Raw genomic sequence first — 72,089 nt, 5'->3', positions numbered from 1 at the left:
CTAATTACTGACATACAGCTGCACCTTTCAGTACATTCTCATGGAGGGGCTTCAGAGGGCACTGAAATTTGTGGTGCCAAAATCTGATCCAGACTTGTGTACTAAACCTAAACTCCCAGCTCTCATCAAGAACAGTTATGTTTAAGCCTTCCCTACAATCCCTAGGCAGGGTTAATATTAAACAGAGTGGCTTAAAACACTGATATTTACTCTGGCAAGTGCTTTTCTTTACTGTAGATGGTGCTGATGGAGAAGAATTGCTTCTAATACTAGACTGGTCTACTCAGATGTGAATGGCATTTTCAAAGTGAGAAACGGAACTCTGATAGCTTCAAGACAAGTGTCTTTCAGGAGATAGAGATCAGAATAGGCTTTGACACAAGGAAGCACATTGAGTTCTTGGAGTCTGCCCATAGGGAACTGGGTTTTACTGAAAATTCTTTGGTTAAAGGGTTCGAAGCAACATGGAACATTCCTAAACTTATCATAAAAGAACATTTCCCCCCGAATTCTCACAGGTTATAGGTGAGATTAAGAACATTTGATTCATGCCAATTGGTCTTATGAACTTTAACCCCCTCCCCAAAAGATCAATGAACCATAAGATAAGCAATGTGCAGTGATGACTTACAACTTCAGTGTTGCTTTCAGAGAATAGAAGGGGACCACCTGTTCATGAACTCATCCTAAATGAAGTGATACAATTATGATTGCCTATTACCATGACTCATTGTTTCTGTGCAAGAGGAAGTAATAAAAGTAGACAAATTCCTCTCTACTTTGCAACAGTCACTTGGTTGTAAGCAAAACCAGAACTTTGCTCAATGGGAAGCCCAGAACTCCTCAGTTTTAGGAAAGCGGGGGTGAGGGGGGAATTTTACAGAGCTAGGGCCTTCCCGGAAACTGAGGCAATATGAAGATTACTGCTTCAAAACCCAATTATTGCAATCAAGTCAAAATGATTTCAGACATGTCACTCAGTAACAAGAATGAATTTATTGAAGGGATGTGAAAGGGGAAAGGAGAGGGGAGACAATTTGCCTCTCCTGCACTCCAGTTTTATTGGGGATCCCAGGGAATTTTCCAGAGAGTCCAGCCCAGGTCCAATTCTAGACTTTGACTGACAGCAAAGTGACATCAGCCTTTCAAGTTGCCACTGCCATGACAACTCTATGTCCTGTTGGCCCATCCTATTTGGTTCTAATTGGATTCTTACAGATTTTATTGTTAGGAGGAATTATACTTTTCTTCCAGAATTTGGTCTGTGTAAAGAGTCACAAATACCCCCAGCGCCCCCCCCCACACACACACAAAGTTACTTGGGTTCCTCATATCAATGTTATTTCCTGGTTGCATTTCCTTTCAGATAATAGACAGTTGGCTGAGGAGTATGACCTATCCTGTCCATTTAGGGCAGGCAGAGCTGACGGCAAATATTTTTTGGCAAAGAAAGCATGTGAGGGTCAGCAGAGTGAGCCCATTTTATAGAATTATTCTCTTAACTTCATGTTCCCACCACACTCATCTGTCTTTCCCCTAATAGAAGAAGCTATTTTAATTAGAACTAAAGACTGAAACCTGTAGACATAGAAGCTGAATATATTTAAGACAGGTTAGGTGTAAATAATAAATAGACATAGGAATTTGGTCTCTGCCTCTGTGTAACCTTTATTTCTTTAGGGAAAAAAAACAAGTTAAAATTATATGAAGTCTAAAATACCTTAAATATACAAGAAACAAAGAAGTTTTGGAATAGATTAAGCAAGATTAGCAAATCCTTTATCGTTATTCAAGATGTATAAATGGAAGTACATGAAGGTTTATTATTACCCCCATCTTCCCTGTGTGTATTTGAAAATTATATAATAAAAACTTGAAATAGGTTTTATTCCAGAACATATTATCACTTTTTGTTTTTCATAAACTCTAACATAGTGACCTTTTGAAGTGTTTTTCCCCTACAGTAATGTTTGGCCTTTTATATGTTGACATTTCTGTTGAAAATATTGTAACATCATACTGGAGAGGGTAATGGTCCAGAATCTTTAGACCATAACCAATAAAGCAGCTGTAGTGAGTTCTAGTCCATGTTGGAAGTGGGAGAATTGAAAAGGAATTCAAAAAATATTAACTTCCAACCGATCCATTTAGCTGAAGAAGATACAATTACCTTCTTTCTCAAAACATAGCATTGGAGAATGAGCTTTGAGGAATGTCTGGGGTGAGTCTGCATGTCTCTGTGCTCAATAAGTTGCCAACTGACTCTTCTTGGGAAAGGCTTTTAATCTGATGGAATGTTCTTCTTCCATTTTGACTCTGATGATATGTTCTTTCTCCATGTTGTATTAAAATATTTCTTCTTTAAGAAGTAATAGAGCTAACATATGGTAGCAGGGCATCAAATTTGTTCCCCCCAAATCCAGGAATACTGTCTATTTCTTACCTACAATTTTATGTTTCATCTTATATCCTTCCTTTAATCATCTTCTTCTTTATTTTCTGTTTCTATAATAATTTTTCTTTTCTATTTTATCAAGTTCCGTTATGTTAAGCTGTTTATGCTATAACATTATTTTCTCATCATTTCTTAATCATAATGGATTCTGGTTACTATTTAAGACATTTGTTATTGCTCCTTACAGTCAAAGATAATTAAATATATATAAAAATAAATAGCCTTTCTCATTTATACTTATATAAAATTGTCTTCCATTATTTTCTTGAATGCAAACATAATTTATCACAGTATGTATATTCCCATTGCAATGCTCATTTCTAATTAAATTCATCACTTTTGGAGATTCTCTTTGTTTTTAGCTTTGACATTATAGTATGATGATAAATAGCTAGTCAAGAAAATAAAAACCACACTGGTTTCTTAAATAGAGAAAATTTAACATAGATATTTAGTTTAAAATGTTCTGGCATCTCCAAATATATACTAAAAACAGGTAACACAAAGAGAGTGAAGGGAGGAAACAATCACCATCCTTAATGTTGGTGTAAATCCTTAAGGTTGCAAATTTTTTGACTAAGAAGCTTGGAAACACACTCCTGTGGAACTGTCTAGGTCTTCTTAGACAGCAATCCATTTTAGCTGAAGTTCCAGAAGTGTGGAGGAGAGATCAGTCAGCTGGTATATAGCCCATGGGGTAAAAAGCGGATTGTCAGGTAGGTGTGAGTACCCAAGGAGCTTAGATCCAGTGCTTTGCAAAGATTGAGGTCCAAATCTCTAAAGACAGTGTTCTCCCCAGATGGAACTGGTTCCTTTAAAGAGACATATTAAAGCTATTTGGGGAAGGATCTGAAAAATTGAATAGAGGGACTAGGTACTGCCCCTGAATAAGGAGCTTTTGCTGGGCAGCACTGTCAGGAATTAACCCTATCATCATGGAGTTCAGAACAGAAATGTGGGTTTGAGATGAGAATACATACATAAATTATCACCCTGATGAATGCTTTCTGCTACTGTACATACTTTTCTCCCTATATTAGAAGATCCACATAATAGAAATAACAATGTTATGCTCTCACCTAAAAAACATTTAATTACCCTTTATGCTTATGAAGATATGCTCATCTACTCCTAAAAAGGGCAGACACAGAATTCAGTCATAAAATAAATACCTAGATATTGAATTACTTTCCAAATTCAAATACAATCCCAACCAAATATTCTGTAATCTATAGTATAAAGTTATACACCCATGATGATTCTTAATAAACAATAAGGATAACAATAGAATGGGTAACAAGGTAATTGATACACAGACCATATCACTGCATAGTAGGGAGAAGATGTGCTTACCTGCTATATGACTTGCTTATATAACCAATATATTGAAGCCAGTCAATATTAGGCCCTGGTTTCCAGCATTTGCTGGTTTCTGTAGTGATCTGCACTCACAAAAATGAGAATGTCAAGTTGCTGAGCTGACATTACCAAAGGCAGAGTTGGGACATGAGACGTGTCACATGAGCTTGCTCTAGCAGTCATTGCTTTCATAGTACTGGAAGCTGGAATTACACCTGCCCATTTGCACTCTTCATGGCATTGAAACAAGAGTCAAAGAGGACAGTATATTTGCTGGGGTAGAAAACCATAATTAACAAAGATGAATTGGAGTTGTTGTACAGTGGGTCAAGAAGTTTGCCTGTAATCTATGAGACTCTGTAGGGACTGCTCACATTCCTTCTATTTAAATTGGTAAAACTGATTAAATATTAGAGCAAAGCACAACATGAATGAAAAAAAAATTAGCAAACATACAAATGCCATGAATCAGATCATTTACCAATAGAGGCTGAGATCACTGCCAGGTAAATAACAAAAACCAGCTTAGACTCTGACAGAAAGCAAAGTACATATGGACAGTGCAATGGATAAATATCATTGACTAGTAAGTGTGTGTGTGTGTGTGTGTGTGTGTGTGTGTGTGTGTTTGTGTGTGGTACTGGGTATCAAACCCAAAGCCTGTTGCATATACCAACCAAGTGCTTTAACACTAGACTACATCCTCAACTCTAACTTTTAAAATTTGTGTTCCCCAAATCTAACAGTATTTATGATATTTTCCTCAAGATAAATTTAGCAACTGAACAAAATTTTTCTACCAGGATAATTACATAAACTGTCATTAAACCAGCTGATGTCTTCTGAACTAAATTATCTAATCCATTAATGACTATGTGTTCCAAATAAACCTACATAAATGATATAGCCCCCAAACAGTGATGACATTAACTTTGCTAGCCTAACAAAAATAAATAAAAACTTCTGAGTATTCCTATTACTGATTATAGATTCCTGAACTCCTCCCTTTGATTTTCATTATATTGATAGCAGGCATTCTACAAAACTCAAGATAAAACAGTCATCTTCAATTGATTTTATAGCAGGTGCAAAATAATAACAAACCATTTAATTTCAATAGTGAGCTTGAAAAAAGAAAACACCAAACCGACCAGTATGTATTGTTTGCAGATTCTCGATAACATCCACACCCTTCAAAGTTTTCTCAAAGACTGAAGTGGAAGGAAGTTAAAAGCCACATTTCCCTGAATCCCAGGATAGTAGAGCAAGGCAAAAATCTCAGGCAAGTGATGAGGTGATGTTATATATGAATTGACCCCAAAACCTCATGTATTAGATAATGCAAGAAGGTTTAGAGGTGAAATGATTGGGTTAAGAGAGCAATAACCTAATCAGTGCATTAATCCCCTGATAGGAACTCACTGAATGGAAATGGTAGGCTGATAGGATGTAGCTAAAGAAGATGAGTGATTATGGGAGTGCCCTTGAAGTATATATGTGGTGATCTGAGCTTAGACTCTCTCTCTGTTTCCTGGCATTGATGTCTTGAGCTGCTTCCCTCGGCCACACTCTTCCACCATGATGTTCTGCCTTACTTCAGGCCCTGAGGAATGAAGCTTGCTTCTATGGATTGAGACCTCTGAGCCCCCAAATAACTTTTCCTTCTTAAAATTGTTCTTGTCAGATCTTTTGGTCACAGCAGTGAAAGAGCTGACTAAAACAGGTGGGAAAGGAGGGTCATTCTGAAGTATCTGTGGGCAGGTGTGTGGGTATTAGCAGGCAAGCAGCAGGTGAAAGGTACTTCGGCAGCCACTGAGAATCCTGTGTCAGTCAGCTTTCCATTACTATAACAAATACCTGAGATAGCTTACAAAGAGAAAAAGTTTATTTTGGCTCGCAGTTTTGAAAGTTTCAGTCCATGATTGATTGGTCCTGTTGCTTTTGTGCCTACGGTGAGATAGCAAATCATGGCAATAGCTTGTGGCAAAATGATTAACTTTATAGTCAGGATGCAAAAGAAAGGGAAGAGGAAGAGGCTGAGGTCCTTTATGACCTTCAAGAGACCAGAAGACCTTCCAACAGACTTCCACCTTTTAGAGTTCTAGTACCTCTCAATAGTGCCACAAGCTCAGGACCAAGCCTTTATGATAAGGACTTGTCCACAAGTGGGGGATTTATCCAAACTATAGCACATCTGAGAACTACCCACTTTAGTGTTCTATCCCTTGGGATTATTCATGGAATCTTACCGAAGCTTTCTGGGCTCCTGAAAATGACTGGCATTGGTACAGCTGGAAGCCTGAATCACTGTTGACAATTGCCTTACTTACTGTCATTTCCCAACTTCCAGTAAGTTCCTTTCTCAGCCCTAGCAAGTGTTTGGAGAGTCTCCAGTTATCCCTTTCAATCTCTTTTCTGCAACACACTCACAGACAATCACCTATAAATGACAGAGGATTCTATCACATTTACCAGATTCTTTTTCCTCATAAATAATGTGAGGAAGTTTGATGAAGCAGAAGGAATAACAAACAAACCAACCGGCAGAAAAGATCAATATTTGTTGATGTTTCTCTGAAATTACTGCAAGAATTTCCTAGTCACAGATATCCTTAGAGATGGATCAGATGAACGTTTATCAGAAAATACTGAAAAAATAATGTTGTTTTAAGATTCTGGTAATCACATCTAAAATGACTTTTAATGCTAAAATACTTTATTTCTATGATCCATCACATACCAATTGAGAAGTTGGTATTCTGCAATATGATGAAATTTTTATTAAATTATCTAAAATGTGAAAGAACAATAGTGGTAAACCTATTAGTAGCTCACATTAGCACTTTAAAGTGCTTTGAGGTACAAGCTTCTGTAATTCCCTCATAGAACATTCACTATGAAAGTATTATTCTGTAATTCTTCCCAGGTTCCAGTTATTTTCTAACTATATAAAATACTATTGTATACACAACATACATAGAAGGTTTCCTATAGGCAAGACCCTATGGTATGCATGTATTTGGGCATGTACCAAGAGTATAACTTACATGCTCTTTGATTTTATAGAAAACCTCAGAGTCATCCAAAATTCTCCATTCATACACCAGTCTGTAACTGCAGATTCTAACTCCACATTATATCTCAAATCCACCTACTCCTTTTCCTCTACCTTATAGTCACACTTGCTAAGCGATTATCTTAATCACCCATTTAAAAACAGTCAGAGTTGCTGCTTCTTTTATGATAAAAGCCAAATGCCTTTAGGCAGCAAAGTCCTGCAAGGTAGGACTCAGGCCATGTCTCAAACTTTATCCCTACACTTACCCCTGCCTTCTCCCGCTTCACCACTTTACTCTTATGCCTCTCTCCTTTCTTTAGCATTTGCTGTTTTATTAAATTCTTCCATGTGCCTTTTTAGGAAATCTTTATTTTGAAATATTTTCAATATAAATGTTGCCAGATAATATTAAGCACTCTCATTTTTCCCAGATTAGAACACTTGTCCTAACCGCAGTAAAATAATCACAATCAGGAAACCACTACCAATCAAATATTGACTAAATATTATCATCTAATCCACAAACCCTATTCAAATCTTACTGATCTTCCCAATAGTATGCATTAAAGGATTAGGATACAATCCAGTGTTGTATGATACATTTAATTGCATGTCTCCTTAGACTTAAGATATCTGAAACAATTTTTTCAGGCTCTTCTTGTATTTCATGTCTTTGACAGGTGTGAAGAGTATAAGCCAGTTGCATTTTAGAAGCTTTATATTGATTTTATACATGTTTTCTCCTCAGAAAACATCACAATGAGTAATTCTCATTTCACCTGTGATGCCAAATTTTATAATTTGGTTAAGGTAGTGCTATATTTCTCCACTGTAGAATTAATTAATTTGTGTATGTATTAGGTAATAAGGAATTTCAAAGTATTTTGTAGAAATACAATTTGAAAGTCTATAAATGTCCTTTTATTCATTAATCTTTCATCCACAAATTTTTGCATCCATTTATGATTCATGCATTTATTATCGCCATGCTGGTTGTCAAATACTTACTTCACAATTCCAGCATCCCCTTTACATTTTTATTAGCTGGCATGATACTTGCCTTAGAGTTTACCATTTCTTCTATTATATATACTGTTGCTTCTTTATGTATATATGCCTTGTAGAATTCTATTGCTCAGTGTTACATATGTTACTATCATTACAATGATGTTCACATTCTCCCATTTTTGGTCCATGAAAACCCTTTCAAAGTTGTTGTAATATCCTATTGGCATATCTGTATTGTTCTTTGAGCACTTTCTAATTCCCAACCCAACAAATTGTCCCAGGATCATCCTTGTATTTTCTCTGGCCAAGTCCTAGAATCAGACCCTTCCTCAAGGAACCCTGGTGAAGAATGGTAACTATAAATCAAGATTTGATTGCTAGTGTGCACATTTCAAATGGAGTATCATTATTTATTCATTAGGCTATAGAGAAAGTTGGGGAAAACAAATTTGTGTGTGTGTGTTTATACACATATTTCTTTATATAGTTATCTATAATTTACTTTATAAAATTATGATTTCACACTGCAAATTCCAATTTTAGTCTTCCTCCTTCCTTGTTTATAACTGCATTTTTTTAATGATAAGAAATTCGGCTTCTTTCAACCTTCATTTATTTACTTATTTTCTCCCTTCCCCTGTATTGTATGTATCAGTCTTTTAGCAGTCATGGCAAAAGCTCAAAGTTTATGGAGAGGAAAAAAATGATAAAGGAAAAGGAAAAAAAAAGTAAGAAATCTCACCATGTCTTTTAACTAATTCACTTTCATCCTAGAATGCTAGCTCAAATGCAACCACCATATAAAATGGGCCCTTTTTACACACGAACACACAGATTCTAAGTAAAATATTAGAAAATCAATTACCTTGTTTTAAAATGGACTTTTTGTTCCATGCCTGCATCAAAGTTTTGATGCTTTATTCCAGGAAACTTGTTAAGATCTCAGATTCTGTAAGACCTGATCTTGCCACCTACTAGCATTGTGAAGTTAGGCAATGGATTTTCATTCTCAAGTATAAAATAGAACTCATAGTACTGAACAGCAAACTCATACGTAAGTCTTGGGGGAAAAAGATAAGATTGCAATTGTAAAGCTATAACCAAGAGCTTTACCTGACATGAGGTAAGCACTTAATCCAAAAATGTTAGTTGTTGCTGAAATATATTTTGAGTAACATTATTACTACTGCTATCAATCTCAATTTTTGTAAATAATAGTATTGATACTCTACATATTTATTTTCTCCAAGAATTTATGTATTCTAAAAATCATAATCATATATTATACTGGTGCCATTAAACTTGCTGAAGGAGAAGATTTATAACAAAGAAATGCTGCCACACTTTTGAGCATATTAGTCAAAATAGCATGAATAAATTTATTTTGCTAGCTTATCTATTACAAGGAAGTTCTATTTATTTTCAAAGATGATTCATGACGTTTCACACATGCTAATACCCGCCTTCCACACACACACACACACACACACACACACACACACACACCTACCTGCATACACAGGTATACAAATACCTAAGCAATAATAGAAACGTAGGTTGACTCATCTTTTAACTATTTTTATTTTAATAAGAGTATTTTCAAAGTTTTTTTACTAATGCCCAGAATTGCTTATTTTGGTTTTCTTATGCATGTTTCATTTAGAAAAACAACATTTTTAATGGTTGTTTATCTGTTTTTCTTTTAGAAATCAGCAGTGTTCATCTTTATTTATAAGTTTTATTTCTACATAAAAATAATTTTTTTAAATTACAGACTAGTAAAAGTGTAGAATACAAAGCTTTAAGTAAAAAAAGAAAGAAAGAAAGCATTTTACACACTCATACACCTTCCAAAGCTCTAATTATTATTGTCAATTTACTTGGACATAACAAATGAAGATACTGAAAATCTTCTTTTGATTTGAGAATGTGCTACTGCCATCTTGTGGAATATTCTTGAATGACAGTGATTTTATACTGGTTTTAAAATGGTGAGGTAAAGATTTAAATGCTATGATTCAATATTCTTTATCTATTTGTGCCGTAACCCCTCGCCGGCAAGGAGGACACAACACAGGATTCTTCTCTCAGCAGTTTATTCAGGCCTTTAATTATGTGTCTCTGGAAGCTTCTTTTACTACTACTACTACTACTACTTCTACTGCTACTTCTACTTCTACCTCTTCACCTGAGCGCCCCAGCCTTGATAAAGCACATCAAGCCCCAATGCAAAACTGCCACGTGGATCTTTCTCATAGGGTGTTTTACAGCTACGTGCCAACTCTCCCAAAACAAGGAGTTATTTATCACAGGCCACGGCGCTGTCAGCGCCATCTTGTAATGGCGACCACGGTCCGCTGACACGGCTCACCACATATTTGTTTATTGTTTGCCTTTTAAATCATTTTTGTGAATATAAAATATTTTAACTTATTTGTAAATTTCTGTTTTCTGACTAATCTAAGTAGGTGGAATTTTAATAAATTTCCTTCTCACATAATGTCCTTTAAATATGTATCAAAAGTATAATTGTATATTTAATGGAAAACTGAAATATAATGGTTAAGTATTTAATCATGTATAAAAAATATTCATTTTAATGTTTAAATTGTGGCTGATTAACACAGGTGGAAAAATTGGATAAAGAGTAAAATAAAATGTCAGAAGTCTATAAAATTAGTTTTATTTGGCATGTATTATTTTAGGTACAAAGCATTCCACATTATTAACCCATTATCTTGTCACACCAACTTTATGAGTTAAGTACTGTCTTGATCCCTGATTTGAGATTAGAATATGAGGGTATGGAGAAGCTATGTATATTACATGGTACCAGAGGTACTAAGGTACTATTTGGACCCCTAGACAACCTAGTTTCAAAACTACTGGTTCTCAATGATCAAGATGTTTATACAACAATCTTACATATTTATCCATGCTCCCTAGAAGAACCTAGAAATTGTCATATTATGCCCAGTAAGATTATTTTAGGGAGTTTTAACAAATTAAATAGGCAGACTAATTATATCCTATAATGAGTATATTTGTCAGTTTTCTTTTGTTATAACAAAATACCTAAGGCTATGTACTTTATAAATTTTAAAAAAGATTTAATTTAACACACAGTTTTGGCGTCTGAATATCCAAGATCTCTTCAACCTCTGGTGAAAACCCTCTTATTACCTCTGATGGCCTCATGGTAGGAGCACAAATGAGGAACAATGATCATATAGTGAGACGGGAAGCCAGAGACACAGGAAGGGTCCATATTTGCTTTGTAATAACAACTACGCTCACAGGAACTAATGGCTATTTCAAAAGAACAACATTGATCTCTTCTGAGAATAGCAGTCCCAATTATCTCCCCTCTAGATTGTACTTCCTAAAGCTTCCACCATCTCTCACATCACCACATCCCATACATGAATCTTTAAGCAGCTAACCACATCTGTGTTAGTCAGCTTTCCATTGGTATGACTGGATACCTGGTACAGACTACTTAAAGAGGAAAGGTTTATTTTGGATCAGTTTCAGAGGTTCCAATCCAGGGTCAGTTGGCTTCATTGTTTCTGGGCCCGTGGTGAGGTAATACAGCATGGCAGAATAGTCTGGGAGAGTAGGTTTGCTCACCTTATGGCAGCCAGGAAGAAGAGAGAGCTAAGAAGGGGCTGGGGAGGACATATACTTTTCCAGGACACATCCTCAGTGACCTACTTCCTCCAAGGAGGCCCCATCTTTTACAGTTTTCACTATCTGCTAATCATCCATTCAAATATTAGCCCATTGATGGATTCATCCTTTGGTGAGATCAGAGCCCTCACGATCCAATCACTTCTCCAAAACTTCACCTCTGAATATTTTTGCCTTGGGGACCAAATTTGCAGCACATGAGCCTTTACAAGACACTTCATATCCAAACCATAACCACATCCAAAACATAGCAAAGAGTGTGGGCATTCAGATAAAGCCATGTTTGTTCTCCTCTGATGTTTTCTTCCGATTTAATCACGTCTATTTTTTCTACTGCTTCCTCCTCCCTCTCTTTCTCTTACTCTCTCTCTCTCTCTATATATATATGTGTGTGTGTGTGTGTGTGTGTGTGTGTGTGTGTGTGTGTGTGTATACACAAACATATGTTTCTTCCATGACAAGTGCTGATTAAGTTCTGGAAATCCACTTCTGAACAAAACACACTTCTGTATTTTGGGAGCTTATAGGCTAATATACAAAAGAGAATATGAATATAACGTAATGAGTGCTGTTGCAAAGGTAGGCAGAGCACTAACCAGGACAACCAGCCCTACAGAAGGAAATACCACTTAAACTGAGAGTGGAAGGATGGTGTTTTGGTTTGGATGTGAGAAGTCCCCCAATAGTTCAGTCCCCAAATCATCTTTTTCTCCTTTACAATTGTTCTTGTTAGGTCTTTTGTCACATCAGTGAAAAAGTTGACTAAACAGATGGGTTGATTCCAGCCAAAAAACAGGAAGAATGAGGAGTGGAGAAGAATGTGGAAACAGAAAATAGCATAGGAAAGAAATTGATTAGAAGGATTTGAGAATAGTTAAAGGACTGTAACTACAGCAATTGCTATAGAATGTGCTAGAAGAGAGATTTGCTGAAGAGTAACATATCATGAAGAACAAAGGCTTTCATCTTTAGGAGTTTGAACTAAGGAAAAGCAGAACCTAGAAAATATGGTGGTGCTTCAGAAGGTGTAAGCTTATGTAAAATCTGGAGTTTTACTTTGCATGGCTTAAGGCTTTATTTAATACACTGCTACACCAAGTTATTTTAAAATAAAATGTATTTTTTCTTGTATGGAGGAAAAATATGAAAAATGTAAAAAAAGGTCAACATAACTGAATCTTAAAAGGAAAATATAAATAAGTAATGATTTGAATGTTGTTTTCCTAAGTGAAAGTAAGCATCAAGAAAACTGATATAATGTACTGATATTACACTAACAATCTGGATATTAGAAAAATGTTTTGAAAAATTTCTTATTAAAATAAAAGTATTTAAAAGATGAGCGAGTTAATTTTTCCATTTTAGCTTAGACATTTATTGTGTGTATATTACCATTGTGTAGAATGTCATGAATCAACTTTGAAAATAAGTAGAACCTCTCTGTAATAGAAATGCTCACAAAATAAATTTATTCATGTCATTTTGAATAATATGCTCAAAATTATGTAAAATATAAATTTATGACTGTGAAGAGCAATAACATAGTATAGATTTCATAATTTTGCTTCACATTCCTAGAGGCAAATGCTGATAACAGGACTACTGAAAAGGATTTGGTCTCAGCTCTTCAAAATCCAAGTCAACCTTGAGAATTCATGAAAAAAAGGCACACAATGTGGCCATGTTTGACTAATCATTGAAGGACCTCACAGCAAGGTAAAAGAAAGCAAGAGCTCACAAGTCCATTTCTTTATCTGGTCTTATCTGTGAATGTTATTATACAGGCAACACTTCGTTTTCTCTATTAAAAACCAAAAACTCATCCACATATGAATTATTTCTTCTTCTCTGATGACTATGATGGTCAGACAGAAATGTAAACTTTTCTTTAGTCTATTGTCAAACCATTATCATTTTCATTATTTTGTTCAGAAATATCATCATTTAATGCCAAAATTATTTTCCCCTCTAACCACAGATCTTTTATGGCCTTAACATTATCTGAAATTATATGATCATAATTATGCCTTATTTGTAGACAACTATTGAATTTCTATGAAACTATCTTCTTGTGAAATTTCAGGTGCTTTCAATTGAAAGAATCAAGGCAAATTTTCAAATTAGTGCTTATTGTCACTGAAGGCATTACAAAGTGTACTTTTCTGGTGAGAATACCAACAATGCTAAATGCTTCTATCTACAACCCCCATCCTAGAGGTATTATCTCACTTTGCCTGAAAATGCAGAACCAGTTCTAACAGTCTAATTTGAGCAAGCTGAAAAGCTGAAAAATTGAAAATTTTAAAAAATTGAAGTTTATCATGGAAACTACTCTGTTTTCTAAGAGAATCCAGAGTAAACAAACAAGTAAACAAGAAAGGTGGATCAAAATTTTGCTGTTTGTGCTATTGGGATGACTGCCACATTCACCCAGAAGATAGATGTTTCTGCTTGTTTAGTTTAAGATTTGTTTGAATATGTAAGTAGTTTTTAAGATGTGGAGGAAAAGGTGAAATATTTTGGGATTGGAAAAAACTCTCCATGTTTTGTGGCATGAGTTATTATGACTCATAGTTGTAAGTAATACAAAATAGAAAATAAGTCCTATATCATGATATTAAGGTACATATTCCATAAATAAATCAGATTTTTTTCTATTGAAACTAAATTCTATAACTAGTTTGATATTGCCTTTAGTTGGCAAAAGAAATGGAGAGTAGACATTAATATTTAGAATTACTGCTTGCTTGCTTGATGGGTTGTCTCTAGTAACTCAAAATTGAGATGATTAAATCTGACAGGAATGATTTTAAAAGGTTGAATTCAAATTAGTCAACCCTCCAAAAGTGGATTAAGAAAGTATTCAGTGAATAATTAAACGTCTATTTGAGTTATTTAGCACAGATTAGGCTACATAGGTCCCCTCTTATTCAGGGAGGCTATCTTCATTTTTTTTCAATTTTGTCAGATATTGATTTAACTAACCTCAAATGTTCCCAGAGGGATCCTTTTACTATTTTCTCAATTTAAAATGAATCTTTAAAATAAAGTGGAGAAAAGACATATTCCTGATAATAGCATGAGAGAGTTTCAAGGGGAATAGTCACAGGCCTGGCATCTGAATCTGTGAATTCTGTTGACCTTGTCAATGATTAGGGTAAATGCTAGTGATGAAAAGATCAAATGAATGTCACATTGTTACTGTACTCGAAACATGTAAAATTTACTCCATATTCTCAGACCAGGGTATAGCAAGGTAACATGTTTTACTTTTTTTTCTTTTTGCACGTTTTCTTTTAAAGGGTGCTGAAAAAAAATTATAACTAGTATAATGGCCTTTGCCTGAGAAAGTTCTATTCTCAGAAATATGTCAATCTCTTCTAAAGAACTTTTTATTTACTATCCCACACAGCTGAATGTACCAGGGTTTAAGAGTCATTGATAGAAGAATAGCAGCTGGGATATTACCATCAGTGTATGGAGCATGATTTCTCTTATTTACATAGTAGCGCTCTTACTTATGTATGATACTACCCAGGCATCACATGGCACATTTCTTGCTATTGATATAAATCAAGCATTTTTAGTTTTGGTGGTAATGATAAAAAGAACACTGATGTTAAAACAATAGTGGAATCCCAAAGGAATTGAATTTAGAACAAGATAATATCTTAGTCCCTTTTTTGCTTTTCTTATTACCTCCACATGACAAGCATTCTTAAGATGAAGTATTAGGTAGGAATGTAGGTCTTAATAACTAGATGAGCCAATTTCGGGGTCTGTCATTTGAGGGAAATAACATATAGAGTATATTACTCCTTTCATGAAGTATATAGTTAAAAATATGCTGCACTCAGCTTATGGAATATTAAATATTTCTAACATATTTCTACAGTTTTATGTTTTTTTCTTTTCATGAAACTTATGGTACAAGCATTTACAACTAAATTTATTGAAAAAAATCTATGTAATTGTTATCATTGATTCTGATTTAATTCAATAACTCTCAACCAACTCTCTCCTTTAAGGGTGTTCAGGAGACATAATAATTACAGAATAAACTCAAAAGGAAAAATATTTTGTTTTTCAAGTTTTATTATTACTATTAAATCCAACTTTTATATACCAACATAATTATTCTCTAATTATCAGATTGTAGCATCTTTATTTTTATTCTGGGAAAAACAAATTAGGATTAGGATTAATTAGGATTAATATTCCTTTGTCACTTTTTTCTTTGTTCTCACAATTCCTAACCAAGAATGCACACAAAAATAACTCTAAATAAAAATTTTTAAAAAACACAACTCATGCCCTGCACCTAAACCCAAAAGGAATTGCATTCAGTAGTTTAAGACTATGAAAGGACACAGGTGACCTGAAAACATCATAGCTTAGAAGAATTATGTACTGATACATAAAACTTTTTGGAATCACATACATATTTGAAGATTTAATGAAAAAAAGAAATGCACCTAAAGTGTTCTCATTTACAGGTGGAAACTAAAAAAGTTGATCTCATAGAAGACAACAATATAGTAATGGCTATAGACTAGGAAGGACAGGGGTAAGGGGGAAAGAGAAGGAGGTTTTGTATAAAAGCTACCAAAATGCAGTTGCATAGGAGAAATGGGTTCTAATATTATGCAGCCCAGTAGGTGATAATAGCTTGCATCTTATTATAAATTTTACAAAGGACTTGAAGAGAGCAGTTCATAGGCTCCAAACACAAGAAATGACAACTTTTTGAGATCATACATTATATCAAGTTATTACAATATATTACATAAGTGTGTTTAATTGTTATGTACCAATTGAAGATAACTTTTTAAAAACTGAAAAATTAAGTTTAAAAGTGCACATAAACACAAATATGTGGAAAAGCAAATACACTTTCATGAAATTATACCTATGACCCCGTTGCATCAAGCAACGGTCTCAATAGGTCTCCCCCATGACTCTCACATGTAAGGGTGGATGCATTTTCTTCCTCACCCTTTTAGTCCACCCTGAAAACTGCATTAGATTTCCTGCCACTCCAGAGCCTCCTTTCCTTTCGAAGGTCATAGACAATTTTGGGCTGCATACATTAAGGGTAAGACAGGGCCAGAGTATATGGAAGTAGTGGAAAATAACACAAAGACAAAAGTCTCAAATTTTAGAGTACAGAGAAAGATACTTCAAACCACTATTTATTGATTAGACACTACAGTGCCTGAGAAAGGGCACATAAGGGCTGCACTGGTAAGGCAAGTAAATGAAAAGATGGACAGCATTTCTATCATAATTAAAATCGTCCTCTTGGCTTGCTACTAAGAATAAAGTATATTTTTAGTTTTAGGTTCTGAAAGAAAGGGTGAACAAGCTGACTGAAAGAACACTTGAAGAGGTGATGCCATAAAAAAAGCAAAAAGGAGAGGACCTTGTTCAAGTCTCTGAATTCTTTGTCCTCATTTCCTCCTCTGCCAAGTGAGGACAGTAGAAGGGAGGATTCTCTTCCATTTCAAAAATATTATTCCTAAATTCTTCACACTATTTTTCTGTAAACAGAAAGTTGGAGATCTATTTGCTAGTGCAAGGCAGGTACCCAGACTCTTGACCATACCACAAGGAAATGAAGTCCACACCTTGTAGAAATCTCTCTGTTCCCACATTCCCTGCAGCAGTGTTCACTATAACCAACATATGGGAGCAACCTAACTGTCCATAAAGGGATAAATGGATAAAGAAACTGGAATATATACACACAATGGAATATTGTTCAGCTAAGTGGAATAAAGCAGACACAGAAAGACAAATACCACAAGATCTCTCTTATACGTGAATCAAAGAGTAGGACAATGGGCTGCAATGGCGGGGAAGGGGGGGTGGGGGGTGGGGAGAAGGAATGAAACCACTGATTATCAGTGATGAGCTCTGCTTTCTTTTAAATGTTCAAGTTTGAACATTAGAGAGGCAATGTTTATACACTACCAAACGTATAAAGCAGGTTTTATTTAAAAATAATAATAGTGGGCTGGGGATGTGGCTCAAACGGTAGCCATCTCGCCTAGCATGTGCAGGGCGCTGGGTTCGATCCTCAGCACCATATAAAAATAAAATAAAGATGTTGTGTCCACCGAAAACTAAAAAATAAATATTAAAAAATTCTCTCTCTCTTTAAAAAATAATAATAATAACAGACTTTTGAGGGAGAAGAGGATTATATCTGGTGTACTGATGAAAATGCCTAATACTAGTGTATTAGGCAAATAGGCAAGGGTTGAATCCAGAAAATGGAAGAATTGAAATGGTAATTCCTTCAGAGCCCTTCCTCTACCCTTATCAAGATAACTTGCTCCTGTTCCAACCTGTTGCTAAGGTAACCTGTCCCAGGGGTAGTCCCTCCAGACCAGGAGTGGTTAATTATAGCCCCTTCCTTCCCAGATCACTCCTCCCCAACCCCTTCAGCCCACTTGTTTCCCACCTTTTGGCTATCCTACCAAGCAGGAGAACAAAGGAAGCCTAGGACATGTAAAAAGGCAAAACACCCCTCACTTCTTGGGATACCAAGATACCCTCTCCCTCCTGGGAAAAGTCTGTTACCTCATTTTTAAATAAACCCTGTTTTATATGGGTACCTTGCTGTGCTTCTCTAATATTATACTTCAACATGTTTTTTTAGGAAGCAGAATTTGTCACGGGTAACCAGTGGTATCACTGATATCCTAAGAAGTGAGAGTATCCTGTCCCTTTTATACATTTTAGACTTTCTTTGTTCCCCAGTCCTCTTCCCCCTTATCTCTCTCCTTCCCGCTTACCTGACTAGGCCCAGGAGATGCTGGTCAAATGGCCAAAAATGAGAAGCAGGTGGGCAAGGGGAAGGGCCTAATAGAGTGATCCAGCCAGGTAGTAGCCCAAGAGGCATTAACAATTCCCTATCTGCAACCTTTTGGGAGGGGTCCTATAGGCTGGTAATCTTGGTAGTTAAAGGGCTCTGGAGACATTAACATTCCAGTCTCCCAGGGGTGGTCTCCAACTTCCCATTCTCAAACTGGCCTCTATTTTCTCAATCAGACCTGATTCCCTATCTACATGGACTGCCTGTCTTTAATTCTTGCTTCAGTAGGACAAAAGAAATAAGCTTGCAGCTATGTAGGATGAATAAGTGCAGGCATGTAAAGGACCATAATTAATAATTTTGTATTATTTTCTGAAAATTTGCTACATGTTAGGTTTATCTGCTTTGACTGTTATCAAAAAATGACAGCTTCATTTTTCAAAACTCACAACATTTTAACTTCAGAGACAGTTATTTAAGCAGGAAGCACTGACTCTGTGGTACACATGGCTTCCTGGTAGGCTATAAGTATTTTTCAAAACTCATGAGGTTATATTAAAACATCATCTTTCTATTTTTCCTGTGTCCCTAAGTGGTTGTAGCTCTATTAACTGATTTATTACTTCTGCTTGGAATGCAATGTCTAATTGTTATGAAATGCAAGATAATCCAGTTCAGGTGATTCAAGGAAAATCAATGAGAAAAACAAACACCATTTTTAAACTTTGTTTATTTGTAGATTAAAGTGTAATGCCATACAATTTTAACAATCACTTAAAAAAGGATTTTTATTTGCATAAAACAGAAGCAAAACAGAAATATACGAAATAAAATGCCATCTTGCTTCAAGTTTTCAAATCAGTACTTAGAGTACCAATATACATCTATATACATCACAAGTATATTATATAAATATACTATGAGTAATCTTGAAACCACAATAAATATCAAGTAGGTTTTTAGGCACACGGCATAAGAAAAATGCAGAGTCTGCATGATTCTTGAGAGTGCTGAGTGACTCATTCTTGGATCAATTTCACACATATATTTTACACAAAATATACAGCCATCACCCACCTGACCCTCAGTCCCTCTAAATCTGACCTTTCATCCCAGCATTAGTGCCTTCTCACTCTTTGATACTATTGCTCTATACAGCTATTACATAAGAAAATATTTTGCAGTTTTCTTCAACTAAATGCCTAAGAAGGTTATCAATGCTACCAAAATAAGTACAGCCTATCTACACAATATATTCATAGAAATGTGCAGAGAGGCATCAACTGATGTAAATGCTCATTGTGATATTGGGAGTTACCCTGAAGGCAAACCTACAAATTTGAAGGTATACCATTTTCAATTTGCCAATACTATTAAATCCAGAAATTATTTGAAACTGAGGTAACACCTGTTTTTTTAGAGATAGAAATACTTGATATACACCAAAAGTATTTTAAAAAAATCCTGGCAAACATGGACCTCAGTCATTGTAAGCTTTGTCTGTAATCCTTTCTGCACAAATGTAAACCAAGAAATCCAAAGGAATGCTCTAGCTGAACTGACGCATACTATTAGGATTAAAGATCACAGCCCTGGAACACCTGAGAGCGCCCTCTGATAAGTGAAGCCTAATGCTTCTCTTAGTAGAGCCAATTTGTTCATTGATAAATGAACCAAGTACAGCCTGCTGATTCCACCCAGCTACAAGTCAGATTCTGGCATATCTGGCATATCTGGCATATCTGCCATCAAATAACCTATTCCATAACGTCCATTGGGAGCTGTATCCAGAGTTGGTGATCCACTCTGTTTTCGATATATATTTTTACCAAAATTGGGAGATGACATTTCACTTGATATCTTTCCATGAATGAGGCTTGCATCATCTCCCTCTAAGTTTACAGGCTCTTTCAGGACCCTTCCTCTCTTATAGGTCACAGATGCTAAGTTACCAGAACTATCATCTATGAGGTTGCAGCGTCGAACAATGAAGACTACTGGGACGGGAAGTATTGCCAGGACCATTAGAGAGATACAGACAATCATACCCCAAGTTGGATAATTCAGAAATTCTTCAGATGCCTGTGAAAGTCAAAAGAAAAAAAAATTTCTTAATATTCTAATATGTACATACATCAAAAAAAATAAATTTGTCTCAAGTTTGTAAGCAAAGAAATCTAGGCTAGGTTTGTGACTTGCTTGTGTGCTAGAAAAGTGGGAGAGTGATATTCAAAAACTTCCAAGACTAGACCCTAAAAGGCTTGCAATTTTTGCTTCTATTTCTTAGAGTGCTATCCTGAGCTCATAATGCTTTGAGAAAGGCAAGAAAGAAAGACCACTAAGAGAGCTGGCTCTTCAACCTGAACACAACTGTGTGAGTTAGCCAAGGAAAGATTAAAAAAAAAAAAAATTCCAGCTCACCCACAGAAGTATAAGCACCAATAAATTACCATAATTTTCAGTCATTAAGTTTTAGATTAGTTAGTAATAGATAACCTGTTGCATGTACCAAGTTATCTTTCTAAAATCTGAAAATCTAAAATTTCAAGCACATCTGGTGCCAAAGGTTTTAGTAACAATAGCAGGCTTGATCATATCTCACTTCTGACGTGGTTATTATTATATAATTATTGACCATACATAGTATAAGGACAGAGTTATCTTGGAAAAATAAGCACTCTGATTTTATAACAGTTAATATATATCTCATAATTATATCAATATGTAGTTAATCACCTTGAAAACAAATACAGAGACAGTCAATACTGATAGAAATCAGTTACAACAATACTTTAAAATTTAGTTAGTTAGATTATGTTTAGCAAGCTAATGTGTATTTTCATTGTTGTATAATATCTGAGATACAATTTAATAAAACTATATAGAAAAAAATATTTCCAGATTAACATGTTTTCTGGAGTTAAAGCCTATCATTATTAGTTCATCAATGTTAAGATGAAAGCATTTGCTTCAACAAGGACAAGCCAGTGATTTCCATGTGCTAAAAAATAAATTCACAATGTCTTAAAAACAACTGCAGATGTTCAGGGCACCTAACATAAATCTTGAGATCCCTGAACAAAAAAAAAGTAACACCATTAAACATCAAAAATACTATGAAGAAAACAAAATATGAAAATCTCTAAGGTAGCTTTTTATATACTGTTTCTTAAAACAAAACTTCTTTATTTTGTCTTTTACCTTATCTTCAATCCATGCATTATAGCCAGGAGGACTTAACCCCATGTTCACAATGCTAGCTATTAGTAATGACAATAGCATTAGAGGAGAAATATATTTCCACATATAGTAGTAATATCTGCTGGGAGCAAAGCCCAGCATATCTTTTAGATCTTCTATAAACCTGAATAAAAAGAAAGTATTTAATTATTCCTCAAGTTAACATAGTTATACCAGAAAATGTACACTATATCAATGTTTGATAGAGATTTAACTGTGAATGCCTTGTGACATTTACAATAAGTCAAAAATTCATATTAGAAGATTACTTATAAATTAAGAATATTTATAAAGTAAAATGAAACCAGTTAAGTACTTCAATTCTCATTCAGTGAAAACCCTCTTAAGCAAGTTATTGAAAAGACTCCTCCTATAGATAACTTTCTATTTTATGAGCACAACATGTGCTCAATGCATGAAAAAATCCTTATATTATTTTCACATAGTAATAACTCCTTGCTATTATCAGATATCCCTCATTGGTGTTCACATTTTCCTTTTAAAAAAAATAAAATAAAATCCTTTTCACAGTCTGCTTGAATTGAAAGAAGTTCTACATTGTATCTAGCTGATATATCTCTCAAGTCCATGTTTAATTCTAAGTTTCTTCTCTCTTTTTGTTTCTTGCCATTTTCTGTTAAGTCAACTGTGTTCTTTGCAAAGTCTACCAGTCTCCCCACAGTGTGGTTCACAAGTATATCTGACTCCCCATTCCTTCTAAAATATAGTTAGACCTAGCGACATGATTAGACATGGTGTTTTGTTGTTGTTGTTGCTTGTTTGTTTGTTTGGAATTTTTTAAGTAAAGTTACTGAGGTATAGGTTACCTAAAATAAAATTTACCCACCGTGTGTGATGACAAGGCTATCATGGCACAGAGCACAGAGCCACTATATAGTACTCTGTTTCTCTTTATACAGCTAATAGTGAATTTTCTATAGACATTCTGGATATCTAAATTGTTTACAGGGATCATAATAACAATGAATGGTCATAATTATCTGTGGTCACTATACTAGAATATCAGTTTGGCTAATTAAAAATAGATTGCTCTTTCCTTTAATATCATAGATGATTCAAACAACATCATATTGTTCCAGAAAGTCAGATTTTTCCCTGAGAAATGATTTTGCTGTTTTATTTTATTTTTTTGTTTTGTTTTGTTTTGGCATGAATGATCCTTTTTCTTTCTTTCTCTGGAATAACCTAGATTGGGGCCTGGTGCTGGCCATTATGCCTATTTTTCTGTGTGCTGAAAAACACTCAACAACATTCAAATTGTCACTTACTTCAGATAATTTTCTTGAATTATAGTTTTATATTTGGTCTGGCAAATGATTTTTATGTGTATGTGTATATATTTTGAGTTAGCTTTCCTTTTAACTATGATTCTATTTGTTTTTTAAATTTTTCCTTCTTTTTTATGTTCCTTTCTCTCTCTCTCTCTCTCTTTTTTTTTTTTTTTGTTTGTTTGTTTGTTTGTTTTTTGGTTTTTGGCAGTACTGGGGATTGAACCTAAAAAAGCTCAACCAGTGAACTACATTCTCATCCCTTTATCTTTTTATTTTAAGAAAGGATGTCTCTAAATAGCTCAGGCTGGTCTTAAACTTGGACTCCTCCTTCCTTAGCTTCCCAAGTAGCTGGGATTACAGCCATGTGCCACCACCTGACACTTCATTATTTCTTCTTTATTTAAAAATATATTCCTCTTGGATTGGGATTATAACTTGCCTGGCATGTGTGAGGCACTGGGTTTGATCCTCAGCACCATATAAAAATAAAATAAATAAAATAAAATCATTGTATCTTTCTACAACTAAAAATATTAAAACATATATTCCTCTTTGCTATCACCTAATTCTCACAGAATTAACACTGTGCTTACAGTTTTATGTTCCTTTTAATTTGGTATACATTTCTAAAGTGTTTTTATTTTATTCATAATTATTTCCTAAGTTCCACCTCTCTGTTTCAAATCTTTCTTTTTGCTAGCATTTTTTTAAATTTTAAATAATTCTGATATTATGCTATCCTTTTTTAGTATCTAGCAACTTTGAAAAATTACTTTAGTTTGCTTTGAAATAGCACTGGTTTTTAATTAATTTTCCTGTGTGCCTTTTTTTATCTGCAGGGATAATCATTATACTCCTTTCCTTTTTTTTTTCCTTAAAATAATTGTTCTTAAGACTCAACCACTCTTGAATGAAATAAATTTTCTTGAATTTTTTGCAAAGAGAGATGAGTATATTTCCTCCTTTTCTGCAAAGTCATCAAAGATTGCTTTACAATGCCTCAAATCTACTGCCTCTGCTCTTCACCTCATGTTTATCTTCTCTTTCTTTTTTACATCACTCTATTAAATGAGGATTTTGATTCCATCACATTCTCTGCAGTGCAGCGTTTGGTCTTGAAAGGGAGCTTTAAGTTGTTAGTTTCGAGAGGTTTTGCTCCAGCATTGATGCTTTTATTGCATTTTATCCCTTTGCAATTCTTAAAATTAGAGCAAGGAGCCTATGACATTTCTCCCAGCTTATGCATGTCTTCAGTTTAGCAGGAAACACTCAGCAGAGAAGAGCTGCCAATGACTGGGGACTCTGTGTCTCTCCCACTGATGTAATACCTCCCAAGTCCTGTGGATGAATTTTTTAAATTAAAAAAAAAATCTTGCCATAATTTTTGGCTCCAGATCATTCTCCTATTCATTTTCATTTTCTTCATATTTTTTCCTGATCATTAAATTGCAATGCTACAACATTTTCTTTTTCTGCATTTGAATTATTGGCTGTCTCAGACATTGAGGTTTTGATTGCCTACTTTCTCTCAATCCTGTCTGTAGAAATATAGGTAATAGTGGCAGAGGAAATTGAGCAGAACTGAGCTCATAGAATTGTTGAAGGTGAACAGAAAAAATATAAAGTTGTTCCAGAGTCATAAGGGAAAGGAAAGTAAGAATTTTAAACTGCTCTTAAGACAAAATATGACCTTTGAAGATGGAGAGATCCTGACCATATAATAAGAGTACCTTCAGGTTTGTTACAAACTGCCAAAATGCCTTCTACATAACTGCATTATTTTGCATTCCCACCAACAATGAGTAAGAGTTTCTGCTATTCCATATCCTCATCAGCATTTTGTTTTGTCAGTGGTATCTCAATATTGCTTTGATTTGCATTTCTCTGATGACATATAATATGGAACATCTTTTGATATGCTTATTTGTCATCCATACAGTATTTTTATAAGGTGTAAAGGTTAATGAATGTCTATCATTGCTATTGCTATATAAGTATGTAATCATTAAATGTAGGCTTCCTGCCCTTCCAAGCCTGGAGCTTTTGACAATTGAAAAAAAAATGTTTTTTAAGCTTTGTCACAACTCATTTGATTATCAGTTTAATGATTTTAATGTCAGTTAAGAAGATTCTAGTGTTCACTTAATATACATTCCTTCTTACTTTACATAGGCTTTGATAATCTGAAGATTTTCCCCTTCAGTTCATATATATTAATTAGAGGCAATGAGTTTAAAATATATTGGACAAAGGCATAAAGTAATATGTGTCTGGGACCAGGGTTGTGGATCAGTGGTAGAGGGCTTGCCTAGCATGTGTGAGGCACTGGGTTTGATCCCCTGCACCACAGAAAAATAAATAAAATAATGGTATTGCATCCATGTACAACTAAAAAAAATTTAAAAAGAGAATGTGTCTTCTGAGATTAATCTGATGCTTCATTTCACATCAATTATATATATATATATATATATTTTTTTTTTTTTACATAGTTCAGAGGTTTAGATATAAAGTGAATTCAAGTAATGTCTCCATATGAATATGATGTTTGGGTACAACAAATTTTACATATATAACACAGAACAGGATATATCATTTACCAAAATCATCCTTCTAAATACAGCATTAGGACACAGACAGTCCTCTCATAATATAGTTTTGTACAATAATTGGGAGATAGGCTCTAGATTAAACAGAAATGGCTTTGCAACCCAGATTGGCCATTGTCCAGGAGTATGATGACCAAGTCACTAGGTCTGTAAACCTGGTTTTCTTCATCTATGAAATGTGGATAACAAAGTAACTCAAAAGAACTTTTTCTTGGAACAATGACAACATTCCCTAGCTCTTGGGGTTTAATCTGATAATCAGAATTAAACCAAAGCTCCAGACTTCTACATTATATTATATATACACAATTCTAAATACTCACCTAAGAGAGGAATAAATATTACTAAAATTGTTGAATGAACAAAAGCCTGTAAAAGGTTTGATTTTGTAAAGAATTTTTCCTATATTCATTTCTCTACCCTTCTAAATGAATTATGTATTGCTAATTGGTGTTTTCAAACTAGAGATGAAAAATGAAACCATAAAAACAAACATACTTACTTATCAATGCCATAAACAAAGCTTACAGCAATATTCTCCAGTATGACTACAATTAGCAGAGGCAATGTGGCAGAATAATCATCAAACATTGTAACAAAGTAATTTCCAGAGCGTTGCACAAATATTAGGCCAATACTAAATGCCAGAAGACAACAGATAACTGGAGGAAATGAATAAGTGGGAAAAAGAAATGAGCCCCCAATCAAAGACAAATCTTTTAAGCTTCATTATTCTTAGATTTAAAGAATAATTTTCAACCTCCACAATTTGTTATAGGTAATACCTTTCCTGATACTATGGGATATGACAGATTAGGAGTTAGGCTACTTGGGATTAACCTGAGTAGTAATATTAATTCACTATAAAAAATTACTCCTCTCCCAATGTCTGAGGAAACTCATTACCAAACACAAACAATATATAAGGCAAAACTGAGAGAAAATTTAAAAAGAATAAATTTCCCTATTCTAATTCTATTACTAATATCAAAGTGACCTTTAAGTTAGCATGCCCTCATAGGTCTTCTTATATTTACTAAAGTTCTATAGTTTTAAACTCATAAGGAGTCTAATGTGGCTTATCATAAGATTTAAAAACCCAGATATTTTATACTGGATTGAAATATAGTTCCCTTTAAAACGTAACTGGAAAAATCTAACCAGAACTTGCCTCACCACCAACTTACATTTATATCTTTATATTGTCTGAACAGGTTAATTTGGCAACTAATGATGACAGGGTTAAGCCAAATAATAACTAAGAAAAAACATCTAAATGGAGCTTTCACAGTAATATTTAACAAACAGATACATAAACTTCTAAACAGTAACATTTAATGTAAAAACTTTGAGAGGCTTTTGGGAACCATACAATATTCCCAAATTCTTTTTAGACTCTTTATTTTCTTTCTCCTTTTCTTTTCTTTTCTTTTTTTTTTTTTTTTGTTTTGTTGTTGTTGTTGGTGGTGGTGGTGGTGGTGGTCTTGGTGTTAGTGGAGATGTAAAGGAAAAGTTAATCACTGATTCCCTTATCTGAGCCATACTATACTAAAGAAGAAAAAACTTACCTAACAAAGATAATAAGGTAACAGTTCAGAGTAAATATAGCTTGAAGTATAAATATGACCCCAACAGATGGAAATGGGAAAAAGAGTGCATTTCCCTTTGCTCTTTCCAAATGAGTCTTCCAGTGGGAATCCCCTGCATTCCCACTGCCCCTTGTGTTTTCCCCTCTACATGTTACTTTTTCCTACATTTTACATGCTCCCAACTATAAGAAGGAATGGTTTGTGAGAAGGTGGCAAAGACAAAGCCGTAAAGAAACTTTTTTAACCGATATCAGGCATGAAATTGATATTCAGAAGTAGAAATAGCTTTCTGAGAGAAAATAAAGAAGTTTAAAAAAAAAGAAGTTTATCATTTTTGTTCAGTTAAGTGCAGGACTTATAAATGTTTAACAAACTGCTGAAATTAAATTGCTTTGCTCACACATACACATACACATGTGCACACATTCTTAAAGCAGCAAGTGATAAAGGTATATATCAGAGTTATTTACACATACATTATTATTAAATTGTTCAAAGCAAAAAAACGTGGCCTTGGGAAATTTGTACACCACTACCCAGCATTCAAAAATCACCTGTGTATCTTTTTACAATTTTATTTTACATCACTTGCCAGTACTGTTCCTATACTTTCATGGCTACGTTCCTTAATGGTCCCTTTATCTTCATTTATATGTTAACTAAAGCTCACCTCCAATGGCTAAGAAGGTGCATTCCCTTTCCAATTCAACTGCCATCTTTTTCTCTAACGTTCTAGCTTCTTATGAACTATTATAGCATCTTCATTAATCTATCAGTACATTAAAATGATAAAAGAATTATTTAATCTCAATGATAGCACTATTGTGTTTGGAGAAAAGGATATTTTGTATATTTGTATCTGTCCTGTGATTTCTTTTATATTCTTTATGTTCCTCAAATATAAGGATAACAAAGTACAGAACTGGTACTTTAATAATAATATTAATATTAAACATGGTCATATTTATAACCATATTGATAAATTGTTTTATTTTATTTTCTACCTAGAGACATTAATTGCTAGTAAATTACAATTGTTACATATGAGTACTGGATTTGGGCTTATCATTTTCAAATGATAAGCATTTTTGATTGAGGATTATTCAATCTGAATTATCCTAGTTATAATGATTTAACTTATATTCAAAATAATCTATGGACCTTCCATGACTTTGTTCTAGTCTCAGTAACTCATGTAAATGGCATTACTATTAATAAATAAAAATATAAATATTTATCAATGAGGAATTAAATATAACCTATACTAAACATATTCCTTATATAGTATGTAAGTATATATTAAAATTTTTAAATGTCAGTGGATATTAATAAAATCCAAAGCCTAACACTTTCCTGTTCACATCTCTAAATCTCTCACCAGGAATAAAATGACCTCTATCAGTTTAATGAAAAGTCAAATGCATAAAAACTCACCAGTAAGAATTTCCTTCCTCACTTTGAAAGTATCCACAATGGGTGTGATGATCCCTTCAATGGTCCCAAACATGCTGCCAAGCCCTAAATTTATCAGCATGAGGAAAAACATCACTGACCAGAAGGGAGATGCAGGGAAATGTGTCATGGCTTCTGTGAAGGCGATAAAAGCTAAACCAGTACCCTGGACTGCCTGAAAAATACAGGAAAAAAAAATGCAATGTTAATACAGAGCAATATCACCTTAGAAAGGGAAGGGAAATCTCTAAATAATGGCCAGGGGCTACTAGGAATAAGCTGACATAATTTAACTTGTTAGATCATGCTCTCCTTCTCAGATTTAATTAGAACAAGTAACCCAAATAATGAAACTCTAATTTAGCAGAATTGCTAAACAGTGTATGCAATTACACTGTGATATAGCCTAAAGATTTCACAAGGATCCTGGAATGATATATTATATTAAATAATATATAGTAATTTTGGTTCTGTTAACCCATTACGTCCCATTGTCCCAGATATGGAATACCTATAAAAACTAAAAAAATATATATCCTATGTAATTATAAAATATATAATTAGTATAGTATATAATATGTAATATTATATAATAAGGATATAGTTATAATATTAACATATTGATATAATATATATAAGCTCTATATTATTACTTTCAAAATTTTCAACACACCTATATCAATTTCACTGAAATACTTACAGAATTGAAAACTTGGTGTTTACTAGGTTAAAATGTATGAATATGAGTAGTGATTTATTATCAGAAACATAAACACAAGTACATATGTACCCATTTCTGGACAAAAGCTTAGTATTGATCAATTAGTAGCTTTACCAACTGGTATAAAGAAAAAAATAGACTATGAATACTAAACTGTTTTAAATTTTAAAAGTGTGAATGTGAAATAAAAAAATATGAACAAAATAACTGGGGGGAAAAAAGCCAATTTTCAATCTTAAAAGATAAATCCACTACATTTACTCTTTCTACTTCTGATAGTATCATCTCATTACCAAATATAAAAAAAAAGTTGGTCCAGCAGAATGAAATGAAATTACTAGCAAATGTTAACATGAGTTTATTTCTGATAAACATCACAAATATTGAATTCTAAAATAACAACTTACTTTTAAGAAACTAAACCTCTAGCCAAACTTTGAGTTGATTGTGTTATTTTATGAATATAACAGATCACAATTTTTTTAGAAACTTCCAAAATCAAATTAGGAATTATGTTTCCTTATGAAATCCAAGGTTATTATGTCAAAGGGGGCTTCATCTATAATCTCAAACATTATTCTTTATAATATCAGTCTCAAGTAGAGTTAGTTATCTAAAGCCAGATGATAGTGGCCAATTTTACCACCATGCCTTTATTTTGACAATACAAGGAAACACTGGAAGCCAATACAAGGGTATTATTACTGTTTACTAATCTCTTGCTTATTAAAATATGTAATAATGTCTAAGAGGAAAGACAATCTTGACTTGTTGAATATGGAGGTCATGGAAGGCATTCAGACAATGATTCAATGTATAGCAAATGAGTCATAATTCAAACTCGATGTTAAAAACAAGAAAGCTATCAAACTACTCATCATCCTAGGATAAAAAAGTCTTTTTATTTATATTCATATTTTAAATTGCTCTGGCTCAATCAATAAAATGGCTTTTTAAAATAAAGCAAATCTTCATGCTGTGAGAAAGTATGTTCTCTCAATGAAGCATTTGAATTTTGAAACAGCATGATATTCTCTGGGCATTTTAAAGGCTATTTTTTCAGGAAAACAATCTGCTGGATAATGCACATTTTAACAGAATAATAATTATTTGATTGCTCAAACATGACCTACTAACTTTATTTAGCTCATCTTTGATTTGGCAGGAGTTGAGATGAAGAACCCAAAACTCTTCTTCTTTCACTTTCTGAATGATGTCATAAACTAAGTGATAATCTTCAGCAGTAATGCTAGAAAGGTTGATATGATGGGGAATAATATCCTGACTAATGTTTCCCATTTTCAAAAATTTTATGATCATCTCAGAATTTCTGAAAAATAAAACAACATGTGAATGAGCATGAAGGTTCTTTGCCACGTATTTTCTGTACAATTATGCCATCAAAAGCTAATGGAAATTAATTATCCATACTGTGCAATGCATTTCTCATTGACAACATTTGCTTTGAACCCCAGAACTGCAAACACCACCAATGTCGCCAGAACAGAAGTGAAAAAATTGATGAAAGACACCAGAACAGCATCAAAGTGGCAGTTGTTGTCTCTCTTGTTGTAGCTTGAAAAGGCAATGACGCCACCAAATCCCAGACCTAAGGCAAAGAACACCTGAGTAGCAGCTTCTCTCCACACCTTGGGCTCCAGCATTATTTCAAGCTGTTTGAAATTAAACAGAATAGAAATCAGCTACAAAATAATTAACTCATATGGCAGTAGTTCTATTTTTAAATAAATTACAATGACATTTATGCACCCAAAGGGTATTAAAATCTGGAGGATAATATGTTCTTAAGCAGAAATCTTTTCTTCTTTAGAGAAATAATCAAAGAATATGAATAGGAAAGACTATCAAGCCTTTACATGGAGGCTTTACTAACATCGAAATTCTTTACCTTATATAGGAATTTTAAGTATTTTACAGCAAATTATCATAGAAGCATATGAAAGAAAAATAAATAAATTATCTTCAATTATTTCCCATTTGTCTTTTTTTCTTTCCAAAGCAAAATAAATCAATTACTAGTAAAGGTTAAATAATTATTTTACTAAATACTCTTCCATTCTGTGTCTTCTGGTGGAAATCTAGTGGTTGAAGCAGAAAGCAATCATCAACTTGGTAGAGTTGAACTATGTCAACGTTGTTTCAGAGTTTTCATTCAAAACTTTCCTGAAAGATTTTTCTTTGAGAATAGAAGAAATTCAACTATGTAATCTATAAGATACTCTTTCAGATACAATGTTCTAATGTTCTGAATCTGTGAACACATATTTTAAGTAACTATGGCTTTACTTCTTAGGTAACTATCAGATTATTTCAAAGACACAAACAAAACTTTTTAATAGACCAACTATTATTAGCTATAGTTGACACAGACCTCAATAGACATTTAAGTTCTATTTTAATAGTAACTAATGTTTAAATTGTACTTTTTACCTCTTTAGTGAAATTAACCCTATGAAAGCAGGGTCAAATGTGGTTAAGAAATGAACTCCACAGAGTTTCAGATCCTGATTCTGCCATTTAATGATTGAATAATAGTGAGATCTGAGTTTCAACCTCCTCAACAGAAAGATGGAAGTAACAAGACATGCATTACTACCACAGTACCTACCCTACTTTAAGTTCTCAATAATTGAAAATATATATAAACTATAGTGGCTGGCACACTGATAGGCATCATATATAGCTTATCTTGTTTAAAATTCACAACAGCCCATGAAGTTGTGGTTACTATTATCTGATCTTTCAGAGGCCAGCAAAACTCCCTAAGATTTCACAGAAGTTTTGTGGTCAAAGTAAAATATGAAAATAGGTAAATTCCAAAAAGTCATGCTCTCTCAGGTGTTAGGATTTGTTGTTTCACTTAATTTTAGTCCTTATTATTTTAAAAAAATTATTAAATATTCTTGTCAAACATAATCATGATTATATTTATAATTTATGAGCGGTTAACTAAGATACATATAACATTCATTCACCATTTTGCATTACCAGTCTGAGAAATGCTGGTCAGATATGCAAGTGCCTATCTCAATTTGGCCCACTAGATGGCAGGAAATACCTATTTACTAAAGGCAGTGTTCAGATTTCTTCCATTAAGTTCTTTCAAAGTATTTTGCATACTTAGGTAAGTTTTTTATCCTACATAAACATTATAAGTTAAAAGGTAATTTAAAACTACTATCATTTTTATATTAGCTATCATTTCCTACATGCTGACCTAATACAGCAACTCATTCAATAGTCAATGAAAAGTGAATTCAGAAAAAAAAATAACATTTTAATAGTAATTCCTACTCCAGGCTAAAAATGTTAATTTATGCTGCATTTTTCAATTGTGGGGCCATGTAAAGGTCCTATATCAAATTCTAAAATATCTATTAAATCAAATGTTTAGAATTGTCACAAGAAATTGACAATTTAGAAAGTAGATAGATTCCAGAAATTCATAAAGAATTTGGTTGTCTCGAGCTCAGAAAATACTTTTTCCAATATTATAAATATAAATGTTTGGAGTCATTAAGTATGGCTCATTTCAAGCAGATTTTAATTATAAATGTGGCTGAAATTTATAATTCTAGTTTCTCCCTGAGTACAGGTTCCAACAACTCTAAATTACACAGGACTTTTGAACTAGGCAAGAAAACCAGACACCAATGTCAGCATTTTTGCGACTACAGAGTAATATCAACTCAAAACCAGACACAGAGAGAACACAGCTGCGTTTAGCTCCTATCAAGGCAGCTGCCAGGAGACACAGAGAATTCCACAGAAGTGAATCCCTCCTGCCCAGTCGCAGCCCGTACAAGCTGTACATTAGCCCTTCAGATAAATTCCAACTTCTGAATGACTTTGGAAGCTGTCTTTGTACTGTCATACATTTATGTCTGCCTATGATAGCACCGGGAAATTCATAGTGAGGAGCCTTTCATTTTAGTGAATAACAAAAATCTGTGCTCCCCAAAATTTATTTTTGAAGGCCTGCCAAATCAAACTAACAAGTTATGACCAAATCCCCAAGTTCTGAATAACCAGTTTCCCTGTGCCTAGCACTGAGTTCAACTCTACTAAGTTGAATGACATAATGTAGTCCATAGCAGTGGCACACACCTGTAATACCAGCTGCTTTGGAAGCTGAGGCAGGAGGATCACAGGTTCAAAGCCAGCCTCACCAACATAGAGATGCTCTAAGCAACTCAGTGAACCCCTGTCTCTAAATAAAATATGAAAAACAAAGGAATGGGAATGTGGCTCAGTGTTTATGCACCTCTGAGTTCAATCCCTGGTACCCAAAATAATAAGGGGGAAAAAGCCTAATGTACATATGTTGGAACAATTATCCCTGAAATGTAACTGTGGAAATATATTTAACAATATACATGAATCTTTCCTGATGATACACTTTAAATAGAAGTATGGCACATACCTTAGGGGTGAACATGTGGCGGATACCATCAGTTGAGCCATTTAAAAGGAGTGCTCTAGTTAGGAAGCATATAAGTACCACATATGGGAACAGAGAACTAAAATACATAATCTGCAAGAAAGAAAAGTAAAATTATATGAGATTCACAAAAAAACTATTTTTACAGTTAAAACTGCTCTTCTTTTATATGTATTCAGAGTCACAGTTTCTATAACTAATCCTAATATTAATGACTTATAAAGCCATCTTTTAGGAATAGATTTTAGTCTTGATTCAGCCTTATCAAAGATCATATTTGAGACATAATGAAAAATGCTAAAAGTTTATTTTTTTATTTTTAAATGGTAGATAACATTTGCATGTATTTATGGGGTACAGTACAATAATTTAATACATGTATACACGTGTATACATGTGTAAGCACCAAATAGGGACAATTAACTTGTTAGAAACCTTCAAATTCCTCTCTTCTAGTTAGTTTGAGATGTATAGTAAATTATTGTAAACCATAGTCACTCTGTTGTGCTACAGAACACTAGGATTTATTCCTCCTAATTGTATTTTGGAACCTGTTATTCAAACTCTCTCTATCCCTGTCCTCTCTCCCCATCTCAGGCTCTAGTGATCACCATCCTACTCTCAGTTTCTATGAGATGAACATCTTCAGTTTCCACATGAGTGAGAACGTGCAGTACTTATCTTTCTTGCCTGCTTATTTCAAATAAGATAGTATCCTCCAATTCCATCCACATTGTTGTAAATGATAGGATTTTATTCTGTTGGCTAAATGGCCAAATAATGTGTGTGTGTGTGTGTGTGTGTGTGTGTGTGTGTGTGTGAGAGAGAGAGAGAGAGAGAGAGAGAGAGAGAGAGAGAGAGAGAGAGAGAGACAGAGACAGAGACAGAGAGCGCTTAAGGAAACTTTTACTTAATCTCTTTTGAATTAATAGTCCATAGATACAATACATCTGGAATAGTATTGATTCCTTATAATAGTTCACAAAACAAGCAACATTGACAACAAAAATCTAGGAAACTAATTCCTAAAAATTTCCTACTTCTATTTAAGTTGTTCCTTTCTTTTAATCAAAGTTCCATTATAATTCTGATAAATTTTACAAAGTAGAGAATGGTCTCTACACTGTCTCCTATACAAACTGAACAACCAACCATGTAAAATTTCTACCTTCTGCTTCAGCAACTTTTCCCACTAAATTAAACAGTTCAGCAAATAGTTAATCACTTCAAAGGAAAAGTTCTCCCCAAACATTCTGCTACCTTGAAATCTCCGTAGGTCTAATAGGTCTCTAAAATGTTTCAGGTCTGGAAGCAAACTTCTCAATTTCCCCAAAGCTCTTCTCAACTATCTTCTTTCAGAAAATAGTCTGCCATCCATTCAGTTGCTGAAGCAAAACATCTAGAAGCAGTCCTGGACTATTTGTAATAGTCTTTCAACTGTTTTTTCCATGCTACCCTCAGGCTATATCATTCACTGCTTTTCACAGAGTTTCTAATACCACTGGAATTAAAGGCTCATTGCTCCCTCTGGCTAGCAAAGCTGTGCACTAGAGAGCCTGCTGTCCATCTCTCTCCCCTGCTGAGCTTTGGTCCTTCAGACCTTTGTTGTCTTGTGGGTGTACTAAGTTTGCACCTTTCCCTCTTTTGCACCTAACTTGATCCTCTTTATTACTTAAATCTCATCTTTATCCTCTCCCATAAGTCTTCCCTGACCACCCAAAATAAGGCCATGTATTTTTCTATTCTGTATCTCCCATGTGCCTTTCCCCTCTGCCCCAGGAAAGGTAATGATATAACCTTGTTTGGTTTGGTTTGGTTATTTTATGACAACACTTAGCACTGCTGAAATTGTTTACGTGTTCAATTATTTTCTGTACCCTCTCCTGGAATATAAGCTCTGTGAGGGCCAGGGTCTTTTCTATTCACTGCCATATCTCAAAGAGCTGACATACCATAGTTATATGCTATATATCTGTGGAAGGAAGGACTGTGGTTTGGGAGGCAGAAAGAATGGAGAAAAACTTCTATCACATAGCATGGCTCAGGTCAGGAAAGAGACTGAATTCAATATTTACTAGAAATGACATATAAGAAAAAGCATGACAGTAATTTGCATTTCCTGTATAGTTTTAACTACTTAATCATCACAATTAAACATGTGAAAGACCCAAAGAAAAATGTTATGTATAAGATCTCAGCATATTAAAAATCAAAATAATAAATAAAATATCTATATTTTACTTTAATTAGTTGTAAAAATACAGTTGTCCAATTATTATAGGTTGTTTTAATACTTTGATTATATTTCTTCACTTACATTTGTGGCTTTATTTTTCTCCCTGCTCACTTTTAATATCTTTTAAATTTAACATTTGTCTTGATTTCACTTGATTTAAAGCTATACCCTTTATGATTCTTCTTCACAGTGTTTAAACATAGTCAAAAGCATGAATTCTCTTTTGTATAATATCTTAAACTTTTTTTTTTTGGACAAAACTCCAATCTGCTACCTCATTAGTGACTTAAATGAATTCCATTAATCCCACTTATTTTGAAAGTAGAAATGAAGGTTACATAATAAAATAGTCTGAATAGGTAAATTATTTTTCCAAAAAATAAACTTTTAAAATTTTATATTTCTATTTTATTTTTTACTCTTAATTATTTTACATTTGTATTTTACTTTTATATTTTTAGTAACATTTCAAAGTAGGCACTAAGGGAAGAAAAGTTTCCTCTTATATTTTTTCCAAGCTAATCAATTCCAACAAATCCTCAATATGTCCCTCTTCCCAATGGTTATAACCAATTGATCACCAAGTCCAATTGATTCTGCCACAGATATTGCACACCTCCCTTTCCATCCTCAGTAACATGCCACTTTCATTCTGACAGTAGTTCCAGATTATCTTTCCTCCACATTCTGGCAGCTCCCCTCTGAATCTGAGAAATCCAATATTCATACCACTTCCAGCGTGAGCTTTCTAAAGATCTCATGGTGTCACTGACCTGCTAAAAATCCTCAAATATTCCACAGTTTTTGTTAAGTCAAAGCCCATTGTTTACAAATATCCACAAATACCTCAATATCTGTAATCAACTTACATCTCATGTTTTGTTTCCCACAAACTGCATAAATTGTAGGTAAAAGTCACTCAGGAGTACTCAGTAATCCTTGGGCTTTGAGCATGCTGTTTTCTCTTTCTACAGTGTTCTCTCTGAATTTTCTGAAAATCTTCTCTTCAACCATCAAATCTTAGTCCTAAAGTTACCTCCTCTTTGAAATCTTACCCCCAATTCAGGTTAATTTTAAAAGTTACCTTGATTCTATCAAGAGCTTTCTCTATTACTGCACTTATGATACATATCTATACCATTAAATTGTGAGTTTCATGAGAGAAAGATTATGGTCTATTAATATTTACATATCCTTCCTTCAGTGCCTGATATATAGTGTATAATCAAAAATATTGCACTTTGAGAAGAACTTACATGAAATTAAATTTTCCTTTTTGTACATATTCCCTTAAAATTATTTTCATCCTATAGTATTTCTTAATTTCATATTAATTATATAATCAGACTTATTTCAATTTTCATTTCTTGATTCAACACATATGTGAATTCTTAAAGACACTGATCTGGATACAGTGATAAGATAACTAATATAACTTCCTAACAAGGAACAGAAATATTTCAATCATAAAATACAGAAAAATAACAATCAATATTTTAAACAAAAGTTGTACTTAGCAGCTCACATTTCAATCTTATTCTTCTGTGAGCAGATATAAGGATAAAATATTGAATTATTAAATTCCAAGATGCAAAAGATATATCTTAACACAATGCAAAAGCACCCCTGTTGTTTTTAAATATTTTTTTTTCGTTTAATCATATGGCTCTAATCTTATTACATCAAAATAGACAGCTGTACAATATCTTTAAAAATAGGATAAATTCAACCTTACTGGCTATACATAGCACAGACACATCTAAACATTTTATACATTGCTACCCAAAATTATTTTTTTAAATAGTTTTTAGTTGTCAATGGACACAATGCCCTTATTTTATTTATTTGTTATGTGATGCTGAGAATGGAACCCAGTGCCCCACACATATGAGGCAAGTGCTTAACCACTGAGCCACAACCACAAGTCCCCAAAATTATTTTTATTATATGCATTATTGCCTAAAGTTCCTTTATCATACATACTACACACATTGTTACCTAAAATTGTATACATTGTTATTTTCACATTGTTAACTAAAATTATTTTGTGAATTTGTGGTTTATTGCCCCTGTCACTGGAATAGAAATTCCATGAAAACAGAAACTTGCTTTATAAGTTTTTTATAAGTGTTTTTTATTAAGTGTTCAATAAATATTTGTTACACAAATCAGTGAAAGCCTGAATCATCCCTCAGATGTCCAAAAGTGTGTACTTTTAGAACAGAGGGATGAAACAATGTAATATATTCCATTGGCTAATTTTTTAGATTCCCCTCAACCTTTTAGTTAAAACACTTCACAGCAAGTCTTTTAAGAAAATGGCAGGAAAATCTTGAGTTCAAAGCCAATCACAGAATATTAGCAAGTCACTTAGCAACTCAGCAAAACCCTATCTCTAAATAAAATATTTTTAAAAAGGTGACTCTGAGGATATGGTTCAGTGGTTAAGCACCCTTGGGTTTCAATCTCTGGTACCAAAAATAAATAAATAAATAAAGAGTTTAGCAATCAAAATATTGTAAAAAATAATTTTGTTTTGCTGAACTCTCAAAAATCTAGAAAACATAATAAACTAGTTTTTCTTTACATCTTATCTTCCTTTTCCTTTATTATAAAAACACCCTCAGAAAGAATCATTATTTATGAGGATTTTGTCACCAGTTTTCATTCCATGAGACATTTATTGGCTATTTAATTCTGGACAATTATTTATTCCTTCCAAGTTTGTCAACTTTGTGATAAAACAAGGATAAAAATATTCAACTCATGAAGGATAGATACAATGAGCTAATATATGCAAAATATTTAACACAGTTCTGGCAGTAACTGCAAAGCAGTACTGGTAGAAAACATTATTTTGGAAGTAACCTTAGAGGTTCTCATTTCTGTACTTTCTCTTTGAGTAGGAGACCCCTTAATAGACGCTGCCATAAGGAGACAGTTTAGCCTCTGATCAATGATGCTGAGCTCTACCACTGAGGAACTGATTTGTTAGGAGCCCTCACTCCTGAAAAGCACTCCCCCACCCTCCATGATCCCCATATTGGATCATAGTTCTGTTCTCCGTAACCACACAGAACAACCTTATTCTTCTTTCGGTTTGACTATAAAGAAGATTGTGATCCCAGAGCAACTACTTCCCCACTCTATAATGAAGGGAAAAATAAGATTTCAATTAAACCCAGTAGATGTAGCCCAGCTGTGGTGTGTCTACCTGACCCAAAGGACAATGACACTATCACACCCCTTTTAAATCATGCAGCTTCCAATTAGCATGTGAGCATATGTGTTGCACGTGAGTTCTGATGAAACATATCACAAGCTAACTCATGTTTTTCTTTTAGTTGCTAAATTCTCTGTGAAAGTTTTGCACATACAACATTTACACCATATTTCTTTACTCTGTACTGGTGTAACTCTTTATTTGGAGGGTTTTTTCAGGGGGTGTAGGGCAAATACAGAACTTTATATATATATACATATATATATACATAAATGTAAATGTATATATACACACATATATATGTATATATATTCCTCATAATTTTCATTTTATTATATTATCACCTTGTTCCAGATTGAGAAATTATAATAATTTTTCATATTACCAATCATATTACTTATGGTTAGCTTTCTTCCATCTGGACTATTAAATTCTTTCTTTAGATTTTACCCCAATGCCACTGTCTTCCCAAGCCTTCTCATCAAAACAATAAATTGTATGTACTATATACATTGTTATATTTCATTTGATATATTACATGACATTAGGAAAAAAAACAACGATATTTCTGAAGAAATTTCAAATGATCTCCTCACAAAAAAAATGTTAAAAATTTCAGGTGACAGATATGTTAATTAGTTTGATTGAATCTTTCCACATTATGCTCAAAAATCATAATACTAACTTTGTACCCCATAAATATATACAACTTTGTCAATATGTAATAAAAAAATTAAAGAAGAACTATTTTTTTAAAAAAATGAGCAGCTCTTTGGTGATAAGATAAACACTAAGAAAAAAAGGAACAAACTTTGGTAGTAAAAGAACTTGAAAACAATGATTTTTTAACATCTGGTTCATCCAATTGGCTCTCTTTTTATACATGCTTATCTTAGGAATCATTTAAATGTGGTCAAATCTGGATTCAATTCTATTCCTTTATTTCTAATATAACTGTAATGTGACTCTGACATAGAACATACTGTTTGTACTTACTTAAACATTAAATACAGTTTTGAAAGATCTAAAGATATTCAGATGTGTTATGCATTGTATTTACTGCTTCAATGGCAAAATAGCATAAAGTTTCCAGTGAGAAGATAAATGCAAAATGAACTATGATTTATAAGTTAAAAAGTCATAATTATTTTATTTGAAAATAACAAGAAGCAAAGATGAATTAGATAGACTTCTGACCCTGAAAAGTTCACTAACTAGTAATTTCAAACATCAGAATGATGGGCATTTTAGCATTATTATCACTGAACACAGGTTCTGGATTTAGACAGATTTGTGCCATTAAACTTTGGGCAAGTTACCTAATTTCTGTAAAATGGGCCTGAAAAATAGCAATTACTTCTGAGAATTACTTATATAATTATAAAATATAACAAGTAGTTATCCCAGTGCCCAGAGCAAAATAAACATGTACTAAATAGTGACTTCTATTATTGTTTTGCACAAATTGTTTTCTTTACCATTCAATACCATATTGTTGGTATCATTATTGTTATTATTAACTACTAATGTTACTATTACTATTTCCACTCCTACTAATAAATGATGGTGAGTTACCCTGAAAAAAGATACATGCATCCTGTAGAACAGCAACAAGCCAAGACATCTAGAATTCACTTAAGGTATTTTCAACTACAGCTTCTTCAAATTTTCAATTTGTCCTGGAAGAAAAGCTCTTAAGTCTTTTGTATGACTCTGAATTCCCTGTTATTATCAAAACTACATAATTGATGTTTAGAACTTTAAGAAACATTCCATACTACATAATTTTAAAATTCTTTATGCAAGGATTCATTAGAATCCCTACAGAAGAGAAATACATGATATAAAACAGAATAAATGCATTATTCATTACACTACTTTCCCCCAGTTTCCAAGATTGGAACTAAATGGTAATGAGAAAATTGAAACATAATGGCCAACTGAATAAATAAAAACAACGACAAAAATAAAGGTCTTTTACGTATGGACAAAAATTTTGAAGATTTTGCTGAAATGAGGAAAGGTAACACATGACATTAAATTTCACTATAAAATACTTATATCTTTATTTATGTCCTTTCCTAAACACATTTTCAAAAGCGTTTTTCCACCAGTCTTTACCTAGAATAAAATGCTATACAAATTTGTGACAACTCGGGGTGGGAGGTAAGGGAATGGTGCTTAGTAGAATCAGGAGTGGTTCTAACATACTAACTTTTCCAGAAGACTGGATGCCTTTGATCATTGCCAAGCAAACCATGACCCAGGCAGCCAGCAAGCAGACAGTCATCTTCCAGTTCAAGCCCCCACTTTCAGAAATGGAACTGGAAATATTCAGGGCTTCTCTGTACCAGTAGTAGGTGGTAGCAGAACTTTTTTCACATTCTGGCTCTATCACTATAGAAAGAAAGGTAACACAAGAAATCATTTCAGATTATAAAGAGAAATGAGTCCATTATTTTTTCAGTAAGTCTGCAAATCCATTCTTAACATTCTCTAGAAAATTACTGCTATTGTACACCAGCATTTAAATTCATAGGAAGGATAACAAACTGAACAATGCAAAAAAATTGGAAAACAAAATGACATCTGTCCTCCTTGATATTTCCTATTATGAAGTTCTGAAGTGAGAATATGTGAGATTCTTATCAAAATAATTAAAACAAATTAGGTATGTTGCACCTATCACTCCCATAATGATCTGATTGATATCCTTGGGTAGTACTGTCACCACAACTCTAGCTATTAGCCACACACTTTTGAAAAAGGGTAGCCTAAAGCAATATGTGCTTTAAATTCAAACTGTATTTCAGACTTCATATGTGAAAATCTTAAATTATTATGTTAATAATACTTATATTAATTATATGTTAAAAGCATAATATTTAGAAAAATTGGAATAAATAAAATATTACTTTTCATATTTCTTATATGTGGCTACTAGAAAATTTTAAGCTACATATATGAGTTCTATTATACAGGATATTATTGTTCTTTATATTCTTGGGTTTTTGTTTTTGTTTGTTTGTTTTTTTTTATGATGAGAAACCTACCAAAAAATAGAACCAAAGATGTAAAGGCATTACTATAGTTCACATTCATATTTCTGCCACTTTTTTGTAGGTTTTAATAAAGATGTAAGGTATCAATTAGGGTACACAATAAAAAAGGCTCACGTTTATAAGTGAATATTTAACCTTAAATGTTTAAATAATTAACCTTAAAATATTTAATCTTAATGACACAGGACAAGTAAAATAAGTTGGAAAGAGTCAGTAAAATCAGATGATAACAAAAGACTCTCTGAGTATGCCAATCCAGAAAAAGAAGGAAGTCTGTCATGATGATAATTTTGAAAGATTTTTCCACATAATTTTCAAAAGGCAAAAAATAATTTTGAAAATGTGTGCTTTAAAAAATCTTAGAATCTTTAAATACAAACACTACATTGCACATGTCTTACAAGTATGTGAAGCATTTTTCACCAAAGGACACTGATCCCAAGGTAGAGGTTGCTGAAAAGATTGAGAAAAGTAAAACAGAGTCCAGCCAATGATGACGTTGTAGTAAAGAGCCACAAAATAGCATACCTGCAAAATGAAATGATATGATTGCATTAAATCTCTCCCATGCCTCATCCTTTAAAAAGAGATGTAATACATAAAACTCCATTTAACATTTTAAAAATTCTCCTCATTTTTTTATTTGAAACACAATATATTTTCTTAAAAGTCAATGACACTTGGAGGCCTTAAAGCATGCATTATTGAGATTGAGCTACATTAATATTTACAGTCCATCTTGTCTATTAGTCTATACTCCAGTAATGTTCTTAAAACCTAATTAAACGCACTCTGAGGTTTCATTTAGATATGAATTATATCATTCCAAACCCTGAAAATATTACATACACCACCAGCACACTTACTACACAACTTGCAAATCCAATTCCACCCAGTTTGGGGCTTATGTAGTTCCACACACCAATGCTGCCTCGCCGAATTCTTTGACCCACAGAAAGTTCCAGGAAAAAAAGGGGAATACCTATTACCAGAAGTAGTATTAAATATGGTAAAAGATATGCACCTACAGAGACAAGAACAAATAAAACAGATTATATTTTTAATAGTCACAGTAGAGAACAAATTAATTCTATTACATGAAAGACAATATTTGAGCTTCTTTAAGTTATAATTATAGATGACATTAAAGAAAATTTAATTTTATTAATTTAAACTTTCAAAATTTTTAACCCTGAATTTGACTTCTACAAAAACTTTTTGATAAAATAATAATTATTTTATTATAAAAGGCTATTAATAGTTTTTGGGGGGCTAAGATAAAATAGCTTCTTCATTTTCCAATTAAATAATTGATTCTTTAAAATCAACTCAATTTAAAATCACCTAAAATGTGGAAGAAATCTCATGTAAAGAGAAGAGAGACATATAGAACAGAGGAAGGGGACTAGAAGAAGAAAAGAGGGGAACAAAAGGGGAGGTACTGGGGAAAGAAACTGATGATATTGTATTGCTACACTTTGTTCATGTACAAATCTGTAACAAGGAATTCCACTATTGTGTATAATTACAATGCACTATGTTTTTAAATGGAGGTAAATCAAAAAGTAATTGTTTTCTGGAGTAGATTTTACAAATTCCTAGAAAGCTTCATATAATGTTTATAAAGTCATTTATTAATAACTATATAAACTGATTTAAATCATATATTCCCAATCTGAAAAACTGGAGTGAATGAGATTTTATGTGTATTAAAAGTGACTTTTTGTTTTCCAAACACAGTAATATCACTGCCTAATCTGAAATTTTAAAAAAATGACAAAATGACTTCTACCAGGGTGAAATGTCATTTTTCTCATATACATTACATAAAAAGCACATGTCAGGAAAAAATTTTCCCTCAAATCTGTAAGAAGGGCACAAGTAATTGAAGAACTGAAATAGTTGATGTCTATTATAAAAATGCATGTGCCAGGAAGAGAGAACTATTTTCTATTTAAGTTCCAAGTGAAGACATATGACTAGTGATTTTAAAATATAATGAATGATTTGTCAATATTAATATTAGATCCAATTAATTAGATAAACGAGTTAATCATGAAACCTGTACTCATTTCCACATGAGAAAAACATGCAAATTATTAATAAATACCTTTAAGTTGGACTTTTTACATTCATATTTCTTATCTTAAGTGTGGTTCAACTATAGTCTGTTAAGTGTAGCAGGAAGGCCTTTAATTGATGGTACTAATTTTCATTTTTATGAGGTCATTTATTATATATCCCATATTTTTAAAAATGTGTTTAATGTTATTTAATAGATTTTGGAAGAATTCAGATTGTTCTGGCAATCTGAATATCTTCCAAAGAAGAAGTAAATAGTAATAGATTATTTTCAAATTAATTATCTCAGTATCTATACATCTCTTCAGTGATAACTTTATATAGTAATTCCCCCTAATACAGTGGTTGATACATAATTTCTACCTCCCTATTAATCTCAATCTTTCAGATTTTAGTTGACTCTACAAAGGGTAATATAAGTTAAAGCATGATGCCTGAACTTACAAAACAAAATTACCTAAATTCTAATTCTAAAATGATGAGTAATATTCAGGGGCTCCTGACTGGAACATGTTTCCCAAAGGACTGAAAATGAATTTCAACACCAGGATCAAACTTTAAGATAGTGAATGAATTTATGAACATGTGAACAGCTAAGGAAAATAAAAGAAAGAGAGAGAGACTTAAGACTGGACTCATTGGGAATCTTTCCTGTTATGTGTACAGGATATGCTACTATATACACAACCCTTTCCTTTAACTCAAAAGATTCTAACTTTAGTCTCATATTTAAAAGTCATAACTAAAATATAATATTTACTATTAAAGAACTCACTATTTTCCAGGCACATTTCTAAGACCACTACATATAGTTATTTCTTGCTTACAAGAATCCAGTGAGCAAGTACAAGTATTAACCCCATTTAACTCATGTGGTAACTCGTGAAAAGTCACATGGTGCCAAACATGGAAAACAACCAAAGTGACTTCAAAATAAGATCCAGTTATTTTCTATATAGCACTTACTAAGCTTAATCACTGTGGTTGAAGTATGATATCTTCAGATAAATCAACTTATTTGGGGATCTATTATTTTTTCCTGTTGTTCATAAAGTGCCTCAAATTATTAATGAATAAGATTTTTGTAGCCTCAGGCTCTTGGGCTAAATGACCGTGAAACCTCAGTACTATACTACATGCTGAGTGTAACCTTTAGTCCTCTAATGCCATCTTAAATTATAAAACCTCTTGTTTTATTATACATGCAATGCAGCTCTCAAGTCTTTGTGTTCAGAAGGTAGAAAGCAACACTACAAAATACAGAGGTATTTTCACATTTTTACATATGGAAATAAAATGGAAGATCCATGTTTGCTAACAACAAATTACTAAATATGAAATCTCTTAAAACGCCCAATCAAGATAGATTGGAATGCACAATCTGACTTTTCAGTCAAGACAGCTTTCTTCCTTAGTATGGCTAGTAGTTCTCCAAAGAAAAAGATATCAAAATCAGAATTTGTCTTCTGCCAGTCCTGGAAAATTGAATAAATTTTGAGAAACAAAAATTTAAGTTTTGTATGGTTGCTTATAGTTGATTTGATAATTTAAGTCTTATGTGAAGCTGGTGACCAGCTGAGAAGACGACAGCTCTCGGTGATTGATGGGTGATGCATCAGGACTTTAGTATTAATTCTTACCTATCAGAAGATTTGTCAGATAAGCTACTTTTCCCAAGCCTCTTGTTTTGTACCTGGATGAATTAACCAGCTTAAATATATTTTGTTACTATAAAACCTTAGCTTTTTATCTGTTACTAAGGGGAAAAAGAATTCACATACAAAGGTTTATTTTATTTAATTTGATGCAGCATTTGTAGATTAAGATTTCAACTACATTTTTTTGTCCAATCAAAAAAAATTATCATAGGCTTGAATCAAATAGTGTCTATTCTTTGTGTAATGATATGTATAACTTATGGGATATTTGGGATTTAGTCATACTTATTTTAACAGCTTTCATGTATACAGATAATAAAATTTCAATCCACACGTTACTTAATTTTACATTCTGTTTGATATTGATGTGCTACAAAATTAATTTCATACATCAACAATTTCTTCCTCTGTTTAGATTTTATTTCCTAGATTTTGAAGACAATATCTACTAAGGAAGTCTGGATGATTATATGCACAAAAACAAATAGCAGGAATATCAATGATGGTTCAGTAATTTTTGCTTAAAATTAAAAATACTCATGTATTTAAATTGACTATTGTTTCAAAAACTATAGAATTATAAACCAAAGATTTAAGGTCTTTAAGGATGAAGAAGACTGGCATTATATTAATTATCTGGTGCCATTCCTTCTACTGGCTCTAAAAGTCCTGGTCAGCATTTAAAGACCATATTCATTCCACATTGCATGTCAGTTTTGCTTTATAAAGAGTGAGGCAAATTAAAATTCAGAGTTAATGAGTCCATAGGGAGAAAATTCTCTCTGCCTTCCTTCACCAATGTTGGCTTATGTCAGAAACTTTAGGTTGTTCTCAAAGGGAATAAATGACAGGCACAATGGATGTAACATTTGTTAGAAAAGTTCCAGTCAGAAATCCAGAGATGTTTATAACATTCACAGAAAGAATTTGAGAATGTGTTACCCTTAAGCATTCCCTGAGTATTTGTAGCAAGCCAATCTGTTCCTATGGAAACCTAATCTGAAAACAGAGCTGGGCTCACTTCCCACAAATGGGTCTCCCTAGCTTTGCAATGGAATTCATAGTTTCAAAAATACTGAGACTAACAATGGGAGCTATTTGAAATAATCAAATGCAATTTACTACTCCAGTACTTTATCACTTAAAACAAAGAACTTACCACCTCCATTCTTCTGACAGAGGTATGGGAATCTCCACACATTCCCCAAACCTACAGAAAATCCAACTTGAGCCAGGATGTATTGGAGCTTACTGTTCCAAGCTGGTCTTTCATCTTCAGCTTCAGATCCTTCTTCAACTTCTAAATCTTTCTCCTCTTGGACGTCAACAATTAGTTCACTCTTCTTAAAAGCATCATCCACAGAGTCTTCATTGGAAAGAAGGTCTTTGACAGACTCAATAACCTCATCGTCTAATTCTCTTTTTACCACCTTGCTATTTTTAGGCATTGGAAAATACGAGAAGTATTATTTTTAAAAACTCCCTTATGGCAAATGTGTTAATTCTCTTTTTTTAAAAAATGTTACTTGATATGAAGTAAAGACTTAGGAGAATATCAAATAAATCCTTGATTCAAGGTGATAAAAGTCTTATGAATCCTGGATCTGTTATGTCCAATATTCTGTAGATACCTGTAAAATTGTAAGTTGAAAATTGATCATATTCAATGATGAAAAAATTACAAATACTGAATCATTGCCCTTTCTTGTTCATATTTACAATGGAAACTTTCTATAGAGTATAAAAATATGATTATCCCTGCCTTTCAGAGCTTAATATTTCTAAAAGTGTAAAACATATAAAAAGATTATGAGTTTCACACACATTTTCTTTTACCTAACTTCCTCCTTGCAAAAATCTTGGATCTCGGATATACCCAATAAATAATGTATATTCTATTCACTATAAATTAAAAGGTTGAATTCTTCCTTTTCCCTCCCTAACTAAAGTAGATTTTTTTCTTACACGTCTTATTTTGTTCCTGATACAATTACATACACAACTGCAAGCCAACCCCATAAATTTGTCTTCTACATTATTTCTTCTGTTCAAGTATTCTTTATTCCTCATACACTTGCTCATTTGATATTGTAATTGAAAGTTATGCAATTGGCTTTAAAAGCATATATCTAACCGAGGTTAAATGACTATTCTGTAGCTATACTATATGGCACAATTTAAATAACCTGAAATCATCACAACAGAAGAGATCAGGGCTGATCATTACAGTTGGTCACAAATGGAGTGAGAACACACCAAATATAAAAAGTAGGATGAATAGCGCAGGAAGCAGGGAAATCTTGATACATGTGTGAGCATCTTCTAAACTCAAGGAAAACACTTATCACTTTGGGATTTTACCTTTTTTTATTTCTATGCTACATTTCACATCCTTTAACAAACTCAGACATGGGCTAAGTGTAGAGAGCACATTTATAGACCAACAGAATTGTCTGCTTGAAAAAGTGACTAAATAGCCAGTCTCAAGGCGCACACCTGTAATCTCAGTGGCTTGGGAGGCTGAAAAAGGAGAATCATGAGTTCAAAGCTAGCCTCAGCAAAGATGAGGCACTAAGCAACTCAGGGAGAACCTGTCTCTAAATAAAATAAAAATAGGGCTGAGGATGTAGCTCAGTGGTTGAATGCCTCTGAGTTCAATCCCTTGTACAAAAAAAAAAAAGTGACTAAATATTTGAGTGCTTTTCTTCAAAATTGGATGGGAAAGCTTTAGAAAGAATGACCCTAAAATTCTGGCAGAATTTCACTGCTGGGAAAACAACTTCTCACAGCACCTATTTTAAAGATGCCAATGAGGATTGATATGTAAACAATAGTTCATGAAAATCTTGAAAGGATTACTATTAGATGAATACTAATAGAGCCAGGTACAGTGATGCACTTCTGTAATCCAGTAACTCAGGAGGCAGGAGGATCACAAGTCCAAGGCCAGCCTCAGCAACTTAATGACACCTTATCTCAAAACAAACAATTAAAAAGGTCTTGGGATATAACTCAGTAATAAAGTACCCCCAAGTTCAATCCCTAGCACAGAAAGAGAGAGAGATTGATTTACATTGAAAGTCAAATACACAACTCTCACACCCCCTCTGTAAAATATTAATGAGCAAAACAGAGTACTGGGTAATCCAATGGGGGAAAAAAATAACTTGATTATGTTAACTAATTTGTTGTCTTTAAATTTGCATAGTGTTTAGTCATGTCCATAATTGAAATATATACCATAAAAGCAAACACTCACACAGGATTAGAGGAAGCTATAGGAAATTCTGAAAGAGAAGCACCTGTAGAAATGAACAACTTCTCACAGCACCTATTTTAAAGATGCCAATGAGGTTTGATATGTAAACAGTTCATGTAGTTTGGGATTTATCTGCTTGATTTGCATTATTTACCCTAGGGCTCAGTAATATCAGTGGCATAAATGAATAAATACAACCACTGAAAAAATGAAGTAAGCTAATGTTCCAAATATTTTTTGTTGAAGAGCCTAACCTAATATATAAAAAAGTGTTATTAGTAAAATATGAAATATCCACATTAAACTTTAGCATTTACTGTATTGTCTAAAGATAAAAGTTGTTAGCATACTAACAAAGGACACTTGAATTGGAGTATTGATTTCAGTCTTAACCTTCTTGAACTTGAATCCTATTTTTATTGGTATTAAATTTGTAACTTCCAGTTGTTCTTTCTTAACCTCAGTTTCTTTAGTAAATAGTGATCTATTTTTCTCCCATGCCAGTAGAACGGTAAAAAAAAAAGTATAAAGATTTTAAGATATTAGTATAGTAAAAGTACCCACCATTTTATGGGGAAAAACTTCACAAGATATTGTTCAACATGGGCTTCCCCATAATCAATTATCACAGAAATTATTGTACATTTTCCCATGCATTCATGCTCTTGCAGTTAAAAAAACATAAAAAATCAAGATGAAATGCAATATCTTTTGATTCTACTACATGTTTTTTAGAAAGCAAATGCATAATCATCATCAATTTACTTGAGATATCATGTGGGAAATTTTACATTTAAAAATTCTGACCAGAATACATAAAGGTAATATTTTCAATTTAAAAAATGGTATCTACATAAATAAAATTTGAATACAACCTTATAAACATTTCAAATGCACATTAAATATATACATTCAAATTTTAAATGCAAGAACCTTAAGCAAACTCAAGTACTGTGCAAACTCTGCCAAGGTGACATCATCTATTCTGATAAAATCAATTGAAGGAGTCATCACCTACTGACTTCATCTGCACCTAGGAGCTGCATTAACTGTCCTCATCATTACCTGGTAAAGGCCTCCTGTCTACAACTGCACAAAAGAACATGAGCCAACAAAATATCACCTATGAGCCAATAAATAAAATTTTATTGGAACATATCCATGCCCATACAAATTGCCTATGATTAATTTTATGTCAGCAGAGTGATTCCTATGGACTACAAAAGTGAAAATGTGTACCAATTATCTTATCAAAAATGTTTGCCAGCCTCTATTTCAGAAAATAAATCTGAACTGAAGATGTGGAGTTTGCCAGCTCATTCCATCTAAGATCAATTTGTAGGGTAAAATTTTATCAAAAACTCTGCCAATATAGAATGTTTCTGGTTCAAAGATGAATAGTTATGAAGAATGAAAAAGGTTTTCATATAAACAGGAGTAAAAGAGTGGCAATTGAGATAAAGAAACATAAGCATTAAACAAATGTAAAATATGAATGTATATCAGGAAATGAGGGTTTTAGGGTTACAAAGAGATCACTTATTTAAAACAATTAACTGAAAGAGAAAAGTTAGGTAGGTGTGAAACGGGAGAACTCATAATAGGAGTTAAAGTGACATTAGAAACAATATAAACTAAAATAAACACTATTAAAACTGTTTCTGGAGACATAGAAGCCTGGCTTAGACTAACTACACACACACACACACACACACACACACACACACACACAAACCATTTAAGAGAAACAAATAGTTTAAGTAATGTACACAAAATGATAATGGAAAGTCACATAAAGGTGACCCAACACATTTATAATTGGACTCTCCAAACAAGAGGCTAGAACTAGTAAAATATAAAATACTACAAGAAAGAATAATTCAAATTTTGATTAGATAAGTGCATTCAAATCATAGTAACAATACAGAAGGGTAAAAAGGGAAAATTTGAAAATGAAAAATTCCTAGGTATTTTAAGTGGAAAATGAAAATAAAACAACTTCTCAGAACACCTATAAAAATCAAAGGGAAATAAGTAATTCCTAGTTTTTATTTTTACCCGATTAGTTTGTATTCTAATTATAAAAATCCCAGGCAAATACTCGATCTCTAAAAGAATGGATGAGTCTTACCAACATGGAATTGGGGTGTGGGAGGGAGGGGCTTCATGATCATGAATTTCAGTCAAACAAAAGAGCAAACAAAGACCTCAGTTACAAAATACCCACGTTAAAGAATAAATGTGAACATTAAACAAGAAAATAAGGTTTATTGTCTGTAGAAATTATAAAAAGGAAAAAATTTAATTTGAAATTTTAAAGTAACAACAAAATCAGGAACTAAAATGGGAGGAATAGAAATAAATGACAATGTTCTTGTACTCCATGAAGAAAGTAATACTAAGAGTGAAATCCAGTCTAAAAGAGGATACAAACTCCACCTCTTCACATTTTCAAAAAATCTTTTTATCTAAGTACAGTGTAGAAGGAATTAATGTGTCTTGATATTAAGAGACATATTAGTGCCAAACATTGAGATTTGGGTTGCAAAGACAGATTGTCTAAGTTCATTCTTAGCTCTATCACTTATGGTTTTGTGTAACCTTGGCTAGGTAATTTAACTATGCCTTAGTTTCTATATTTATAAAGTAAGGATAATAATATGTTTTCCTAATACAGTGCTTGAATAATGATAACACAATATATGTATTCTTCTATTACTATTATTATCATCACTTTTACTGGTTGTATTATACTAGAACTGGTTTGTTGTATATTAATCCATTAAATTAAGTCCCAAACCAGTGCTACATATTTCAGGGTTGTTTTGTTTGGGTTTGGTTTGGTATCTATTGCTGTATACATAGTCATCTCAAAATCTAGTGGCTTTATTTATTTTTTTTTTTACTTGCTTAGGATTTGTTGTTTCAGCAATGAGTGTCTAGATGATGTGTTGCTGTACTCATCTTGACTTGAGTCATCTGTCAAATCTGTTGAGGGTAGATGGTGTGAGATAGTCCAGCTTTCATTCTCCGCCCTAGTTAGGCTATCAGTCAGAGCACTTTGGTCTTGGTGGACAGAGCCTCTCCCAAATGGTAGCTCTGCCTTATTTATACTGTAAACTCAGATTCTCAGCTGCTGCCAAAAGAAGGTAAGCCCAATAGGAAAGTGCTATTAAAGTCTCTGTGTCCTTTTGCTACTGTTTCACTACCAAAGCATATCTCGCAGCTAAATCCAAATTGATTCAAGAGTATTAAGAGTACAGAAATAAATCCTTATTTATTTATTTATTTTGGTAACTAGGACTGAACCCAAGGAGGTTTAACCACTGAGCCACATCCCCAGCTCTTTTTAAAAATATTTTATTTAGAGATAGGACCTCTCTGAGTTGCTAAGTGCCTCACTAAATTACTGAAGCTGGCTTTGAACTAACGATCCTCCTGCCTCTGCCTCTGGAGCCACGGAGATTGCGGGTATTCATTCGACACCGCACCTGGCTAAATCTAACTTCTTGGTGGAAGGAGAAACTAAGTCATATTGCAAAGAGTATGAGTATAGGGAGGAGAAAAATCTTGTTACCAACTTTGAAAATCATCTCCCACATTTATCCAATTAGATTCCTCTCCCTAAACTTCAAATATCAAGGTAACAAAGAGATCAAAAAGTTGGCATCTCAACCAGTTCCAACAAAGGCTTGATACCCAGGCTATAACTACCACTGTAGTCATGGAACCTGGTGCCACTCTTTAGAACTACTTTCATTCTTGCCCTTTCCCATCATATTGCCAAGCACCCTATTTTGTCTTTGAGGCCCTGAAACTGCCAAAATTCTTTTGCTTTACTCTTTTGGCCAGCATCAGTTTCTACAGCTTGAAAAGGATCCTTAAAAAAAAAAAAAAAAAAAAACGATAAAGATGAAACTCTTGTTTATTTTTGTTTTATTTTTTTCTATTCATCTGTGTGTATGAGCATAAACACGTAAAAAATCAGAACTTTAAATTTGGATTTATATTTACATTTTTCTTTTTCCCATTTTGTATTGCTTTATCTTCGTGTTTAATTTTTGAAGCACTTACAAGCACCCCCAAAGCTTTTTAAATCATAAATTTCTAACTCAGAAGTTCTCAAACTCAAGGATTTCATGTTATGTCTTCTCCTTTTGCAGATTATTTAACATATTTTAGGTTCTTGCCTTTCCAGGAAAATATCAAAATCAGTTTTATAATTTCTTCCAAAATAAACAAACAAACTCCACCTGATAGGAAATTTAAATGGGAGTCCATCAATTGTATGGATCCATTTGGGGAGCACTGACATAAAAAGAGTTGAGTTTTCCAATCTGTGAACTTGGTATATGTTTTTATATATGTCTTTTTAAATTTCTCTTGAGAATGTTTTAAGCATTTCATTGTTAGCAGTCCTGAACATTGTTAAGCTTATCCCTAATTAATTTATATTTTTAGATATAATTGTAATTGCTTTCTTGATTCAGGTTGATAAGATGTGTAATCAGATTTTTAAAAAACAGGATTTCTGTCTTAAAATGAGGACCAAGTTTTGTCTTTTGTGTTGTCATTGTTCACAAAGAATATTCAATTACACAATCATACCTTCAGTGAGTGAAGACAATTTAACCTGACTTTTTCTTTTTTTTAATTTGTGCTTTCTATATAAACACGACAGTAGAGTGTTCTTTGACATATCATACGTACTTTATCTTATACTTTTTAATTAGTTACCTATGGCTTCTTTCTCTGTCTTATTTAGTGGCTAGAAGATCTACTAAAATGTTACACAGAATTGTAACAGCTGACCTCCTCATCTCTGCCCCAATGTCCCTAGAAAGTACTCAATATTTCACCCAAGTATAACTTCAGGTATTGATTTTGTTTAAATATATAAATGCACTTTATTATTTTAGTGAGATTACTTTTCATTCATAGTTTAGTGACTTTTTTAATGTGTTGAATTTTGAACCATAATTTTGTCTTTAATAATTCTGAACCTTCTTGATCTGTTAATACAAACTCATTGATTGGTTTCATGTCTTAAAACAATCTCACATTTCTATGATAACTTTCTTGGTCAGGATGTATTATCCTTTTAATACATCATTGGAATAAATCTGTGATGTTTTGTTGTGCATTGATTTCAACTACACTCATGGGTATGTGGGTCTGTGTTTTATTCTTGGATTTTGCTTCTCTGGTTTTGGTTTGGTGGCCCCATGAAAAGAGTTTCTTGTATATTCTCTGAGACAATATATGGAGGGTAACTTTTTTTTTATTTCATCCTTAAATGTTTGGCAGCATTCACCAATAAAGCCATCTGGGCCTGAAGTTTTCATTATGGAATATGTTTAATTAAAAATTCAATTTCTTTCATTGATACAAAGCCATTTAGATTATTTTCTTGTTGTTAGTTTTAGTAAGTCATCTTTTCTGAGGAACTTGTTCATTTAATTAAAATTGTCAATTTATTGGCATAAAGACACCTGATATTCCATGACTCCTTTTTTTAAACACCTGTACTCTTATCCCACACTTTATTCCAAACATTTGTAATAGGTCTTTTCTCTGCTTTTGTCTCAACCAGTCATGCCAGTATTTTTACCAGAAAATTATATAAATATTTGGACAATTCTTGTCCCATCATTCTAGGCATTGTTTAACTCCCAAACTATTGTTATTACCTCTTTAAAGTTATGCTATATCAAATTCTAATTAACATTGTAAATGAAAATATGTAAAGAACTGAAATAGCAGGCAAGCAATCGAATCTTAAACATAAGAAAGACTCCTAGAGACTTGTATGCACTGATTATGGTTTGGCATTTGCCACAAGTTTAATATTCTATAAGAAAGAACTAGAGAACCAGCAAATTATCTTCTTGACTTTAGTAAGTTCAAATTTTACTGGGGGAAATTTTTCATAAATACAAATCTAACTGAGCACCAAATCTAAAATTCACTATGGACACAATGCAATAAATTTTCTCAATTTTAATAAATAAGATAGACTGCCTGAATAAAATAAAAATGTTGATCATTCTACAGGAAAAAACTGGAACAACATGCTAATTATTTTCTGACTAAGGAATAGTTGAATAATGAAAATGAAAAGAGATACAATGAAATGGATGTGAGGTGTCCTCCAAAACTCTTGAGTGAGACAATGCAAGAAGGTTCAGAGGAGAAGATTGGGTTGTGAGCATCTTAATTCAATCAGTGAATTCATCCCCTGATAGGGATTAACTGAGTGGTAATTGAAGTGGTAGGGTGTGACTAGAGGAGGCGAGCACTGGGGGTATGACTTTGGGGTATATATTTGTATCTGGCCAGTGCAGTCTCTCTCTCTCTGCTTTCTGATCACCATGTGAGCAAGTTCCCTCTGCTATACTCTTCCACCATAATGGTCTACCTCACCTCAAGCCCTGAAGAATGAAGCCTGCTGCCTATGGTTTGAGACCTCTGAAACCATAAGCCCCTAAATAAACTTTTCCTCCTCTATAATTGTGCTGGTCAAGTCTTTTAATCACAGCAGTGAAAAGGCTGACTAAAACAATGTTCTCGACAAATGAGGCAAAATATTTTCTAAATATAGAATTCTGACTAAAAGTTTATTTTGTAAATTATATATCCCTGCACATAAGCAGAAAGATAACACTAAGCAAAAGGAAACAAAAATCACATGTCAAATCAAAAGGGAGGGAACACTTTTTACAAATGACAATACAAAAAGGCACAATAAAAGGGCACAATTTATACTTCAATAAATATGTGTTTGCCAAAAAAAAGATGGACTACAAGACACCTATCAAAATGAATAAAATTTTTTAAACATTAATAACGCCAGGCATTGGTGAGGATGCAAAGAATCTAGATGAATCATACACCATCGATGGCAGCGTCAAATTGCACAGCCATTCTAAAAAACAGTTGGAACTTGCTTTCAACCGCAAGTACTAGACTTCTTAAAGTGACCCTCAACTTTACTCTTAAGAATTTACTCCAGAGAATAGAAACTTAAGAAGTATGTACACAAATGTTCATAGCAGCTTTGTTTATAATAGCCCAAACTGGAAACTGCCTATATGTGCTTCAGTGGGTGAAGACTTAAAACCACCTGTGCTACATCCACACCATAAAGCACCAGTCAGCATTAAAAAGGAGCGAACTCTCATTACCTGCAAGAATTTAGATGAACTTCAAGGAAAAAATAACAAGCTTTTTAAAAATTTAGAAGCCAATTTCAAAATAATACTTATTTCATAATTCTATATATACAACATTTGTGAAATAACAATTACAAGGATGAACAATGATTAGTGGTTGCAAAGAGAGCAGGTGGTGTGCTATAAATTGGAAGTGGGAGGGAATATTTCAAGATGGTACAACTTAATGGTAAGGGTGACATGAAGTTTTATGTTTGAAATATGATACAGAGTATACATATACAAACACAAATACACACAAATAAAATCCCTATTTCATTAGGAAAAGCTCTATACAAATGTCAATATGCTGGTTATGATACTACACCTTGTTTGACACAGACATTAATGTGGGGGTAGTTTGGTAAAAGGTGCAAAATATTTCCTTTTGCACCTTCTTGTGAACTTGATCAAAATTAATTATAATCATAGAGTAATTTCCATAAAGTTTAGATTTTGTTGTCTCCTAAAAACCAAAGACAGATTTTAAATCTTAAATATATTTTAAGTAGACAAAACATCTTATAAACACTTAATAGTTTTATTAACTTTGAAAACACCTCAGACATAGGCACTGCATTCATTTCCTAAAGTCTTTTAAATTTACATGCTTAAGACAACAGACATATCTACTTTTAGAGCTCTGGAGACCTCAGAGCCAAAATAGGTTTCAATGTACTAAATTTATCGGATTTGTATTTCCTCTGAAATTCTAGGGGACAGTCTGAACCTTGTCTCTTACTACCTTCTTCAAGCCTTGATCTATGACCACATCACCTTGGTAACCTGGCCTATACTTGTCTATGCATATCTAATGCTTATCTCTCTCTGCTCTTTCTCATCAACATTTATGAGGGCATGTTGAACCCATTAAGTATCCCAGGATAATCTGTTAATCTCAAGATTATATCTGCAAAGCACATGTATTCAAATCCGGTAACAGAGTTGTCAAGGATTAGGAAGCAGACATGTCTTTAGGAGTCATTTATCAGCCTACCATAAGCTATTATTTGTATTCATTTACATATTCATATTAGCATGTCCTATAAATGATGAGTTTGAAAGCACTTAATATATTTTGTCATCCTCATTAAATATGAAATATGAGCTTTCACAATTATTTTCTGTAGTATGCTATTTGCAAAAATGAACACTAACAGTTCCTCCCAACTTTGTATATGTCTACTACTCCTCCAAATAAGGTATGGAGTCTATTTATAATTCTTTTAAGTTGACATTTCTACTTTTAGAGCTCTGGAGACCTCAGAGCCAAAATAGATTTTGAGGCTAGCTCTGAATTTGACCAGCAGAATGCAGGAGAAATGGCACTATAAAAGTTCCAAGGCTATGCTGAATAAGCCTGCAAATTTCTGCTTTCTGTCTTTTGGAAGCCAGACACCATGTGGGGGGAAGTACATCATCCTTGCTAGAAACCCCACATGGAAAAGGAGAGAGAAAGAGAGAGAGAGAAAGAGAGATAAATGGTTTCAACCATGCACCAATTATTCTAGCATCTAAGTGAAGACCCAGGCATGATAACAAGACTTTGACATTCTAGCCCTGGCCAAACTGCCAGTTAATGCCAACTTCAACAAATGAACCATACAACTGAGCCCAGCCAAGCCATAGAATAAAGAGAAATAACATCATTCTTCTTGTTTTAAGATACTACATTTTAGAATGGTTTATTGTGCGTGAATAGAAAACTGAGACATCTGCCTATAAAAAGAAAAATATTTACTGGACACAACCAAAAGTATAAATGTTTTACTAAAATGTAAAATGCTGTCCAAAAAATTATTTTCACAATGAAGCTAGACCTGTGTAGAAAGGTGTGATACAGATTTGTAAATTCACACAGTTACTTTCTTTTAAGGACAAAATTCATAATAACTTCCAAAGCCATATTTAGACTTATGTATGTAAAGCTCCATATGGTGGATCTCATTCATGCTCAAAGTAGAAATGAGAAAGGGATTATGACTGAAAACAATCTGCAGATATCAAAAGGATCAAAAGAAAATAGTTTCTGCAGAAAGGAGAGAGGGCTTGACATCGCAGCATGTGAAGCTCCAGCACTTCCAGGGCTCACAGCCCTGGCAAGTGGCCTCCTGTTTTCCAGCCTGGAGGCACACAAGGCCCTGTCCCTGGACCCAGCGACTGTGGCAAGTGTGGGTGAAGTAGCCAGCGCCAGTGTGTACACCCTGATGGACCAAGTGGTGCTGGCTCAGTGCACATTCACCTTGAATTTAGAAAGATGAGCAGCAAGATCAAGAACGTAGAGATGAGAATTTGTACAAACCCATGGATGTCCAGTGAATGTTGTTATTTACTCACAACTAATGGAACCAAAGTAGATCAGATACCCAGGAAATAACTAATCAAGAGTCTGCTATACCTGTCAAAATGATACCAGAATTCCAGAAAAGTTGTGTAAGTCAAAAACTCTATAAAAATAGACAAACTTATCTGTAGTTTTATCAAAGCAAGAACTGCCAGACTTCAGAGAATTACAGACATTTATATGACTAAGTAGATTTTCCTATAAAGGGGAAACATAATCTAACATATCATATGTCACTAAAATAATGATGAATGTCCAAAAAATGTAGTGAAACTAAATGAACAGTATTATGCCATGGAAGTTGATCCTGTTTGGAAGAGAAGTACTCTTGTATGGCAGCATGATATACTAAATCACATTGTGTGAACAAGCTATACCAATCTAAACTTAAAGAAATTGTGGAAAAATCAGATGGATATGAGAATACCCTCAAGGAAGGATATGAGAATTTCTTAGCTAAGTTCTAATGGCACAGTATCCTTAAATTCATATTTTTGGCTGGTATCAGTGACATATTAGAGGAACTTACCTGCAAAGCTGTGATTGATCATGCAAATATCAAAGTGGTATTCAGTTTCATGGGTTTTGATGAAAATGGCATAGAGAAAGGATTCAAAGAAGAAATAATTCATGTATTTTAAAAAAAGACAAGAAGAAACCATGAAGAATACAGAACATTTTAGCCAACAAATAGCAACATAATTCTACTAGGAGACTCCAAATGATTTTTAAGAATGGAAGCTGGGTAGCCAATGTGGAACACATTCTGAAAATTGGACATCTAAATGGTAGAGTAGATGCACTTTTAGACAAAAACACAAACTCTAATGATATTGTTTTAGTAAAATACAAATTGAAGGTACCAACTCTATTTTACAGAAGATTCTATAAATAAGCATTTTTCGAGAACATCTCTCTCATGGGAACAGGTGACATAATAACTCCTCGTTTGTCCATCTTGCTGAAAGACTATTATTTATAATATAGTCTTGTTCTTGAAAATTACATAATTAAAATACTTTCAGATATGTTGAATCTACAATTGGAAGCTCCTTTTCCCTACCTTTTTCAATACACTCCTCATTATACTTTTAACATTTAAAAAAAATCTTAAAGCCAAATTGAGAAAAATAGCTTCTTTATTTTCCAAAGTGAAATTTGTAGCTTAATGTTATCATGCAGTTTTTGAAGGACTTTTTTTTGTACCAGGAATGTTTGTGGAAATTTTTAAAAGAAGTTTTATAAAGTTGTGAAATAATGTGCATGATTTTAGGTATTGCCATTTTTAAACTTTTCTAATAGCATCACCATCTCCTGAAATTGTATAATATTCAGTTATTTTTGTGTGGGGAAAACCAATATTTACCAAAAATGATTGACACTTAGTATTTGAAAAGACCTATGGTGTTCTTGTCACTAATCATTACGAGATGTTCTATATGAAATGAAGTATCTTTTAAAAGAAGAATGCTAGCAAAAAATATTCTACATATATATAGATAATTGATAATTTAGATACAGTGAATCAGTTCCTTAAAAAATGCAAGCCACTACAACTTACCCAATATAAAACAGATCATTTAATATCTCTATAACTATTTTTAAAACTTAAGTATGCTGTTTTAATTCTTTCATCAACCAAATGTCCAGTCCCAGATGGTTTCACTGGAGAATACTATCACATGTGTAAATAAATATTATCATGAACTCTAGTCTCTTCAAACAATAGAAAACAATAGAACACTTCCTAATTAATTTCATTAAGCTAGTATTACTCAGATACCAAAACCAGGTACAGAGAGTACCAGAAAAGAAAACTATATATCAATATTTCTATAGAATATAAACACAAATTCATTCACATGGTAGTAGAAAATATATTTGATAAAAATAATTACATACCATGATCAAGTGGAGTTATTTCAAGTTCTTTAGACTGGTTCAGTATTCAAAATTCCATGCAATACCCCATAAAAACACAGTTTAAAAAAAAAAGTCACATGAACATATCCACTGATCCAGAAAAAGGGTTTTATAAAATTCAACATCCATTCATGACTAAAATCTGTCAAAAATTAGAAATAAAAGGGAACATTCTAACTTTATAATGCTACAAAAAAAAATTACTACTGAAAGTCTAAATACTTATCCCATTGGGTCAGAAACAAGAATGTACATTCTCACACATATATTTAAACACACTATTAGAAGTAGCAGACAATATAATATTGCAAGAAAAACTAAATATAAGGAATATAGATCAAAAAGGAAGAGGGAAAACTTTACATATTTAAAGGCATTCTGGTGTAAAGTGATAGACATCATTATCCAAACTACATGTAAGAAGACATGAATTGATGTAAACATACTTTGTATACAAACAGAGGTATGGAAAATTGTTCTATATGTGTAACAAAAATTTCGATGCATTCTGCTGTCATGTATTTAAAAAATAAAACCAATTAAATAAATAAATAAATAGCGGTTAATTATATGGCATTTGGAATGTAATGAAAAAATAGAGGATAAGAAAGTACTTTTTTGGTCTTTTCATTGATTAGCTAATGATTTTCTAATAAAACAGGAGGTAGCAACTTTCTGAAAGTGACCTTTTGAAAGATATTATTGTGATATATATCTATATGTATCTATATAGAGAGCCATCTATGTATATATATCACATATATCTCTCAGCCCCATGCATGTATACACTCCTGAAATACAATATCACAAAACACAACATGTAACCTTAGTACATGTGCTATACTCTGATATTCTGTTTTATTGTATTTCTATAGAATCCATTATAATAAACTGATTTTATAATCCACTACTAGATCAGAATTTATAGTTTGAAAACTAATACAATAAAATGTGGTCATCAGAAAAAATTAATTAATTAATTAATTAATTAAAGGCATTCTGATTGTCCATGTTAAAAATCATAAGGAAAGCTCCCTGGTGGTCTAGTGCTTAGGATTCGGTGCTCTGAAAATCATAAGGAATCTAAAAAAACAAACAAGAACTCCTAGAATAAGTGACTTCAATAAAGACACAGGATACAAGATAAACATACATATATATTTACATTTCTACATGTTAACAATGAACAAGTGGATACAGAAATTTAAAATACAATAGCAAGCCAGGCCTAGGGCACCTGTGTGTAATACCAGTAACTCTGGAGGCTGGGACAGTAGAATTGCATATTTCAGGTCAGCCTCAGCAATTTAGTGAGGCCCTAAGTAACTGAGCAAAACCTTATCTAAAAAAGGGGGGGGGAGGAATGTAGCTCAGTAAGAAAACACCCCTGAGTTCAAGCCCAGTGCCCCTAACCCCCCCAAAACACCCAGTATTTATAACCCTTTAAAAAGTAATATAATTACATGACAATGTAACAAAACAGGCACAGTAAATTTTTTTCTGAAAAATACCAACTGTGTTAAAAGAAATGAAAGATCTAAATATATGAACAGACATACTATGCTCATAGATTATAGTACTCAACATAGTAAATATACCAATTCTTTCTTAATGGATGTATGGATATTAATGGAATTCCTATCAAAATTCCAGAAAAATCATTATAAGCAAGATTATTCTAAAATTTATATGAAAAGGTTAAAGGCGACAACAATATGGAAACAAAAGAATAAAGCAAGATAAGTTATTTTGCCCATTCCAAGATTTACATAGCTATAATAATGAGGATTGGGTGGGGTCAATAGAAATATAGTTACAAATCAATGAAATGGAAGAGATGACACAAAAAGGGATGCACTCAAATATAACTAGTATATTTTTGATAAAGGTACAAAAGCAATTTCAATGGGTTAAAAAGATAATCTTTTTTTTAAAATTTTTTTTAAGAGAGTGAGAGAGGAGAGAGAGAGAATTTTTAATATTTATTTTTTAGTTCTCGGCAGACACAACATCTTTGTTGGTATGTGGTGCTGAGGATCGAACCCGGGCTGCATGCATGCCAGGCGAGCGCGCTACCACTTGAGCCACATCCCCAGCCCGAAGATAATCTTTTTAACAAATGGTTTAGAAACCAACTAGACATAAAGTATGATCTTGATATAAACATAACATCTTATACAAAAAATAACTCAAAATGGTCCTATATTTAAACATAAAATACAAAACTAAAATTTGTAGAAAAAAATCATTGGAGAAAAATCTTTGAATTCTATGGTTAAGAAAAGAGATTCTACACATAATATTAAAAGCTGGATCAAAAGCAACAATTGATAAACTAGGTCTCAAAATTTATTACTTTTTTTCTGTGAAAGGACCTGTAAAGAGGATGAAAAATAAGTTAAAGCCTAGGAGAAAATACTTGAAGACCACATATTAGATAAAAAAGTAGTATTTGGATATATAAACAACTCTTAAAACTCAACCATTAAAAATATAATTAGAAGACAGGCAAAGAACATAAAGGAACATTTCACTGAATATTTTGTAGAGATTTTAAATAAGAATATGCAATGAGATTTAATATTATCATCTATTAAAAATGCAAATTACAGCCACAGAGAAATGTAACTCACTCTCTCATATATATATATATATATATATATATATATATATATATCATATAATATGTATAATTATATACAATCATATTTCATACATATTATATTATATAATTATGCATATAATATATATAGTTACATGTCTATATATATATACATATACACATATCAGAATATCTAAATATAGTGAGAGTCATATTCTGACAAAGTTACTGAGAAAATGGTTCATTAATTTATTGTTGCTGAGAACATAAAATGGTACCGCTACCATGGAAAACAATTTGGCAGTTTCTTTAAACACTAAATATGCAACTACTAAATAACACAGAAATCACACTCCTAAGTATTTATCCCAGAAAAATTAAAATGTATGTTCCAAAAAGACTGTATCAACGTCTCCATGTCAACCTTATTCACAATAACTCTTAACTGTAAATAACCCATATGTTTTTCTTTAGGTGAATGGTTATACAAATCTGGTATATCCATTTCATGGAGCAATAAAAACTAACTACTAGTACATCTAATAAATTGAATGAATCTATAGAGAATTGTGCTGAAAGTGAAAAAAGCCAATATCAATGATTGTATACTATATGATTCCATTTATATGACATTCTTGAAATGACTTAACAATAAACATGGAGAAAAGATTAGAGGTTTCCAGGAGTTAAGGAGAGTCTGGGGACAGGAGTGAAGTACTATGGTGTGAAAGGACACCACAGGGGATCCTGTGATAGAACTGTTTTGTAACTTGACTGTATCAGTATCAATATTTTGATTATGGTGTTGTAATCAAGTTTTTGCAAGATGCTACATTTGCAAAAAAAAAATGTGAAAAGCTGTTAAAACTCTGCTACTCCTAATCAGTTATGTGTGATTCTGAAATCATAACAAAACTAAATTTTAAAACAAAGTTATTTCTTTCACTAAAAAGAGAAAATGTATTTTTATGCTAATATAATGACTAAATTTGTTGAATCCACTAAATGTGATGCTAGTATATAATTTAAGTATTCAAAATATTGGAAGAAAACATTCCTATAAATTCAGAAACAACAACAAAAATTATGAAGTAAATATGCCTATATTTCTACCTTATTAATTTGAGGACATCTGATGTCTGAATACTGTTCCATTAAAGAAATTTGTTTGCTATTTTCACTTCATATTTTTTAATTTATAGTTTGAATAATAATACAATAATGTGGTACTAAAAGTTTCCAAGGTGAAACATACATTCCAATCCTTTCTCCCCACCATATCTAGTACTACCTCTAACTCCCTTTAATCAAAGTAACACAAAATATCCTAGCTGTATGTGTGTATGTGTGTGTATGTGTGTATTCAAGAGTATATGTGTGCATGTATTTACATTCTGATTGTGATTATGTTGTATGGTTTTTACAAGATGTTACTTTTGCAGAAAATTTTATAAAATGCTCATGAGAAGTCTGTTATTCCTTAAAATACTTGTGATTCTGTAACTATCTTAAAACTAAATTAAAAAAAAAGTCAGTCCATTCACTTAAAAAGAAAGATCCAATATGTATTTTCTCCCCAACCCCCCAACCTATTTCTTTTCACACAATTATTTCTATTCCTCATCTTGGTTTTCCATTTTTTTAAATTTTCAAAATTTTTAATATGAATAGACTAACTTAATTTCTAAGATAACTATGATATTCCTTGATTTTGATATAAATATATTTGTCATTTCTTATAATTTCCTATTATATGTTCCAAAGAAACCCAATTTGTATACTTTGCTTTTCATGTTTGTGAATTCCTAGAATTGAAAAGGTATGAGCTTTTACAATTATGATAAATACTGCTAAGGGTTATTTATCAAAAAAAAATCTCAAAATTTTCACTACCACAAGCAATAAATGAGAGTGACTACTTCTCTCTGATCACTTCAATATGAGCAATGTTTTTAATCTTTGCCAGTCTGATAGTGAGAAAGCTCTCACAGTAAGCATTCTATTCAAAGACAATAATCAGTCATGTGAAACGATACTTTAATATATTAATTGCAAGGAAATAAAGTGACCTTCAAGACTAAAAACAACTTTATCCTATATCAAGTTATATTATGCATTTATTCCAGTCTACCCTTGGGACCTGTTATTCACAGAGAAAGAAAACATAATTATTTGTAAAAATTAATATTTTGACTTGTTATTCATTCCACAATTTAAAATCAATATGCAAATACATAAATTAATCAAAAATTATTTAGTGAATACTACTAGAAGAGTAATGTCCTAAGTAAATTGTTACTGTATCTAAAGATTCCTGCCATCTAACCTTGAACGTTTTTCATGCATCAGAGTATGCCTGTTGATTTTTGTTAATAATGCCATCTGCTCAGAAATCATTTTAAAATCTACTCTGCATAGGAATACATTAACTATCCAATCATGCATATGTATGCAGCAATAAAGAATTAACATAGTCTTTAAAAAAAGAGTTGAGAGGCAAATTGAGAAGTAAAAGAAAGATCAGGGAGCTTTTGATAAGTACTCAGATCTCTTTCAGATCTGCCATACTAATTGCCAGGATGCAAACCCCAGAATATAAAATAATACAATTTATTATCTATTCACACAAAAGTATTATTTTAATGATAAGTGAAGCCTATTTTCTAACATGTACATAGTCAAATTTGAACTATGATCACTGAGTAAATTAATGGTTACAAATATAGAGTTTAAGTTTTAGTAACTACTCGGCCTAAAGGTTTCAATAATTGACAAGGCAACTCATCAGTAATTGATATTTCAAATACCGGCTATCCAATATAAAATTTTATAGTAATTCTTGTTAATTGGATGACAAAGTGCATACCTTCTAGAAACACATATAAATATCTTTCTTAATTCCACTGAAATACATTTTGAGTTATACTAGAACTGTAGTCATTCTTAAATTCAGTTTATAGCATGTAATCAGAAAAATTGGAGTGAAAATGGTCACTGAATTCAATTTTGAATTTGGCGGAATAATGTAAAATCGTCTGATTCTTATGGTCGAATATTACGAATTTAACTTGAGAGAAATACACGTTCTCTTCAAAGAAATTCAGTCCAAAATCATGTATTTATTAGGTATTTACAATCTGTCAAGTCCAATAGTAGGTTTGGAAGAGACAGGTTGATCTGTAATCTCAACTCCTTTCTTGCAGAAATGGGGATGGGTGGGGTCAGGAGTCTCAGGGGACTGTGTGGGCTGAGAATGATAAGTCCCCAAAGCAAACACTTCGTTCCTGATAGTCCAAAAAGGCAACCAGGCATTGACAAGGATAAAAAAAAAAAAATCTTTTACAGAATGAGCAATGAAGAGCCCAACTGCAGCACATAAAGCAGCCCTTCATTCCTCCCATATTTCTTGGTAGTGAACCACTGACGCCAAGAGTGCAAACCAGGATTGGGTCTACCTTTAAGACCTAGAGGGGAAAACCGCCTGACCAAAAGAAATGGTTGCAGTCTCATTTGCATAAGCACCCAAACACTGCCGACGTCACCACGCCCCAGTCCAGACCCCGCCCGGTCTTACTCTAACCATTCCCTGTAAGGGCGGAGGATGGAAAGGGAAAGGAGACGCTAGAGAGCGCACGCCTGGGGGCTTCACTCAGTTCCAACAGACCCAAAGCTGCTTCCTTACTAAACAGAAAACAATCCCGTTCTGGCATCCTCTGCGACTAGGTGGGTCACGCCTGTCGCGGGGACGCCTAGGGTATTTAGATTCACTCCTATTTATAAAGCTGAAGCGCCTGTTGAGAACGAAAGGCTTTCTCCCTGCTGCACTGTATTCAAAACTGTCTTTTGACCTGAGTACGCATAGACCAGTCAAGTGAATGAAAGGTAAAAACAACTGGGTTTCCCTTCTTTCCGGTCCGTTCCTTAAAATCCCAACGCCACCTCCCTCGCTGCCAAGCTGTCAAATTCCAGGATGCTCAGAAACACTCAAAGTGTGCTTTCTTCATCAACCACGTGCCTTTTGCGCGGCGAAAGGCCCACTTTTGGATCATTTATTGCAGGATGCCTTAAGCAAAAGGGAATTGAGGTCACGTGAAAACGCTCTGCCTTCCATAGTCGCCTTCTGCAGTTGCCAAAGAACCTCAAGCGAATGAGAAATGAAGCCCGCTGCTCTCCCCGCCCCACCGCCCACCCGCACGAGGATCAGCTTCCAATTCACCTCGGAAGTGCCTCTCCGCCCCGACCCTCCCAACTTTCCTCTCGGACTTTCTGATGTTTGACCCCCATCGTTCAACCCCGACTTGACTTGGAAACCAGTGGGTCTCCGGGAAGGTTGTGGGCAATTTCCACTAGGGAAGGAAGGAAGGATGGCGACACGTTTCGACCCATGTGCTTCTCCCTACAAGTGCCTTCTCTTGTGCACCCCCCTCCACCACCATCTCAGACTTGCACAGGTGCAGGACGCAGAGCCTAGGGGGTTGCCAACTGAGCCTGGCAGAGCTCTCTGAGGGCTTTTGATCCATTCTCCCTCCTTCACCCCAGGACCCAGCCTGAGTCTTTCTCGGGATCCATCCATCAATTTTCCTGTGGTTCCTGGTCCCCGGACTCTAGGAGGACTAATGGCCAGCCCCACCCTATCCGCAGCGGTGCCTTTAGCATAAGAGTGTGTCTTTACCTTTACTGTGTCTTGACCCAGCACCTCTTGTTGTTTCCACGTCCCAGAAGCAGTCCAGAAAGGGTCGGGTCCAGGTAGCTGTGACAGAGGCCACACAGGAGCTGTCCGGCGAGAAGCAGTTGCTTGCCAAGGGCGGGCTCTGGGACTGGGTTTAGAGGGTCGCTGCCCTGCGGACTGGCAAGGAAAGACTCGTGAGCGCCTGTATGTCTGCCAGGGAAACAGCACGGGATACAGGCGCGCGGATCCGTATGCGCGCGCGCCCGTGGTGTGTGTGTGTGTGTGTGTGTGTGTGTGTGTGTGTGTGTGTGTGTGTGTGAGTGACGGAGGTACCCACGTGCCCGGCCCTCTAGTGCTGCGGCCGCGGAAAGGCTGCGGGCGAGAGGAGGAGGCAGCGGGCGGCGACAGGGCTCTGAAGAGCTAGCCAGGTCTCCTGGCTGGGTGCCGCACCTCCCCGCCCCACCACCCCTTGACGCAGAGGCCACTGCGGCTGCCTGCTGCGTCCTCTCTGCGCCCGGGGGTTGGGCTAACTGGATGCAGGATAGACCTGGGGAGCCCCACGCAAAGCAAAACAAAACACACTCTGCCGGCTCCACCCAGTCTTTCCCCAGCCCACTCAACTGAAAGGATGGGCACCAGTTGCCCGCCCCCTGCCTTTGTCTCAGTGAGGATAACAATCCTGTTCGAATGGCCCTACCTCGAACCTTGAGGCTATTCTCCTGAAGTCCTGGCCAGCCATTTACATCTCCAGCAGAAGAAAAGCACTCTGGGCATTTGCTTTTCCATCAGGGGTGGCCTGATAGTACTCAATGATTCTTATAAAGATTCTGAAAGGTTGTTTTAGGGAGACGATTCCCGCCCTACGTTGGTGCCTCAGTATGCGACTCTTTTCCAAGGGGTCTTATTACCAGATGAAGTCTGACTTTCCTCCTCTGATAATCAAGGCATGCTCATGATTAAGCCACGTAATCTTAAAATAATACGTTTCTGAACACAAAGCTTAGCCTCCTTTTGAAAATGGCTGAACGGTCCCCTAAAGAGGGAATGTGGTCTAGGGATTAAATTTATGATCTTTGAAATTCAAATTTTGAAAGAACAGCAAAATGACCATAGAACTATTGTAGAAGAAAGGTACTTGGCAAAGTATCTTTTTCACTTCTTGATGATTAATATTATCATTTTAAAAATACCTTCTGCACTTTTAGGCTTTACAACAATCCCTTAGAGTTTAATGGATTGTATCTAATTAAGATTGAATTAAATAATAAGACCATTGCAGACAGGTTTTTTATGCAATGAAAAAAAAATCTGGAAAGAAATCACAAGACCAAAATTTCAGGTCAGAACATTGTTACTAATCCTTTTAAAGCAGCCAAGAGAGCTTTTCCTCAGACTCTCTTCAAATCCCACCTTTAAAAAAAAATTAAATTAGAGTTGACTCCCTGAATTTCCCTCCCCTGCCAGTGGTAAATATGCGCTCTTTGATAGAAGTACCACAGGAAAAAAGAAAAAGTAAACTTCTTAGAGCACATGTTACATAATTTGATTCTTATTTCACATAATGATGACAGGCAAATATTTATGTTGATATACATCATTGTTTTTACATACTCAAACTGAAAGACAGGTACAAATATTACCAATAACAACTAAAAAGAATTTAAGAATATAGGTAATGCTTTGTCCACCATCATCAAGATTCCGTTCATTGTGAGAAGCAAAGTCATCGATATACTTGCAGAAGTGGTTTTCAGTAGTACCAAGGAGTACTAAAAGTATTTCTCCTTTATGCTTTTTCACTGGTGTTTGACACCTATCTTCGAAGCATACACAAAGTTACATGTCACAAAATACTTCTAACCATGTCTTCAGTGTTAACTAATACCTGATGCTGGTGAAGAGAAATAGGAGAGCTTCCTACTGAGTATCTGGAGCTTATAATGTTTAATCTTCTCAACTAATTAATAAGGTGATTTACTAATTTAGAGATTAGAGAAAGGTGATACACAGGAAAAAAAATGTAGCTGTAGCCACACAGCTAGTTCAATGATGGAATGGAGAATTAAACCCAAATCTACTTTCTTCAAAGTTTATGTTTTTAAAAAATATCCTGCAAGTTTTTAATGAATTTAGAGATTTTTAATAGGAGGAATGGGTAGAATCAATACAAGGATTAGGCATCTTTGAAATGGAGTGTGGGTGGAAAGACTGTCCAACAAAAAGAGGCTGGGAACACCAATCATGGGTTAAAACATATCCATTTTAAAATTTTAACAAGGACTCTTTAAAAAATTAAAGTTCAGTTTGCTAATATCTTTTTGGCTAACGATTATTTAGTGTTTTCTCTATCACACTGTGTAAAATTGACCACATGGTGTTGCAGCAGAAGGAGGCAAGACAGAAGGAGAATAGCAGTACTTGGAAGAATATTTCAACCCACAAATGTCAGGAAACCAGTATTTCTGACCACTCTGTGTTTCAAAAGTATTAGCAGGTATTGATTCAATTATAATTGTGTGCCTTTGTGATGTGTGAAATAATGTCTATATCTTATTTCTTTTAATTATTACAATAGCTCTTTGATATAAGAATGGTAATTAACTAAGCACTGTAGAAGAAAAAGCTAAGAATTTGGTTGTTCAAGATCACATGGTCAAAAAGCATCTGCTAGATACTATAAATAAATACCTTTCTTTAAGCACATAACCTTCCAAATTTGACATCTACTTTTAAACTATTATTACCACACATCTCAGTTGAAAACAGTTCGGATAAAAGATCATATGAAGGAAATGGAGCATTGTCTTTGGAGGAGGGAGGAAATCTGATTTTCCAAGCCTTTACTACACTAGTATTTCTTAAATCTCTCATATAATTATAATATTATGCTAAAATTTCCAAAGATGTAGCGCCATAGTTCACAGAAACAATTCTTAGATTTAAAAAATCAAACCATAATACTAAAGGAGAATACTGAAATCAATTCATATCATGAGATTTTATTTATTCAGTTTCCCTTATGGCTAGTCATGTAGTATATTGTGGAATTTCTTTTTTACATTCTAATAAAATGTTTTCTTATAATGTTCTCAAGTGTAGTTTGTCATATAGTTTCAAAATGTTTATGAAACCAAAGTCTGCACAATCCCAAAATATCTACTGAATGCACTTGACCCTCATATCCGTAGGTTCAACCAATGCTGATAGAAAATATTTAGAAAAAAATTACATTTGTACTGAACGTGTACAGACTTTTTTCTCTTCATTGTTTCTTAAACAGTACAGTGTAGGAACTATTTATATAGCACTTGCATTATATTCAGTATCATAAGTAATTTAAAGATGGTATAAAGTATGTAGGAGAATGTGCCTAGGTTATTTGACAATACTCCATTTATATAAGGGACTTAAGGTTCCTTGGATTTTGGTATCCTCAGGGGTCCTGGAACCAATCCCCAATGGATACCAAGTGTCATGGTTTGGAATGGAAATGTCTGCCAAATGCCTATGTATTGGAGGCTTGGTTTCTAGTCCATAATGCTTTGGGAGATGATGAAGTTTTTAAAAGGAAGAGCCTAGTTTGAGGAAGTCGGATCATTGAGGCTATGCAGTTGAAGGGGATTATATTAAGATCCTGTCCTCTGACTGCCTCTCTCTCTATGTCTCTCTCTCCCTCTCTCTCTCTCTTTCTCCTTCCTTCCCTCCCTTTCTCTCTCCCACTCCCCCTGCCCCCACGCTTTCCTAAAGGAATGAGGTGAACTGGTTTTCTCTGCCACAAACTTTGCATTGATATTCTGCCTTGCTCCAGGCCCAAGTAACAGGGCCAAGAAACCATGGACTGAAATCTATGAAACAGTGATCCAAAACAAAGTTTTTCTACTTGTAAGTTTATTTTATCAAGTATTTTTGTCACAGCAACAGAAAGCTGACTAACACACCAAAAGACAATTATATTCTGTTCTTCCTACATTTTCATGACAGATGAAGGACTGCAAGGTAGAAACAAGGCAAATAACTAGGTTATCTAATTTCTCTTTGAATAAAGAATGTGTTAAATGCATTGAC

At 33.6% G+C, this 72,089-nt stretch overlaps 1 protein-coding gene and 1 pseudogene across 2 annotated transcripts; one reads left to right on the top strand and one right to left on the bottom strand.

The window, feature by feature from the left end:
• Positions 1-19,103: 19,103 nt before the first annotated feature.
• Positions 19,104-68,504, bottom strand: Slc6a15 (solute carrier family 6 member 15). 2 transcript variants are annotated; one of them, XM_078053054.1, is made up of 13 exons: positions 68,028-68,504; positions 60,733-60,895; positions 47,176-47,647; positions 43,143-43,258; positions 42,678-42,804; positions 41,430-41,611; positions 33,738-33,848; positions 30,725-30,966; positions 30,431-30,623; positions 28,555-28,747; positions 26,034-26,193; positions 21,592-21,754; positions 19,104-20,472 (listed from the first exon to the last, which is right to left on the bottom strand). In XM_078053054.1, the coding sequence occupies exons 3-13, from the start codon at positions 47,462-47,464 to the stop codon at positions 20,092-20,094; spliced, it is 2,157 nt and encodes a 718-aa protein (XP_077909180.1). In that variant the 5' UTR covers positions 47,465-47,647; positions 60,733-60,895; positions 68,028-68,504; the 3' UTR covers positions 19,104-20,091. The 2 variants fall into 2 exon arrangements, with proteins under 2 accessions (XP_077909180.1, XP_077909179.1); XM_078053053.1 differs by having other exon boundaries at positions 43,143-43,300; positions 68,028-68,502.
• Positions 59,074-59,721, top strand: LOC110598070 (cytosolic 5'-nucleotidase 3A pseudogene; annotated as a pseudogene).
• Positions 68,505-72,089: the final 3,585 nt, after the last annotated feature.

The sequence above is a fragment of the Ictidomys tridecemlineatus genome, chromosome 6 (assembly GCF_052094955.1).
Source record: "Ictidomys tridecemlineatus isolate mIctTri1 chromosome 6, mIctTri1.hap1, whole genome shotgun sequence".
Classification (NCBI taxonomy): domain Eukaryota; kingdom Metazoa; phylum Chordata; class Mammalia; order Rodentia; family Sciuridae; genus Ictidomys; species Ictidomys tridecemlineatus.
Note: the sequence above shows the minus strand (reverse complement) of the source record. Positions and strands in the feature narration are given on the sequence as shown.

Excerpts from the sequence above, each read along its gene's own strand:
- Slc6a15 (XM_078053053.1), bottom strand. The coding sequence starts at position 47,464 with ATGCCTAAAAATAGCAAGGTGGTAAAAAGAGAATTAGACGATGAGGTT. Across the intron at positions 42,805-43,142 it reads TTGGATTTGCAAGTTGTGTA|GTATGCTATTTTGTGGCTCT; the intron begins GTAAGTGTGCTG and ends TTCATTTTGCAG. Across the intron at positions 21,755-26,033 it reads TTTGTTTATGGCATTGATAA|GTTTATAGAAGATCTAAAAG; the intron begins GTAAGTATGTTT and ends CTTTTTATTCAG.